Below are 72089 nucleotides of genomic sequence, written 5' to 3'. Positions count from 1 at the left end.
GAAACTTTTGTATTGGACTTCTATTACCATGTAGGTAATACTTTGTCCCAAAAGTTACAGGCTCCTAGAAACAATCCTCTACAACTGATTAACTATTACATAGTTTTAGAAGATACCCAAAATACATTGCTACAAATCTATTGACACTTGTTTGATTTGCTAATATTGAAATGTAAAGCCACATAATTGGGAATGTGCAATGATTTAATAACGTCACTAAAACTAATCTCTGGGCTTGATAAGACTGCCAGTGTTTCGGAAGCAAAAAGCCAAACCTTTGACCACATTGTTTCTCTTGAGAATATTTCATTTCTTTCTTTTCAGATTCCTACAAGACCTTCACTCCTTTATTTGAAGATATCACCATTGACTTGCCTTTAATGTTTGATTTTTAAATATTTCTGTATGTAAATCTCTGTATTGTATAAATAAAAGTGTTTTTAACTTATGCAGGGTTTTTATTTTACATCAAGAACTGCAACTATGTATGGTGTCCATGTACTGCAGTACATAAAACAGATTTATTAATAACAAATATCACATATAACCAATAACATTTAACCTGAATATATATTCAAGCATACACACCCAACAATAGTAAAATAGCTCTTTAAAGGAGCTCCTAGATTATAAACACTAGGATCAAAATATACCATGAGCTGAGAAACAAAGTGAACTATGATTTGGTGTATATATAATCGCCCTCAATGACTGTTTATAGCTCATGCATTGTGGAACAAACATTTCTTGGTGCATCTTGGTTCACATGTGGCCAAACCATGGAATGGGGAAAAAAATGCTAGCAGAAGTTCCAAAAATCACAATTCCCGATGTACATTGTTGATGCATCAACAAACAGCCGCATAGAGGGGCCTATTTATCAAACATTCCCCCGTGTTAAACCCCCAAAAACTGTTTTCAGGGGTTTACCGCAAAATTGCTATGTATTAAGACATCGCAGCAGATATTTCATATCTGCTGCTTTGCATTTCCTATCGTTCTTCTGAGCACTCCCCATATGTCCATGGGAAGTGCTCAGAACCGCTATGTATGAAAGTCTGCTTAGAGAATTTTTTCTCTTTTTCTACATGTTAATGTGTGCCATTTGAAGCTGGCGTGCATTAACATATCTGAAAACTTTCGCGCTGTCCAGCTCTGCTCATGTGTGGAGGGATCATGTGATCCCTCTGTCACTTATTATCGTACAGTTTGCCGTCCAGGATGTTAGTGTGCATGCACCAACTTATCGGTCAGTGCATGCGCACTAACAAAAAAGAAAAAAAAGAGAAGATCACCGCAGCCTTCAAAATTGAGAAAAGACTGTGATGATCAGGGGAGTCACTTCTCAGGGACAGCAGGTTATCGGCACTGCTGTCCCTGAGAAGTTTTTTTAATACATTGCCATTAGTTTTCAATCTTTATCAAGGAGATAAGGACTGAAAAGTATTAAGTGAAAAAAAATGAAGGGTCATAAATAAACCCCAGAGTGACATGTGCAGATAACTCTTACCGGAGATCAGAGCCAACCATAGTCTGCCCCTATCCAGGTAAGAACTTTGGCTAACGTGTCGCATAGCTGAATGTGCACTACGATTGTAGTTTGATATCGTCCCACAATGCTGAAGCTAACTGGCGTTAATTAGGCTCCTTCTCTATGCACAGCAGTTCTATAGACGCTTGTTGAAGCCATTTGTACTTGGTGCTGCATCTAGACTGTAGATTGACATCCAAACTGTAATGTGTCATTGATGCAATAAAACTAGCCACAAACAGCTGCAGTAGTGTTAGAACTCCAACTCCTCAGATCACGATCCAAACGATGTTAGTATAGCGGACGCGTTTCATCGCCTAAGGGGCGATTTTCTTCAGAAATGTTACATCTCCCAAATGCCTGGAATAGATTCTTTCTGGTCTCCTATTTGCATGTTTGAAAGGTGACACCATATCAACATCTAGTTGTCTCAGGGACATCAGCATATACAGATGCTTTGCAGAGAAATAGTCTTAACTAGGATTGTGAAGCACAGGGCTGCCAGCACGCTATGCACTGTCAATTGTACTCCCAGAGCATACCTGTCAACTGTCCCACTTTTGGCAGGAGAGTCTTGAAAGGGATGGAGCTGTCACAAAATGAGCAGTTTTACCCCAAGTGGGCATTCTAGGTGGGGTTTGGCCATATTGGTAACGGCGCATATTGTGTTCTGATTTTTGCATGTCTAAATGTTGGGAGGTATGACAGAAGCATGATTTTGTAAGTGTCTAACATTGGGCTGCTATAATGGGCCAATGAGTGCCTTTGAGTGTGGCACACAATGTAATGAAAATGTGCCATCTTGTGTGCATTGATTATCCTCAAGCATGGTTACCTACACTCCTGGAATGTCTAGGATACCGAAGTTATTTTGAGACCTCTTGGGAGGGCAGGCAGTTCTCCCAGAAGGCTGCTCGCCTGAACAGTTTTGACAGGCGTTGTCAAGCTCTGCACACCTCCCATGAACAATGAGTGGACTGTCAGGTTGATTAAAATAGTGTCATCAGATGCCTTCTGCCTCCTTGATGCAAATGGTGTGAAGCAATACCTGTGTCTTCTAATGCCATTCACAAGTGAGGCTTGAATAATAAATGCTTTGAAGTACACTAAGATTGACAACATGGGTAATGTATGGGTTCACCTATACCACTGACACTTGTCAATTTAATCACAGTATCTGTTGACAACTGTACATTGAATCTGGTCCAGATGCAGACTACCCAAAAAGCATAGAACACTTTCATTTTGCAAAAACTGACTAGATAATGTCATATGTGCATGGCATGATATAGTATATGAAATTAATATAGCTTTGCCTATATCTAATATGATGCAGTGCTCCTATCCATACAAAACTCTATTGGCCTAGCCACAGCCTTTTGTCGGTTTTTTTTTTTGTCAATGCAACTGGAAGCAATCAATACTACAAATGACAGTGTGATTTGCTTAATGAATGTGTCTGGCCAATTGGAAGTGACTGGAATGCATATGAAGAATAGCCAGCACAAATCAATCATATGCTGAGCATATGTCCTCTTTCCTGACGGCAGAGTAGCAAATTCTAAAATTAATATTTCTTGAATGTCTATAAATCAGCTCTATGAATTTTAAAACCTTTCCACTTGATGTGGGATAGTGAAAAAGGAACCTAGATTGTTTTTGTAATAGTATGAGATGCTATATAATGCTTCTTGAATTGTAGCTTAAAAGTCTGTTTTATAGGGTGACATAGCAGACTTGCTAATGTAAGATGATCCTGGGGGGAGATTTGTGGGGGCTGTGGTGATGTGGTTCGCTGCATCTACCTGCTCACTTCACTAGGAAAGTGCCTGCTTTTCTGGGAGGGTGCCTAAAATTGTGGAGTCTCCCAGACACTCTGGGATAGTCGGCCAGTGTACAATATTACCAGGGGCAGATTGGGAATTTAGAATGGCCCTGGAAAAAATTCTTGAAGTGGCCTCATGTGGAAAGGACAAAAGTAACTGGAGGTGGGATCTAGAACTACTGGAATTTTGGTGTAACATTTAGGAAAAACTAGATGTGATTACTTAATACAGAGTGGGTCATCCCTAAAGCAAGGCAGGGAAAAAGCTAACAGTCCTGTGCAATAAAAATACATGAATCATTTTGGCATGATCTGTGACTGATTTATGCCACTATGCTCAAACTTGTTTAGTTACCTACTAACACATGTTTCCAATATTCCCTTTATAGAAACATATCTGACTTTGTTTAATGCGTTTAACTATTACTAAACATGTTGGCACAATTTTATTTGATCAGTCTGCCAGTGCAGCAAATGGGCACCACACACTTACATCTTCCCCTGATGTCATGAGCTGCAAACTACCAGTCCAATCTCTCTAATATAAAAATTTAAAAATAAAAACGTGTTCTGTGTGTTTCAAAAAGTGAATAAAAATTATCCTTATAAGAAATGGCTATCCAGGGTGATCACAAGAGAAATGAAATGCTTCAAGCACCAGCAAGGAAACACTTCTTTTGTAACATTTGTGTACGAGCCCTCAGTGTGCGCAGTGGTTAGTGGCGGTGTGAATTAATGCAGGTTGGTTGGCAGACAATGGCATAAATGAAGGGGAGAGCTATTCCAAGGGTTTGCTGGTGATATACTAAATGCTAACGAGAAATGATTACATTGTCAGTGCAATGGGGGCTGGCAATATGTTCAATATGATCTGAGAATGGGACCAGTGAAAGGTAGAAGGCAGGCAATGGAATCAATGCAAGAACCACTAAAATAGTTGGACTAAGGTTCTAGGGGCCTAGGGCACTTAGGATGGGGGGGGGGGGGAATATCATTTTAGACAAAAGCACAGGCAAAACTGTGTGCACTACTGTTGGGTGCACACAGCTCTGCCTTCATGTGCAGTACAGTGTGAAGAAGGACATACCTCCCAACTGTCCTTTCAGTGTAACCCAATTCTGATTAAACAAGACAGTCGCCCAAATTCAGGACTTCCCTACTAAATTCAGGACAGTTGGCAGACTGTACAGCTCTCTCCTACCTGTTCTTATCACTTTCACCACCAGTGGTTGCTAGTTTCTTTAGATCAGTTGCTGCTTGTTTGGATCCCATAATGTTGGGAGTCCTTTTGGGGGGAAAAGAATGGGTACATGAAACTTGGAAAACTCCAACCATCCCCGGCACCAGATCAATAGCACCCAAATGTAATAATTAGGCCTCCCTCCAGCCCCAACATTAAATTAATAGTACTCACTTTTGATAAATATACCTATTTACCTCCAACCAATCCCAACATTAAAGTAATAATATTCCCTTTTAAAAAAAGAACTTATTCCCTTCCTTCCTCCCTCCCTCCAAATCGCACCAGCAATAGATTAGTAGCATATACATTTGGATTTAATCTAACCATCTTCCACAACCATCCCCGGCAATAATTAATATTCACATTTAATAAATAGCCCTGCTCCCCAAACTCTGCCCCACAATTAATAGCACAAAACAACCCCAGCATTAAATTAAAGGTCATGTCACCCCATCTTCATTTAATAGGCCCAAGTATTGAAATAAATAGCCCCACAAATAAATTAAATTGCACCACCATCACCGCACAAATAGCACCCATTAAATAATTAGCCCCCACCTAAGCTCCAACATGAAAATTAACAGCCTACCTACCCATGTATTATTAAGACAGTCCCTCTTCCATCCCTCATATCACACAATATAATAAGACCCCCTCCAATTACACAGTATAGCAGCATACATCTCTCTTTCCTCACACATTATAGCAGCCCCCATCCTCTCCACACATTTTAGCAGCCCCCCTTCCTTTCTATCCTTCACACTTACCTTGTTACTCCTGCTGCAGACTCCTCTCTCTGCACACATGGGACGGCACCTGTGAAGTGATGCATGCCTCATGAGACCTCTGTACGGAGACTGAAGGCAGTCACTCTGGGGGAAGGAGGGAGGGAGGGACAGTAAATCCTAGGCCACATTGAGGATGGTAGCTGATCCTAGAGGAGGGGACAGCTACTACCACAGTGTCCCATCCCCGGCACCTGGTATGGGGGGTGGGGGCGCACTACACATAAGTATTTTTCTAATTTTTTTTTTTTATTTTTTTTTAAAAAAACCTCAAAAAAAGACATTGGGCTGCCTTCTGAGGCCACTGGCCTCCCGGGAAATGTCCCGGTAGCTTCTGTGGCCAATCCACCACTGATTATAACCAACATAGGCAACTGTGGGTTCCAGAATTCCTCTCCAGACTAGATTCAGTGATTTAAATTTGTGGACAAATTGTTAGTGCCACTTATAGCACTGCATTTGCACTTACTACTTTTTGGATATATTTATAGTCATGGCATGACATCCTGATACAAGAATACTGACGCGTTTCGTCAGTACGGGTCTGACTTTTTCAAAGATAATTGGTAATAGCGAGGATGTTCATTTATAATGGTGTTCCGCCATAATTAGTATAAACACCAGAAGTAATATATTCAATCGATCCCCTAATGGAAATCATTTTGTAGCAGCATATGTTATTCATTCATAATGTCAATCACCTACTACTGTTCCCAAAACATTACTGTTTTTGTTCCTATATTTTTAAAATGAAAGGCTGAAGAGAGAAAACTATTCATCCATAGCAATCACGACAAGCGTGAGGTGCTCTTACAAGCGTAACTATCTATTTTAATTGTCCTGTGTTCCAAAACTACTTCTCTCATCACTACGATCTTGTACATAATATCACTGTATTATCTACATTTTCAAAGAATCTGGTTTCTTAATGAAATCCATCTTTTTACTTTCCCCAAACTATTCTCTTTATCCTAAAGTATTCAATGATCCACAAACATGCGGTTGAAATTATTGTAATTCTTAAAACCCTATGGCAACTGATGAATTAAGCCATACAATATGTATCGAACCCAACAAATAAATAGAATATTAAAACAACCCAGAATCTTTGTTCCCCACTGAGGATGCAAACCTTAGTTGTCTGATTTGGAATTCTTCTTCCCAAACTGCTGAGCAGCAGCTCAGTATATGAATCTTACTGCTGAAGAAGAATAAGAGATAAAACAGATTTCTTATTTTCCATGTTATATATCTCCAAATATACCTAAAAATTGATATATCTAGTTTAAGATACAATAGACTCACTAAAGACAATATTCATTTCACAAGACTCCACTATAGAATGGGGTCTCTTTATATCTAATAATGGTGAGTTTCACCTCATCATTTCAAGCTGAAATTTATAGCATCAAATACAATGAAAAGAAGTAAAATAAATTATTTAACCTTAGCGATAGATTCACTGCATGATTCGTACATTTACATAAAAACATATGAATATATTCTCTGTACAGAATTTTTTTTTTTCGTTTTAACTTCTAATTATCTAAAATTGAATTCAACCCTTCAGGTATTAATGATCGTGTCATGAACATCAAGAACTTGCAGTTATTTAAAAGAGTTAACCCATCACATAATTGTGGGGAATAAGGCCTAAATCATAACTGCAGTGTAAATATGTAATATCAAATGAATCCATTGATAAATCGAGCTACTAAAGTGTAAAATGTGAAGTCAGAAAGTCTGTTGTATGTGTATTCAGTGACTCTGCACATCCCCATGTTAGAAGACAGCAGTGTCACCTGTGGCAGCTTCAAAGAGCCCCTGCTGTGAGCTATATCCTGACACAAGTTAGTTTTTGGAAATCTGAATAGAATTTGTGGGGCCGGTGACAGCTTGACATCCTTGCAGCCAAAGACAGCATTTGAAGGCCTATACAGGTATATAGAAATATGAGCTTCAAAGGAAAATGTCATCATAGTTCATATTTTGGGAAATCTGGGTGGCACTCCATACTGAGGGGCAGATATCACACCAGGATTGTGAATGATAGGTATTGGCGGTATCCAGAAACAGCTATAATCACATATCTATAGAAAAGGTATGTCACATTGTCATAATTTCCTCATGTTTGGTATTTAAATGTGCAGGAGATTGTGACCGGTTTATAGAAGGGCGAGTTATGTCTCTAGGATATATCTGTGAAGAATTACCAAAGGTCAAACTTTTGGAATATTTGTGAGCAAAATATAGTGACACCCAGGGGACATCCTTGCCCTCCTATTAGCCTTTATCACTGCTCCTGTGAAGACCATCCCATTTCATTTTGCTTAAAAAACCTGTTTTGGGAAGGGGTAAATTGTCAGTCTTTTGGGAAAAACAATCCACATTGATAAGCTGTCCATCTTCCTAGCCAATTTCCCATGGCACAGATTATACAACTCATGTAAGTTATACTCTGAATGTAACCCTTTTTATTTTAAACTGTTTTGCTTGTGTATGTTATATGAATTGTTTATTAATTGTTTTTTTTATATGTGAATGCCCTGTACCTTTTGTATATTAAATCTATAAACTTAACAAATCCATTAGCCTGTTAAGAAGAATATAGCTCGACCAAGTTAACCCTTTGAATGCTGGTGTGTGATTTGTTGATACATTAGATTAACAAGCTTAGTGTGTGCTTGCACTTACATTTGTGTAACAGTCTGGAGGTCTGAAGAGTTAACCCTTGGTTTGCTGGTGTGGGCCTTGCTAGCCTGGGGGTAGCTAGAAGCCTTGTGTGCCAGTGTGGGATAAGTATATTGGGGTCCTATTGCCCGTATTCAATAGGTGGTGGCAAAACCTGAAGTGTGTGGGGGTGTGAGCGCTGTTTGTGGGCGATTCAGTAAGTCTATAACCTGTGTGATAGGTAGAGAGAGACTTCGGGCTGGAATAGTGTGCAGCCTCATACAGCAAACACCCAAAGTCATGGCAGCTGTGTTCGTGACAGTACGTAGTTTAAACATTCAGAATATCTCTCTTTCACAAAGAATCCTGAATCTCCCCCTCTTGCTGTGGGGTTGATAGATTACATAATTACCACACTTAGGCCCATCGGGTTTGCTTTCTGTTCTTCTTTAAAGTGTCTGGAAACACTATGGGCTTCAAAGACATTAATAATATTTTGTCTGTGCTCCATAAATCTGGTGCATAGGGATCGAGTTGTCCTCCCCATGTACTGCAGTCCTAAGAAACTTCATGGTTGTGCTTCTTTCTCATTTTCTTTTTTAAGTCTGAAAAGGCTCAGGGCCAACATGTTGTTTAGATTTTTGTTCTTTTTAAATATAATAGTAGGTTGTTAAGGAACGAAAGTTTTTAAAATATGATATTGTTTTAATAAATGATTTGATATTTTTAATCCCCTTTGATTTAACACGAAACAAAATTTAACCATTTGTAAAGTATCAACCTCTATATTTTGTGGTCTTGACATGACTTATTTATATTTATGACTTATTTATAGTCATGTCATGATCTCCTTTTGTGAGATTGTCACTTTTCATCATAAAATATTTATTCCATGAAAGTATTCAACTCTCTGGATACAATGTCCTCGAACACTTGAATTTAAGGAAAAATCATCTTCATCAGTTATTTATATAGCGCCACTAATTCTGCAGCGCTGTACAGAGAACTCATTTACATCAGTCCCTGCCCCATTGGAGCTTACAGTCTAAATTCCCTAACATATACACACACACCAAGACTAAGGTCAATTTTGATAGCAGCCAATTAACCTACTAGTATGTTTTTGGAGTGTGGGAGGAAACCAGAGCACCCTGAGGAAACCCACACGAACACAGGGAGAACATACAAACTCCACACAGATAAGGTGTCACACGCCGGTCCTATAGTCAGGTCCCGGCTCTGTGACGTTCCCTTTAAGGACCATGATTCTGCTTGCTTCTCTTTCAGAGACATTACTTTCACAGGGGCTCCTAGCTACTGTGATCTGGACCACTCCCTAAACCTCATTGGTCCTGGAGCACTATATGAACCTCCCAAGGTTATGGGCTCATTGCCTGATCTTCGTGTTACTCAGTCTACCTTGGTCTAGGTTAAATCTCCTACTGCTGTTACCGGTGTGCTGGACTTCTACATCTACAACCACCATACCTGGTACTTGTAGTTCCACACTGCTTACTGAATCTCCTACTGCTGTTACCTGTGTGCTGGACTTCTACATCTACAAACCACCATACCTGGTACTTGTAGTTCCACACTGCTTACTGAATCTCCTACGGCTGTTACCTGTGTACTGGACTTCTACATCTGCACACTGAACTGGCTCGTGAGTTGCCTATTACATCTGCACTCATATTCATTGGCTCAACTACCTCTCTGCTCGGCTGCCTGTATTCTTTACTGAACTTCAATCAAGTTACCTTGTCATCTGTGGTTCTATGTTTGGCACGGCTATTATTATTACTCTGCTGATTATTAGTTGCTGGCCTGTTATTAAGAATATATTGCCAAGCTAGTAGCCAGTTCAGTTATTCAAGTTGTGTGCGTTCAATCCTTATGCCGTTGTTATTGGTTACCAACTGAACTTCTTTCGTGATTTCATTGTATTTTGTGAACTGCCGTGTACTCAGCTTGCTGAGTTGTAGATATATTATACTGTTGCTGTTATACCATCTATCAATATACTATATTGCAATGCTACTAACATCTTCTGTGTTTTGTTCAACCTCCACCATCCACTGCAATAACATCTAAGTAGTGGCAAAAGGGATCCATAAATACCCATAGCCGTGACAGTAAGATCAGGCCAAAAATGTTTGATCCCCCGGTGGAGCCATCTGCGAGGGATATGCTACAGCATTTAATTCTTCGAGCTGAAAAGCTGGAGGACACACTTGCTCTGGTGCTACGATGTCTTCATGCACTCACTGGTCGTCTGGATGCGTTGCCAACAAATCAACCACAGATGCCAGCCTCTCCTCCTGAGCAAGTTTCGGAACTTCAGGCCTCCCTTGTGACTTCCTCTACGCTCAAGTTACCTACTCCGGCCAAATTTGATGGGAACCCGAAAATGTGTCGTGGTTTTCTCAATCAGTGCTCAATCCAGTTTGAGCTGCAATCACAAAATTTTCCCACTGATAGGTCTAAAGTGGTATATGTGGTTTCTCTACTGAATGGCAAAGCCTTAGCCTGGGCATCCCCACTCTGGGAGAGGAATGATCCACTTCTCTCTGATTATGCATCTTTTCTTTTGATGTTCCGTCGCATCTTCGATGAACCTGGTCGACTCTCCTCTGCCTCCATGGCTATACTCCGTTTGCGACAAGGGAATCTGTCAGTGGCTCAATATGTCATTGAATTCCGCATATTATCCTCTGAATTATCTTGGAACGATGAAGCACTGGTGGCTGCATTTTGGCAGGGGTTATCTGACCGTGTTAAAAACGCTTTAGCCTCTTATGAACTTCCTACGAATTTGGATGCGGTCATCTCATTGTGTAACAAAGTGGGTTTATGTTTCAGAGAGAGAGCTATAGAGGAAGAGATAGCTCGCCGCCAAATCTATAGGCCAGTTCCGCACCCTGTGTCACTTTCTTCAATACCTGATGAGCCTATGCAAATTGGGAGAGCTCGATTGACCCCAGAGGAACGTGACAGAAGACGTCGGGACAAGTTATGCATATATTGTGGTGACTCTGCTCACTTTCTAGATTTCTGTGGTAAAAAAACGGGAAAAGGTCACACCCCGATCTGCTTCGAGAGAGTCAGATTGGAGCCTAGGGAAACCTTTCTCCTGTGGCTTGTAGCCTTTCTGTTTCTTTGATGTACAATTCCAAAAGTCATGCTACTCAAGCTTTGGTGGATTCTGGTGCGGCTGAGAACTTTATTTCACAGACTTTAGTTAATGTATGGTTAATTCCATCTGTTCCTTTGGAGACTCCTGTTGTCATCACAACCATCGATGGATCCCAGCTTTCTCAAGGGGTGGTTCATGCCCGGACCGAGCCTCTTCGTCTTCATGTTGGTGCTTTACATTCTGAAAGTATTTCTTTTCTGATTTTGCCTCGTACTGCTTTTCCAGTTGTCCTGGGCATTTTATGGCTTCAATTACCATACCTGGTACTTGTAGTTCCACACTGCTTACTGAATCTCCTACTGCTGTTACCTGTGTGCTGGACTTCTACATCTACAAACCACCATACCTGATACTTGTAGTTCCACACTGCTTACTGAATCTCCTACTGCTGTTACCTGTGTGCTGGACATGCTACATCTACAAACCACCATACCTGGTACTTGTAGTTCCACACTGCTTACTGAATCTCCTACGGCTGTTACCTGTGTACTGGACTTCTACATCTGCACACTGAACTGGCTCGTGAGTTGCCTATTACATCTGCACTCATATTGATTGGCTCAACTACCTCTCTGCTCGGCTGCCTGTATTCTTTACTGAACTTCAATCAAGTTACCTTGTCATCTGTGGTTCTATGTTTGGCATGGCTGTTATTATTACTCTGCTAAATATTAGTTGCTGGACTGTTATTAAGAATATACTGCCAAGCTAGTAGCCAGTTCAGTTATTCAAGTTGTGTGCGTTCAATCTTCATGCCGTTGTTATTGGTTACCAACTGAACTTCTTTCGTGATTTCATGGTATTTTGTGAACTGCCGTGTACTCAGCTTGCTGAGTTGTACATATCTTATACTGTTGCTGTTATACCATCTATCAATATACTATATTGCAACGCTACTAACATCTTCTGTGTTTTGTTCAACCTCCACCATCCACTGCAATAACATCTAAGTAATGGCAAAAGGGATCCATAAATACCCATAGCCGTGACATAAGGCCATGGTTGGGAATCAAACTCATGACTCCAGTGCTATCTTTTGGAAAAAAACTTGACTTTTTTTCAACATATAGTTCTGGATTCCATGTTTACCTCCCCTCGGAATCTTAATGACATATCATTCTGATCCTCTAAAAGATGTTCAAATGGATCATATGAGTTTTCTCTACGAAGTCCAGAATTATAGTCATCTTTCTTATTACTCTCAAACAGCTTGGCCAGTTTGAGATGTCTAGTAAATAAGTTCAAATCTTTCTCTCATTTGAATCTATCAAATCTCTTCATGGGGGGAAAAAGATAAACTGATATGCTGGTCTGTCAAGGTCTGATCAGACAAATTAATAATCTTTAGAAAGCTATCTGACACTATTTTCTCATGTCCTGCCATCTGCTGTATTGATTGGGGTTCCATCCCTTCAAATTCCTGTCCCTTAGATTTCTTCATTTCCCTCCTGATCGATTTAGTTCAGGACTTCTTTCTCTTTCCTGAGATCCTTGGCCTTCTATTAGAAAATTTGACATTTCCCTATATGTGTAGAACAAGGAATTTAAAATATAAAGTGATATGTTCAATGACTGTCAAGTGTATAATTTTTCCCTGATATTTATAGAGTTTGATATTACACTCGCCCATAATAAAGATTAAGTGGTATGCTATATATTAACATCTGATGGGCTTACCTCCATCATTATTAGATGATTTTTTTTTTGTGGGAGACTCTTATGTATAGACAATTATAACGTATTAAATTGTACAGATTCCTTCACATAATGTCAATCTTTATTCTTTGAGTATTCGCCTATGTTTTACAATATTATACAAGTTAGATTAATCTCAGATAAGGGTTCAATATGTGAGAATTCGTAAATGGGATTTTGTTTATAGACATCAACATTCTTGCTTTTTTTTATAGGTCAAATATAAATATTCCTTTATGACAGGTGATAAGGTTACAAACATAAATATCCTGTTTCCTTGGTACTCAGATGCCCCCAGGTCTTATGCTCAGAGTAGTATGAGTTTATGCTTACACGGTAGCGCACAGGTATAGGAAGTTACACGTAGAGTAGCAACAGGCCAGATGTCAGCGGGCTGGGCAGGGCACCAGAGGGTATGTCAGGTATAGGCAGAAAGGTCAAGGTCACAGGCACAGGTTCAGGATCCAGGGACAGGCGTAAGATCAAGGTCAGTAGCAGAGGTTCAGCATCCGGTTTCAGGCAATAGATCAGGGTCAGAAGCACAGGTTCAGAGTCCAGGAACAGGAAAAGGTCATAAACGGGTAGTCAATCTCAGGTTAAACACCAAACACAGGAACAAATAGCAGGCAGCAGTACTTGAACAGGATGCTATAACCGGCAGTGAGGCTCAGTCCTCGCTGCCTTAAATAGTCCAAGCAACCAATCAGGGAAGAGCCCTCACACGTATTCACAGGAGTAGCCTAATAGATAGTAGTGCTGGTGGCCAATAGTAATGCAGTGTTCAGCTGCATAATAATAAATGACCCACAGAAAACCTGCCTCCTAGACACCTGGATAGCCATGATTGGCTATCACCTAACTAGCCCTGTGCGCGCGCGCCCGTCTATTAACCAGCTGGCCGGGTGCGGCGACAGGGAGCCTGGAGCGTCCCGGTTGTTGCCCAGGCAACCGGGACGCGGAAACCGGAAGTGACGTCCTGGTCGCCATAGCGACGGCCGGGAGGCCAGCAGGGGAGCCCAGAGAGTTGCAGCGGGTGTGGGCACCGCCGCGACTGCTAACAAAAATTACATAATGCTATTTTGTTTTATCTCTGTTTTTTTTTATTATGTCTGTCATAACAATTGTTAGTATGTACATTTGGTTTTGATAATGGACAAATAAGAATTAAGATGTGGATATGTTATGAAACTATATATATATATATATATATATATATATATATATTAGTTAACTTATCAATACATTCTATACTATATGCATTGTTCAATATTTTGTTACATTTAATATGTCATCAAGTATCGTTCCAAATCAAGATACAGTTAGATAAATAAACAAATACGTTTTCACAGCGCTTATTGGTTAAATCTTTTGTCAAAGACAAACTTATATGATTGCTGCTTTGATATGTAAAAGGAAACGGCCGCCAGCGGTTGTGAAGCCGTGACTATCGGCACTGTCTGTTTGAAGCCGAAAATAGCTCTTATTCATCAACAGCATTTATGATAATTTAAGGATGGTGAAACTCCCTCAGTTGAAGCTATATCAGTTTGTAGGCTAATAGAAAGGTCTATGCTAAGAAGATCGGTACAATGCGATATCCTTGGAGACATCTGGCTCTAGTTTAGATAATAGGGAACGCATGTGTGTATGAATGTTACCTAATGGAATGAATGTAATCTCTTGAAGGTAACATACTATCATTCCAAGTGTTTGATAATCCTAGACAATACGTAGAGCACGGATGGGCAATAAATGAGACTATGTGTATAAGCCACAACAAGATGGCATTGTATCTATAGGTTATGACACAATTTCACACATACAAATCCCTGAGATGAATAAAAAATATTTTACAACTATATAATTTCATAATAGCCTTCAATCAATTTTAGTATATTTACGATATGATAATTTATTGAACTCTGACTAAATATGTTGAATAGAGGAGGTTCCAATACACATATGTGATATATGAATACAGGTATCAGATGATTGTTCGATATATATTATGTGGCGATCGCAGGCAGCAACACGGGCAATGAATAATATTCTTTATTAATTATAATTTTATACATCAAGCAGAATAATTACAAATCTGTTCCTGATTTACAAACAGTTAATGTGCCAATAGACAATGATATCCCACAGGAATTGTATAAAACTACAAATTAGATGTAACATTTAGGTCTCTGAGATGTCCTCATTTAGAAGATGGTGGAGACAGATCAGTCCTGATTATATATACATACATATATATAATGATACAATGCAAGGGTTCTTGTCACGGGCACTAGGAGGCTTTACCCAGTATCACCCGCTGATGGTCTTATCAGAGCAGTAGAGTTGGTATATGATACTCTGATGGCAGGGTGATAATGGAACTGGAAACAGCAGATGGTTAGAGAATGCTCAGAAAGTCTATGACTAGCAGCACTGGTAAACAATGGGTAACTGAACACGAGGATCTGGATGGACAAGGACACGTGAGGGTAGTCAGTGGTCTGCACACGGCAAGTTGTACCACTGCTATAGTGAGAAGAATGTCCAGGAGTAGTAAGGAGGTGGAAGTCAGCGGTCTACGTATAGCAAGTTGTACCGCTGTCTGTAGTGAAGGAATGGAATCCAGGTGAAGGTCACGGGGAAGTCAGTGGTCTGCGAGTAGCAAGTTGTACCACTGCTTATGTGAGAGGATATATGCAACTGGTGACACAGGGAAACAGGAATCAGTGGTCTGCCTCTAGCAAGTTGTACCACTGAATATATATGTGAGGAAGGACACGAGGAGATAAATGCTATGCAGAGTCTACACGGGTACACTGAACTTGATCCCACGTTGAACTGCACTGCACAGATAAACAAAGTGACTCAAATAGTCCAGCAAAAGGAAACACAGTCAATAATAGCAATAGTCTCAGAGGATGGAAACTCCGGAGGAGGACAACTCAGTCCAGATGGATATGCAATACACCAGCACAGTCAATGAGAAGTATGCAGGGATACCTGAGCGGCCGGGAACAGACGAGATGCGAAGTCCTTGCAGAATGGAAGCGGCAGGTAGGTGCAGCGCACTGTAGGTAGGCCAGCAAAGATGACAAATACTCAGGAAGCAGTAGTATATTGAATAGAACAGCAGGAGACCACGGGAGAGTTGAAGCGATGTAGCAAAGCTGGAAGCCGAGGAGCGTAGACTCGAAGCAACAGGCGAGTTGACACAAATGGACACACTGTAGCAGCAGTAGGCAGCGGGTCAGCTGACGGCAGGTAGAATGCAGACTGGAGCGCTGAGACGAGCAGACTCTGTAGACACGTGAAGTAGCGAACAGGAATCAGCTGGAACAGTAGCGATGTAACTCAGGAGAGTTTGCAGTAATCTGTAGCTGTAGATACACGGAGGCAGCGGATAGGAATCAGCTGCTGGAGTCACGAAGAAACACAGGAGAGTTTGCAGTAATCTGTAGCTGTAGATACACGGAGGCAGCGGATAGGAATCAGCTGCTGAAGTCACTAGGAAACACAGAAATAGAAGTGGTCTGGAAACCACAAACGGCAAACAGGAATCAGCATTAGCTGAACACACGAGGAGGCACTGGAACACCTTCAGAGACTCATGAGGAATGAGACTCCATGAGACTCCATGAGACTCCAAGATCAGGCAACGTGGTATTGACCACAGGTGCTTAATATAGGGAGTGTTGCCTGATCAGTCAATTAAGTTAAAGGAACAGAACTGAAGGTTAAAAGGGACTGCACATGCGCAGTACCTCATAATAATGGACGGACACGGTTCCTAGCTACTTTAGAAGTAGCACTCACAGTCCGGTGAGTGACAGTTCTGTTTTTATCTCACAATTATTTATTACTATTCTGGTCATATTTCTCTTTATACTCATTTTAATATTTGCCAACATTATTCTCTAAATAAAGGCTTCGGTCAACCAATGAGCAAATAAAAGTTTATTTTAATTGTTTAACTAATAAAAATATACACTACCATGTATTAGTGGACTGGAGTTCCTTTTTATGTTTTAATTGCAAGTCTGGTCTTTTTAAGAGATAAAAGTCATTTATTTGTTGGAAGAGCACCCCCTCATTAATATAATCTAAAATCATGTTTGATTATTATGAATCTTAGGAATGAGGACAGTCCTATTTTTTTGTGCGATTCCAATATCTTCTTTAGGGTATCAACATGCATAATATGACAGAATGGTGAGATTTAGCATCAGAGGGCAAACTTCACTTTTTGATTACAGCGTATAGTAAAATACAAATTAACCCAAAAGTTTAGTAATACATAATGGCAAAATGGGATGTAATTTACTGAACAGCCACACGTCTCTATGTGGCCTGGCACCCCGTTGCCTCTGTTCCAATCTGTGCCATGTCAGATTGCCTTAAAGCAAAGGAGTCATGGGTACCCACCTTTCCCCTCATTTAGCAACCAGGTCACGTATCGGGTGAGATGGGTCACATATAGCCTGGCCATTTACCGGGTGGAAATACTTTCTATTCAAATAAATGTAAGCATTCAGACCCGACGGGACCAGGGCTACACGTGTCCCATCTACTGCCCCTGTGAAGTGCTGAAAGCAGGCTATGGTAGCAAAGTGCCGCTTTATGGGCACAAGGGACTCCTTGAGTGGCAGGACTTGACCGAAGGTGGCCTGGAACATCCCTGCTGCAACTCCTGCTGTCATTGGGAACAATCCAGTGGCGCAAAAGTGCAGTATCGCAAACAGTTTGGTCAATGGCAGCACTGCTGTTGGTATGTTGCGCATTGGCTCTAGGTCAATCTGCAAAGGGAGGAGTGATCTAATAGCAATGGACCACCTCAGCATCTGGCATCCCAAAGAGGCTGATATGTGGCCTGAAGAAACGCTCCTTGGTCCGGCGACATTGGACCAGTTGCTGGTTTTAGGAGGGTGGATGCCTTTCACCCTCCTGTTGAGCAGCCACCTCCCACTGGTACAGGATTTCCTCCACATCGAAGTCTGGCTATATGTGAGAAAGATGGATGAAGGTTGCAAAAATAAAAATAATTACCCCATGCCTTGCAACCTTTGTAGTTGGCATGTACGCTAAAGAATTAAAACACTTACACCAACTTCTGCCATTATGAGGCTCATTAGAGATTTTTGAAAGGGGGGGGGTTAAAAAAAATAGTTTTGTGAAGCTACAACAAACAAGTACACAAGCATCATGCATACAATTGTAAGAAATGAAACTGCTAACAGCCACAAAAGTATGGAGTACAATAAACAGAGCAGACATAGCTGGCGAAATACAAAACAATGGATTGTGGGGGTTAGAAAAACACAAATCTGTCTTATGGACAAAAGGAAACTCAAATAGGCTGATTTGTTTGAAAGGGGAAATAAAAAAAATATAAAATAAAATCTGTTTTTGGGGAGACACATAACAAGCATCTTACAAAAAAAAACCTTTAATAAAAAAAATTGTTTAAAATATAAACAGATAAGAGATACACAGGCAAGCCACAAAAAGACACAACAAAAAAAACAATGCAATGAAGTATGTGAAAAACTGTTCAACAGGCACATAACATTTTAAATTAGAGAAGCATTGCTAAAGTGGCACATAAATTATTCAATACAGTTTAGACAAAAAAATACACTACATAAGACAGAGAAAACATACCTCAAGAGCAAAAAAAAAAAGGTAAATTAATTTAATAAATATAGAAATCGATCTCAACAACCACTTTAAACGCCAAACAATTGTAAATGAGCATCAGTAAGTCTATTATAATGGTTTGTAATGAGAGAAGTGTATACAGGTATATGGTTTGTTGTGGCGTTACATGACGAGAGTGGCAGCAGTGTTCATCCAGCACTGTTAATATTGCCTTGGACTTGGGCTAGGTACACACTGGAGCTTTTTCGTTCATCATGCCAATCAGCCGACATGCGACAGTTGGATGTCGCGCTAGTGTGTAGAATTACCCAATGGTCGAAAGTCATCTCAAAGTGCCGATGGTTGGTCATACCGTTTAATAATCTTGTCCGAATCACCTTTCAATCATGTAGTGTGTATCAGTTCAAGACCGATCCACAACCAATTGCCAATAGTTCCTCAACTGCAACTCCTTCTGGGTTTTATACACCAACTGATCCATGAACACCTAACTGTTTCATTGGTTGGAAGGGGAGGACCAGCCCCACATCTAGCAGCACCCTGTGCGAGAATTTTGGTGTGCCCAAAAAATACACTGGGTACACTGTTTTTAACAGATTATCGGGCCAATCAGACGATAAACTACTGATTGGCCAGATATTGTGTGAGTGTGTATACTTACACAATGATCGAAAGTCGCAGACATAAAACAGAAAAGAAAAATCCACAAGAACCCTTTTACATGCCAATCTCCATTACTTACTCAGTAAACTACTTTCCTTCATCCAATAACCTCAGATAAGGAACTGAACGCTCTTAAGCCTTTTTATGTTTTGCCATTAATTGTCTCATTAATTAGAAATACTTCCACCTGTGCTGCCTTTATCAGGCATCATTACTGAGAACCTGTGACACTTGCAGGATTCGCAGAGACTTAAGCTGGGTACACACTACAGAAATTTCGGCCAACTTTTTATGCCGAGCGATTTTACAAGCGATCGATGGTTTGATCGCTCGGTCCATGGACTGCATACACACTAGCCTTGTTTAGAATGATAAAGGGAAGAGCGGACGTCCCTTTAGCGACTTTTTACAGCTATGTTGTCGTGAGCAATGATTTTAATTTCGTACACACTGCAGCGACATTTGCGGGGAAATGTACAAGATACCGAAGACATTAGCATAAAGGGGCGGACTCTGCACTATTGTTAACTCCCAAAACAGCTTAAAAACAGAAGGCTACACTGTCCCTTCATTCATTCCCATTTGTAAACGTACAATGGCTACAAAACAAGAACAAGCAGCTGCACTTCTCATGCTTACTGTGGCAAGAAGACTGCTGGTACAGAACCGAAGAGAAAGAAGGAGAAAGAACAGATCTTGTTGGAGCAAACAGTGGTTCAATAGGAGAGACACGTTCTGCCATATGCCCCTGCTACAGGAGATACGGGACAACAACCCCGATGATTTCAAGAATTTTCTTCGTATGAATGATTCAACTTTTCAGGAACTGCTCCAACTTGTAACCCCTCTCATCAAGAGGGAGAACACCCATTTAAGGAGACCCATACCGCCAGAGCAAAGACTGGTGGCAACCCTACGTTTTTTGGCAACAGGGAGAACACTGGCAGATCTGAAATACTGCACAGCTATTTCACCTCAAGCTCTTAGCATGATAATACCTGACACCTGTGATGCTCTCATCGAAGTTCTCCGTGACCAGTATATGAAGGTTTGTGAAAAGCAACAGTATTTATTGTAAAAATATCGTTTTACATATTAACATATTTAACGTTGTAAAAATACATTTAACTTGGAATGTGCAAATCATAAATTGTTAGGACCAGCGCAACAGTTTATAAATGTTGGTAGTGCAAAATTTTGCTTGTGTCCATACCAGGTGTGTCCCCAACGTAATGTGGCATCCTTACTGATGGTAATGGCGTGGATGTCATACAAGGTTGAGACATGCCGCTTTGTCCACCCATGGTCTGAAATGTGTATGCTTGTTGGTGTCTATGGTTAGTTGAGGAAAGACATGTGTCCGGCCACAAATCTTCAGTGGAAGCCCTACACATGGTGTCGCACAGCAGCCGCTCCATTTCAGTTTGTATGCGCTTGCTACTACTTCTCATTTTGCTAGCTAATGTTGATGCGAGTAACTCAAATGTGTCCTGTTCCTTTCTTGGTGTTAGCAGACTGTTAGCGCAATCAAGCATCCTTTCTGCTAGTGCATCACTTTCTGCTATTTCATGTATTCTGCGTCTCTTTCGCTTTTGATTTATTTTTGCTGGTGTATCAGCTTGGGTCACATCTTGCCTGTCTGCAGTTAGCTGGCTTTCACGTGGAGTGGGATAAATTGTTGTAGCATCCGGGTCTTCAACTTCCAGCAGGAGCCCATAAGACAGTAGTGCAGGCTGAAAAAGAGCAAACGAATGAGGGGATGCAATTGCATGTATGTTCAAATGTAAACTATGTACACATCTTTATGTTTCAGTTCCCATCGAGTGAACCAGACTGGAAAGTGATAGCGAAAGACTTTGAGAGACTGTGGAATTTCCCAAATTGCGGTGGTGCTATTGATGGCAAACATGTCCAAATCATGCCACCATCAAACAGTGGATCTTTCTACTACAACTACAAAGGGTTTTTCAGCATTATTTTAATGGCCATCGTGGATGCGAACTATGAATTCCTATTTGTGGACATTGGGATAAATGGAAGAGTCTCAGATGGTGGTGCATTGGAGCATACTGCCTTCCATAACAAACTAAAAAACAATGCCCTAAACCTTCCATTGCGGAGTAGCACTAAATATGGATTAAGCTTTGTGTTTGTGGCAGATGACGCCTTTGCGTTGCATTGGGAATATATTAAAACTGTACCCGCAAAGAAATATGACCCATGAAAGGCGTATATTTAATTAAAGACTGTCACGTGCTCGGCGTGTCGTTGAAAATGCCTTTGGGATTCTAAGCAACAGGTTCAGAGCTTTTCAGTCGACAATCAACCTGCGTTTGGACAAAATCGACAAAGTTGTGATGGCTTGTTGTGTTCTGCATAACTTTCTGCGGCGTAAAAGCACTTGTGGCCGTACCACTCAGGTCAATGTGGAAAGTAATGGTGAGGACATGGAGGTAGTGGGCTTAACACCATTAGAGTGTGGGCACTCTAAAAACAGTTGTTCAGTGGCAAAATTAAATCGTGAGGCCTACCTTTCATATTTCAACGGTGATGGTGCCGTGCCATGGAAAAATGATTGTATATGACAATTTATAAACATGTTATGCATTGTTATTGTGTTGTTGATTGTTTGAACATTAATAAATCTGTTACATTACAACATCATAATGTACTGTACTTACTGTGCCGCTTGCAGGTATATCATATGCTTGCTCTACCTCTGGGGATGAACTGCTGTCTGCAGGCATGCTGCTAATGGACGTACGCTGTGTTTCTTGGTCCTTCAAAAAGTGTAACATATCAAAGTACCATAGCTTTGGCACATACACGTCTTCAGCTGCAGCTCCTGATTTTTTGGATGCTTCAACTTTATTCAATTCTTTTTTATACACAGTCCTAAGGTTCTGGATCTTGCTTTTTGCCCATTCAACAGTTGCTCCAGAGTGATATGGCAGACATGCTTTTACAAGCTCTTGCATCGCCATGTTTAGCATCATTCTGTTAGAATACTCTTTGGATTTGGCTTTCCACAAACATGGGTGAGCCCTGTAGGTCTCAATAAAATCCTTCATTAGGTCAGCATTTCTTTCATATGTCATTATGATTATCTGTTTGGGTATAATAAAAAGAAACATAAGTCCCATCCGTGCTGTAAATTTCACCAATGCAAGTACACATGTATGTATCAATCAGAAATAACTTACCGTATATGTGAACGAATGTACAGCTCCGAAGAATCGTAAAATCCCTTTGTATGTAATGGTCATGAACGGGTTACAGTTATAGAAAAAAAACCACTGATACACGAGGTTATTATACACGAATAGTCTTCACCCACAATGCTCCATTCTCTAAACAAACGCCCATGTCAGAGTGTATCAAAATTATAGAGGAGCCTGTCTGGCGCCGAGGAACGTGAGAAGATGGAGAATAAAGAGAAGGTGTTAGTGGGGGTGGAAGCAATGGAGACGGAGACGCAGGCACAAATGGTGCCGGAAGGGCCAACAAATGTAGGAAAAGTTACAGAGGGGGATGGAGATGCTCAAGAAGAATGTACTGCAGGTAAAAGAGCAAAGTCAATGAGCCCTAGAGAGATGGAGATGATGGTAAAAGTACTGGACCAGTACGTCTACGACTGTCAAAAGCGAAAGTACAGAAAAGTGAATAATAGAAAGGAATTGATAATGCAAAAACTACTGTGATTACTGAAGGAAAAACTTGGAAAGAAAAGAAATAAATTCCAAGTCCAGAAGAGGTGGTCGGACCTTAAAAATAAAGAGGCTAGGAGACTGGAGCGAATCCGTAAAAACATTGAAAAAAGTGAGTAGCACGTGTAGTCGTGTTATGTACCTGTTTGAAGGACTTTATGTATTTCATTCTACTGTCACATGAACCAATGCAAACGTATGATTATTGTTTTGTCAGAAGCAAGAATTAACGGTGACAAGGCCACTGTAGATACCACTGATGTAATTACACCTGTTATAAAATGAGAAAAAATAAATGTGCCCGAGGGACCACAACACAAAGTGATCTCGAGCAGTGTGCAAGGTGAGCACATGTCAGGTGTTGGAATAAAACTTGTATTACCTTTAGTACAGAGATAGAAGCGAAATGGTAAAACCTTTGTATTTTCTTGCTTCATAGATACCATCATCATATCAGACGAAAGTTCGGAAGAGGGAAAAAATGTAACCAAGCTCTACGATCATTTGAAAAAAATGAAAGACAATATTGCGAACATTAAGAGAAAAATCAAAATCCTTGATAATACTTTCGATGACATGTATATGCTGTTTGCAACTGTTGTGCCACAAACTAGTTGTAACGGATTTACTGGATTCTCTACTAACCTTGATTAACGCTGGTTTACCTGAGGTGCGGAGTCTAACGATCTCCCCGGTATTCACCAAGAACCGCCGCAAGGCGGGATGGGCTTTGCTGCCAGGAGTCGCAGGTCGCGGTCCTCAGGTTTGCCCCAAGGTGTAGTACAGCGGAGCAGGAGCGAGATGAGAGTAGTCGGACAGGCCGGGTCGGTACACAGGCAGGCAATGTAGACAGAGTCAGGAAGCGGTCTCAGAGTCAATCAAACCGGGTCAGTACACGGGTCACAAGAACAGAAGCGAGGTCAGCTAGCCGGGTCGGTACACAGAGGACAACGGAATCCAGAAGAGTGAACAAGCCAGGTCGGTACACTGGGAGTCAAAGACACGAAGCAGGAACAAGGAAGGACACAGGAATCAGGAGCCAGGAACTGGTAAGTTGCTCTGACACTCTCCAAGTGTCAGAGCTAGGTTTTTATGCAGAGTCCCATTTGAATTCCCCGCCCTGGGTGATCATGTGACCGCTGAACCCGGAAGTGCGGCTTCCGGGTCCAACGGAGCGGCGGGGGAGCGTGGAAAGGTAAGTATCGTAACAGTACCCCCTACCTTAAAGGTGGACTCCGAACACCTATACAGGTTTACAGGGAAATCTTTTATGAAAGAGTTTGAGTAGACGGGGTGCATGAAGGTCGACTGCTCTTACCCAGGAGCGTTCCTCGGGACCGTAACCTTTCCAGTCTACTAGGAATTGTACACCACCTCTGTTTTTACGGGAGTCCAAGATTTGTTTTACTTCATATTCACCCTGATTCTGAATAATAACAGGGGGAGGAGCCCTAGGAGGGGTGGAAAACTTGTTGGTAACCACTGGTTTCAGCAATGATACATGAAAAACATCTGGGATACGTAGAGAACGTGGTAAGCTTAATCTGAACGCTACTGGATTGATGATCTCTGAGATGGAAAATGGACCAATGAACCTGGGAGCAAATTTCTTGCTGGGAACCTTTAACCGAATGTTCTGTGTAGATAGCCAAACTTTATCCCCGATAGAGAAATTAGGGCCGGCTCCTCTCTTTTTATCATAAGACTCCTTCGAACGAGAGATGGCTTTTCTGAGACTTGATTTGGTTTGTTCCCAGATATGTGCGAAGTTACGAAATAATACATCCACTGCTGGGACTTCAGAAGCAGTAATTTGGGAAAAGGTGGGTAATCTAGGATGACAGCCATAAAGAACGAAAAAAGAAGAATTAGAGAGAGCCTCATGGAAATGGTTATTATGGGCAAACTCAGCCCATGGAAGGAGGTCCATCCAGTTGTCTTGATTGGCAGATATGAATATTCTTAAAAATTTCTCCAACTTCTGGTTGGTTCTCTCTGTGAGACCGTTAGACTGGGGGTGATATGCAGAGGAAAAATCAAGCTTGATCCCAGATTTATGACAAAAGGATCTCCAGAATTTGGATATAAACTGAGATCCTCGATCGGAGACAATGTGATGAGGACAACCATGAAGGCGGAATATCTCTTTGATGAAAATATCAGCCAACGAGGAGGAGGATGGAAGACCTTTCAATGGAATGAAGTGAGCAGTTTTCGAAAAGCGGTCTGTGACCACTAGGACCACAGTACAAAACTTGGAGGGAGGTAGGTCAGTGATAAAATCCATGGAGATTTGTGACCATGGGTATTCAGGAACTGGTAATGGAAGTAGATGACCATAAGGCCTCCTCCTGGGGGTTTTGTGTTGGGCACATATGGAACATGAAGACACAAACCTCCTTACATCTTCCCGTATGGAAGGCCACCAGTAATTGCGAGATAACAGGGCCCAAGTCTTGCGGATGCCAGCATGACCCGAGAAGAGGGAACGATGAGCCCATCGTAGAAGTTTGATGCGAAGAGGTGCAGAAATTAAGGTTTTGCCTGGAGGATAGCTTTTCTTGATATGGGTTGCTGCCAATATTCGACTAGGGTCCAGAATAAATTTATTCTCCTCCAAGGGTTACGAGTCAGCAGGATCAAATGAGCGAGATAGAGCATCTGCCTTGATATTTTTAGATCCAGAACGGAAGGAAATGTTGAAGTCAAATCGGGAGAAGAATAAGGACCATCTTGCTTGTCGAGGATTTAGGCAGCGTGCCGTACGTAGATATAGCAAGTTCTTGTGATCAGTGTAGATAGTGATGGGGAACTGGGCTCCTTCTAGAAGATGCCTCCATTCAAAAAGAGCCAATTTGATGGCCAGGAGCTCCTTATCCCCGATACCGTAGTTCTTCTCAGCAGGAAGAAGACGACGGGAAAAGAATCCGCATGGACGGAGTTTACCGGTAGTGTCTCGTTGAGAAAGAACTGCTCCTGTACCTACGGAGGATGCATCCACCTCTAGAATGAAGGGGCGGGAACAGTCAGGTTGCTGGAGGATGGGTGCTGAGGAAAAGAAGGATTTTAAGGTAGCAAAGGCTTGGATGGCCTCTCCAGACCATATTTTGGCATTCGCAGACTTACGGGTTAAGGCAGTGATGGGAGCCACCAAGGTAGAGTATCCTTTAATGAACTGGCGGTAGTAATTGGAGAATCCCAGGAACCGCTGTGTAGCCTTAAGGCCCGAGGGTTGAGGCCAATCCAGTATGGCTTTTAACTTGGTAGGATCCATTTGCAATCCAGTGGCAGAGATGATATAGCCTAAGAAGAGAACTTGCCTTTGTTCAAAGATGCACTTCTCTAATTTACAATATAGATAATTCTTCCTAATGCGGGACAGAACCTCCAAGACATGTTTGCGATGTGATACTAAGTCTTGGGAGAAGATGAGGATATCATCCAAGTAGATGACCACACATTGATATAATAGGTCTTGAAAGAGTTCATTCATGAAGCCTTGAAAAACAGCCGGGGCATTGCATAACCCAAACGGCATGACCAAGTATTCAAAGTGACCGTCCCGGGTGTTGAAGGCTGTCTTCCACTCATCTCCATCCTTAATGCGCACCAGGTTATAGGCCCCTCTGAGGTCCAATTTAGAAAAGATGGTAGCCCCCTTTATCCGATCAAATAATTCTGAGATTAATGGTAAAGGGTACCGATTTTTTACGGTGATGGCATTAAGGCTTCGATAGTCAATACAAGGGCGGAGGCCCCCGTCCTTCTTTTTTACGAAGAAAAAGCCTGCCCCAGCAGGAGAAGAGGATTTTCGGATAAAGCCTTTTCTGAGATTGTCTTGGACATAATCCTCCATGGCCTTAGATTCGGGAACGGAAAGTGGATAAACTCTGCCTCGGGGTACTGGTTTGCCAGGAATAAGATCTATATTACAGTCCCAAATTCTATGTGGAGGGAGTTTCGTGGCCTCTTGTTCACAAAAGACATCGGAAAAGGTTTGGTAGGGTTCAGAAAGCAGTGCCAAGGGTACCCTCCTGTGGCATTTGGGACCCTCCTTGGGAACTACTTTTGATAGACAATGATTAAAGCAATGTTGTCCCCAGAATAAGATATGACCGGACTGCCAATCCACGTTAGGAGAATGGAGATGGAGCCACGGAAGTCCAAGGATAACAGGATTGAGAAAAGGTATGTTGTCCAGACTGTAAAGAAATGGGAATAGTGACACAATCATTATTATAAGGAACTGAGGGAGAAGAAATAAGGAGGCCTAACGACACAGTTCCTGAACACGTTAGGCCCTGTCGTTTCCCGGACGTTTGGGACAAGAGTTCAGAAGATGCCCGCTCTCTCCACAATATAAACATAACTTGTTTCGGAATCTTCTCTCTCTCTCTTCGGCCGATAGGCGGGTCTTTGAAATTGCATCGGTTCCTCGGGTGGAAGAACAGGTGTTTGGAAATTGGGAGCTAGACGGATCATACTGCGTCGGGACTGTTCCTTCTCAGAACTACGCTCCTTGAAACGTAAGTCAATCTTAACGCAGAGGGAGATGAGATCGTCTAAAGATGCAGGGAGTTCCTGAGACACCAGCTCATCTTTAATTCGATCTGAAAGACCCTGCCAGAATGTAGCTACAAGAGCCTCATCGTTCCAGCGGAGTTCCGAGGGCATAGTTCTGAAGTGGACCGCATACTGACCCACAGACTGGTTTCCTTGGCGGAGACGCAATAACCCAGCAGCGGCATTGGAAACCCTTCCGGGCTCATCAAAAATCTTCCTAAAGGTGGACAAAAAGGTGGATAAACTATGCAGGATAGGATCATTCCGCTCCCATAATGGAGATGCCCACGCTAAGGCTTGACCAGAGAGCAGTGATATCACATAGGCCACTTTAGCCTTTTCAGAAGGAAAATTCCCTGGCAACAGTTCAAAGTGGATGGAGCATTGGTTCAGGAATCCTCTGCAAAGTTTAGGGTCTCCATCGAATTTAGGCGGATTAGGCATCCGAATTTGGGAGGAAGAAGCTGCTGCTGCAGGAGGGGGGTCCGGATCCGCACTCACTGGTGCTGGAGGTCCGGTAGCCACTAAGGTGTTCTGAACAACGTCCAGCCGGGTAGATAAGCTCTGAAGGAATTTTAAAAGTTGCTCTTGGTTAGCCTCCTGTTTATCCATTCTACGCACTAAATGCTCCAGTAGATCTTTAACCGCTGGATCCATGGTCAGAGCAAACTGTAACGGATTTACTGGATTCTCTACTAACATTGATTAACGCTGGCTTACCTGAGGTGCGGAGTCTAACTATCTCCCCGGTATTCACCAAGAACCGCCGCAAGGCGGGATGGGCTTTGCTGCCAGGAGTCGCAGGTCGCGGTCCTCAGGTTTTCCCCAAGGTGTAGTACAGCGGAGCAGGAGCGAGATGAGAGTAGTCGGACAGGCCGGGTCGGTACACAAGCAGGCAATGCAGACAGAGTCAGGAAGCGGTCTCGGAGTCAATCAAACCGGGTCGGTACACGGGTCACAAGAACAGAAGCGAGGTCAGCTAGCCGGGTCGGTACACAGAGGACAACGGAATCCAGAAGAGTGAACAAGCCAGGTTGGTACACTGGGTGTCAATACACACGAAGCAGGAACAAGGAAGGACACAGGAATCAGGAGCCAGGAACTGGTAAGTTGCTCTGACACTCTCCAAGTGTCAGAGCTAGGTTTTTATGCAGAGTCCCATTTGAATTCCCCGCCCTGGGTGATCATGTGAACGCCCTAGGTAGCGGTCACGTGATCGCTGAACCCGGAAGTGCGGCTTCCGGGTCCGACGGAGCGGCAGGGGAGCGTGGCAAGGTAAGTATCGTAACACCAGTACCACCATTTCACTATAATACTACTTTTTTTTCACTTTTCATATTGTACTAGAGAAGTTGAACATTGCTATTGTTTTTACCAGCAATAAAAGTTTTGCGTTAACACTGTGTGGTTTATTTAGAGTATTTCAGACATATTGGGGCATATTCATTATGTAATAAAGGTTATTATGGCGTTATAACTTTCATAACTTTCATAGTTTTGAAACTTTATAAAGGTTAAATGAGAAATGATTGCCAACATACATCCAAAGGGTAATAACCCACGTGCTTTCTACACGTGTAACGGTCTACAGCCAGACAGGTGCAATACACATCGATACAAAACACAGTGATGTGCGGATTGCACACCACGTAGGACTGTGATTGACATAAAAATTTACATACACACGCCCCCCAGGTCGAGGAAGTATCGGAGGATTGTCGTGGATCTGTCGGAAGTCTATACACACTACACAGCGGAAACGAGATTGGAACGAAAATATTAAACGGTACGACCAACCAAATGAGGCGACAATCGTCCATTTGGGCAGACTTTCGACCATTGTGTAACTGTACACACTGACCCGACTTTTGAACGAGCGGTCGTATGTCGGCTGTTTCAGCCGATTATTGGACGAAAACAGTGTAGTGTGTACCCAGCTTTAGTAATTAGCATTTATCAAAAAATGTTGCAAGCACAATTTAATGGTGATGAAGGAAATTAAACATTTATTTGTGGCGGAGAATGCATTGACTTAATGAAAACTTCAAAAAACATTTTATAAATCGTATGTACATTAAAACGTGCTTGGAGAATGGTGTTACGCTATGTGCTTTTACTAACTGCATTTCATTACAACTTGCTTATCGGCCTTATGCGCACCTACTTCCTGGCTTGGAGGGTACCTCGCTGTTATTGTGATTTCAGATGGATTTGCTCATGGTGCTAAATGTAAAAATGGCACTTCAATGCCCTATATACTAGCACTTTGAGAACCCTGCTTTATTAATTAATATTATAATATAAGTATTATAGGTACTTGTGTACTTTACGGACTCATTACCTTATTATATAGAACTTTCGGTGAGGTCCGCTGCTACTTCCGATTCTTCGGTTGTTGATTCTAAGGTTGTTTTATTCAGCCAAAAACTGGAAATATCTTCTAAAATCACTTTGCAAGGATCACGGTTATTTTGGCTAGTCCTCCACATAAACTTGACCATGTACGACTCAAGGAAATTCCTGTTCGTCTCTCTTCTTTTTTTGTTTCCCCACTTTGCAGATCCCTACATCCTTTTAAATCTTCTGTGTATTTGCTAGTGTTTCGGGAACCACGAAGTTGAAGGTGTGATTCACACTTAGATGCTGGAAACCACTGCTACCGATATCCGCATACGCTCGCCAACAATCCGATATGATTGTAGTGCCAGGTCTGATCCGTTCTCTAATAATGGGGAGGAGAGTAGATGCCGAATGGTTTGAGATGAGGACAACAAAACATTCATTGGGATCTCTCTGCAATGAGTCCGTAAAGTACACAAGTAACGTATTATAAATACAACTCATTTATATCTTAAATCAAGTCTTTATTTCGTGTGTCAATCATTTACATGTTAATGTGTTTATTACTTTGCTATTTGTGCAATTACAAATGTGTTTTCCACAGAAAGTGTGTGTGGCTGCAGTGTCATTCTTCTCTTCCACCCGCGGTGCTACCGCTGTTTAACCCCTACTCTTGCTTCTTATACTTTATTACCATTATCTACTACAGCCCACTGTTTTCCCAACTTGCTACAACTGCCCCAGTGTGCCAACACAGGTAACCATCTCTAATCCTGCTGCACCACCACTGGTTTACTCCCACAATACAGTCCTTGCACTCTTAGCAAAGACTTGGCTGTAACAGGCATTTACACACGCTCTTCCCATTCTGTGACTGCACATGTCCTACTCCAGTCCTGCATGTCAGTCCCTTTAACTAGTGAAAACTAACAAGATATTATCAATGAGCCCCAAAGACATACCTGTCCACAGCCTTGATTTTTGGTGACAAAAAGGGCATTGTCTACTGGAAAGATAAGATAAACATGACATATTTTGGCTTGATTTGGACAGATTAGTAAGTGGTATGGATGGATCAAAGACATGACCTCATTTGTCCTGATTTTCCAATGTGGAATGTTCCAACGGTGATGGTGTATATGTTAATTACACCTACCTCTATAACACTCTTTGATCAGCCATCAGCTCTAGCTTAGTCGCTCCCACAACTGGCCTCGCTGAGTGTACTGCAAAAAGGTGTCCCAGCACATGCAAATTTAATAACAGCAAACTACATGCAATGCAGATACAGCAGGTATATCTATGTACAGTTATTAGTGCTGAAATGAATAGGCCCCAGAGTATTCCTCTTGATGAAAAGAAATGAGCTAGACTTTATTTACATCTTCCGACACTCCAGCACAGTTCACTAATTATTTTAGGCAGTACAGTTACTTGACGCAAGAGCTGACTCTAATGCTCACTTGTCTGCCAATGCACAGTTGTGGCCATACCAGAGCAGGGCCGCCATCAGAAATCGTGGGGCCCAGTACAATGAAGCAGACAGGGCCCCCCCCGATGAACCAGGGCCGTCTTTCCGACTGGGCACGATGGGCAGGTGCCTGGGGGCCCAGGGGGTCCAAAACAATGAAAAAAAAATCCTGTAGAAAAAAAAACGAAGAAAAAAAAACAGTGGTCACGATCCGGCTCCCTCCCTGGTCCCCTCTTCCGTGAAGAGGGTCGGACATAGGCAATTGAAAGGTAAATTAAGGGGGCCCCTAATATATATATATATATATATATATATATATATATATATATATATAAAATATTTATATATATATATATATATATATATATAGTTCTCAAATTTAAACAATTTTGGATAAAAGTGGTAGCAAAATGAGCCCCCTCTCTAAGGTTACAAAGGGGGGGAGGGGTGGTCAGGGTTAGGCACAGGCTCACTTTCACCTGTTGTTGCGCCAGCTTTGACCTTTCCAAATGCAACACAGTAGGAACGGGGTTAAATAGATAATTTGGGTTTCGTGCTGATGCGCCTTCCGTTTAGTGAGTCACTAAGTAAGATACAAGGTAGACAAAGTATTATACAGGATGGGCGTTATATAAATGCAATACTGTATATTGACAATAAATTATCCATTAAACTGACAGTACAAGGAATATTTGGTTACTTGTACCTCCTAAAATTATTTTATTACACATCTATGTGGCCCTTTCGCTTTAAGATCTACTACCAAAGAGGGAGAGAGAAAGAGGCAGAGAGAGAGGGAGAGTGAGAGGGAGAAAGGGAGGGAGAGAAAAGGAAATTAAGGCTTGAAGGTACAGAGTTACGGCTTTGCCCGCTGTCCTCCAGTCCCGGCGTTTCCGCTGCTGTCTTCAGCCTGGCTGTCACAGTTACAGCCAGACTGAAGACAGCAGCTGAGACGCCGGGACTGGAGGACAGCGGGCCCCCTGGTATGTGTAGGGCCGCCATCGAGAGGGTACAGGGGGGTACCCATGTACCGGGCCTGGGCTCACCAGGGGGCCCGGCGGCACACACACATATCATACCATTTATGTCTTGTTCTGTCTCCCCATTTAAAACAATAAACCTTCTAATTCAAATAAGGCCCCTCCCAATAAACCCCATATAAAATAAAGTGCTCTAAAGAAATCAATAATTGTCTGCAACCTGGAAATGCTGTCACCCCCATAATCCTGCATGGCTTCCTACTGTTGTATTAGACACGCCGGCTCCTGCACATCATTCTTATTGAATATGCTGGTTAGTTTACCTATCCAAGCCCCAGTTTCTCTATAAGCTACAAACTTCTTAGTAGTATTTGGACAAGTAGACAGTAGGCCAGGCAGGATCTTACGCACAGTTTTCTGGGACTTCAAATATTTTGTGCTGTTGGTGGTCAAATAGCAGGAAGACCAGTGATGGATCCAGAAGGCTAGCAGAAGGCTGCAAGCAGCCCACCCTTGCGGCCAAGAGTCATGTAGAGAATCCTGCCCTGTCTCTCCGGTTGTGAGAATTTGAGAATCCTGCCTCTTGTCTGCAAATCACATGTACATAGTGTACACAGTATGTGGCTGAGAGGCTGCCAGCCCCTGTTAGCAGTGAAGGAGCGGGCACAGGGCCGTCTCTTTCAATGGGCACAATGGGCAGGTGCCCGGGGGCCCTGCGGGCTAGGGGACCCGTCAGAGGCGGCGCTAAAAAAAATCCTGGAAAAAAAAAAGAAGAAAATACTTACTTTGCAGTCAGCTGGCGATCCGGCTCCCTCAATGGTCTCCTCCTCCGTGCGGCGCTCGCAGTGCATGTCGGGCGTGACGTCATCACGCCCGCCCGACATCCATTGCGGAGCGCAGCACGGAGGAGTCCCCTGCTGCCTGCTGATTTTCGCGCTGCAGTGATTCGTATGCAGAGTGAAGAGGATCGCATCGGAGAATAAGGTAAGTTAAGGGTTTTTTTTTTTAAAATTATTTCAAGGGCTGACCAGTAAGTGAGATTATATATATATATATATATATCTTTTTTTTTACGTGCATATATATAGGGGTCCCGATGCACTGCTTTGCCCGGGGGCCCATAATGTTGTTAAGAGTGGCCCTGAGCGGGCAGGGTCCAACTATCACAATGATGGTGCATCCCCAAAGGATTAATCTAGACCCGGCCCTGAAGAAGACTACACTGCTCTGAGTTTAGTGCTCAGAGAAGATGGCAGAGGGAAACAGAGCCTGGAGTAGGGAGCTTAATGGGCATGGCAGAGAGAGAGGAACAGGGCCCGGAGCACAAGTAGCAGTTGCTACCCCAACTACCCCTGTAATTGTGCTCCTGAGCTCTGCATTGTATAGTGGTCACCAATAGGCTCTGTGTCATTTAGTGGTAGAGAATGGGATCTGTACTGCAAAAGGACCTCTACATGATATAGTGGTCACTAATGCTCTCTGTATTGCGTAACCAGCATTATCATGATTATCAACATTTATTTGTAAGGCGCCACAGATTCCACAGTGCTATACAGCAAGGGTACATAAATACAAAACAAATACATGCAGTAGCAATATGTTAATACAATATTATTAGCATACAGCAATACACATAACTAACATAGTAAATAGCCCAATACAGCATACCATATATAGCATACTATGTAAACAGGGGCATTCAGACAAGACGTACTGACAGTAGACAAAGGTAGAGAGGACTGTGAAAGCTTTCATTTCTAGAGGGAGGTTGGGAGACAGAAGGAGTAGACAGGACAGAGGAGAGAGCAATCAACAGTATCAAAGAGCAATTTTTCAGGAGTTTTCACTGGCTGTGTAAAGCCACAAACACATGGGGTAAATGTTGCCCATCGCATATTGGCCATGGCCCATTTGGTTTTAAGTCTCCCAGGTTGTTCTCTGCACTTTGAAGCTATAGAGGTGTATCTGAACATGTATGGTACTGCATTGATCTTCCTTAGGGTTTCCAGCAGTGCAAAAGGACAACCTTCTATTTTTTCAAAGGTATATGCAAATCGCTGCTTTGATGTGTGTTTCACCCGGCAACCTACTACCTGACCGCAGCCACTGGTCACAGTAGGAGAAGCAGTGCACTTGCAGTGCTGTAGTATCCCAGCTACTCATCCAAATGCAGATTGGGAACTTGAAGTGGCCCTGGAAAAAATTTGTAAAGTTGCCTCATTTAAGCGTGAACAAACCTATAGGTGGGGACAACACAAACAAGGGGCCGTTATCAGACTGTTAGCTCTAGGCACAATGGTGGTAAGCGAAGCTAATGCCTGAGATGGTGATAACAGCACAAGTATTGCGGTGGTACAAGTAATTACGTAATACTTGTTAAACAGGCTTCCAATGCAAAAGCAATATTTGCACCAGAGTTGGTAAATGGCCGCATGCTGCCTCTCTAAAGCAACAGGCAGCACAGAGAGGATTATCCAAAAGTCATCACCTCTTTAATATACATGTTATGTGGGAGCCAATAAACTCACATGTAAACTCAGTAAACTCACATGAAATCTCACCTATGGTTTGCCATAAAGCATGTCGAAGATATGCATGCCAAGTGGAAGAAGAATCTCTGGTCTGAAGAGACCAAGAGTGAACTTTCTGCTGTGTTGGACACAAGCCGCACATCATCCTAAGAGCACTTTACCTACTGTGAAGCATGATGGTGGGAGCTACTATTGGGATGCTTTTCTGTTTCCGGGACAGGAAAACATGTCAAGAGCAAAATAGAAGGCATACGATCATGAGACTTATATTGCAGCAGGACAGTGACATAAAGCAGAAGCCACAATAGCGTGGCTTAAAAACAACAAATTAAAGTCCTGGAGTGGGCCAGTCAAATCTCAGTTCTCCATCACACCAACAATCTATAGAATTATTTGAATATTTCTGCTCATAAACAGTTGTCATCCAAACTGATTTCTAGCAATATTGCAAAGAAAAATGGAAAAAAAACGGCACTGCCGAAATACAGAAGCCTGATAGACTCACAGCTCTCAATGCAGGTCAGGTCTAACAGGAATTTGTTATGGCTAACGATTACTATCATGAGCTTGTAGAACAGGATGTAGAGGTCTTCACCTATTGCAGACGCCTTTCCCATAGATCTTGTTGCGTTCACAGGTTCTTCGGATGCCCCCAAGACTTACACTCAGCATAGTACAAGCTTTATGAATGTAGCACAGCGCGGAATAGCGGCTGATGACAAGCGAAGCGAGGTCAGGAACAGGCCATGCTCTAGGGTCTGAAGCAGGTAACATGATGAGGTACAGGCAAAAGGTCAGGGCTGGCAGCAATCAAAGGGAGTCCAGATAACTAAACAGAGGTCAGGGCAATAAGCAAACAATCCAAGATCCAGAAGAACAAGCAGAGGGTCATACATGGAGAATCAAAACAGACAGGAGCAGGCAAGCTAACAGAAAACTGGACGCTATAACCGGCATGGGAGGCTAAGCCTTCACTGACTAATAAAGATAAGAGGACCAATAAGGAGGGGGGTCCACAGGGGTGGAAAACAGGATCAGATGATGATTACTTAATTAATTACAGTGCACACGCGCGCCCAGCTGTCAAAATAGCGTCCTGGCTGTTGCCTTGATGACAGACAGGGCGCATGGGCGGTAGTTACATCCTGGTTGTCATGACGACAGCTGGTATATAAGATGCGGGCAGAGAGCAAGCCGCGATGGCTGCTGGGGAAGCCGCGGCTCGTGACAAAATTAAAACAAAGGGAGTCTATTTTGTGTTCATCGGTGGTAAAAATTTCTGAATTAATCCATTTTTATTCCATGATGTAAAAGAATAATTTATGAAAATGTGAATACAACATTTGGGTAGGCAGCATCAGAACAGGGGGCGTGGCCATGTCATGATGGGAGCGTGGCCACACCTAGGCAGCATGTCCCGTTCTCTCCTCCCCTCCAAAACACCTTTATTGCCATTCCCACCATGTACTCCGCTGCTCTGCCAAGCATTGAGCAAAGAATACTTTTAAACTTTTCCACCTGCGGGACAAAGCTGTTTGTATATGGAGAGCGCTACACTCTGTTCCGTCTCCATGGTAACCGCTGTAATCCTAGGTCTAGAAGGAATGGAAGTAGGGCAGGACGTCTGTGTCCTGATTGCGCTACTGCACATTTGCGAGCCCTGCAGAAACCAGAAGTTCGGCTTCGCGCCAACACTTCCATCAAAGCCTGATCCTGAACGGAGCTTGTATAGCTGCGCTCCGTGTACATATAAAAGTCCCACAAAACTCTTTAGTTAAGTAAACGGAGGCTCCCTATGTAGAATAGGAGCCTATGCTGACTACAATAAGTGACTGCATGTGTAGTGTACCACCATATACATATATATGTGTGTGTACTGCATAATACCATATTTGCCTACTCTCCTGGAATTCCCGGGAGTCCCCTGAATTTTAGGGAGTCCCCCTGGACTCCCGGAAGAGTAGGCAAACCTCCCGGAATCGCCGAAATGCACGGCATTGAATGGCAGGGGCGGTACTTAATTGTGTCATTAGGCCCCGCCCGTGCTCTATTCAAAGCAAAGAATTTCGGCATTTTATAGTGGGGACGGGGCTATGGTGACGCAACGACATTGCCACGCCCTCTCCTACCCCCCTGTCACATGACTTTTCCATGTATGCATAATACTGATACTGCCTGATTGCCTGCTGTACTACAAGTTACAAAGTTACAAACCAACTGTGAGTACCTGCATATATCTACTGTTGTTCAACGTTTAATAAACAGCATCCTGTTTAAGTTTAAACGCGTTGTTGCTTCACATCCACATTAACACCGGACACATTTAATAACATCCAAAGATCAGTGGCGCACGCAGGGGGGGTTTCTGAGTCACTAGAACCCCCCCTGCGCTAACTAAGTTGCCACTGTCCTATACAGCAGCCGCGGCGCTGTCAAAGAAATCCGCGGCGGTGCTGTATTGTATACAGCACCGCCACAGACGCTTCTTAGACAGCGCTGTGGCTGCTGTATAGGACAGCGCTGGCTAAACGGAGCGCAGCGCAGCAGCTCTCTCTCGTGTTTGTTTGTTTTTTTTTTTCGGGCGGGGAGAAACCCCCCCGACAATCCTTCGTGCGCCCCTGAAGATATAACCAACAAAAGCTGTTAAATCGGGATGGTGGAACACAGCCCTGAATTTGGGACTATCCTGCCTAAATTAGTCTGTTGGGAGGTATGTAAATTTATGTAAATTGATTGAAAATGTATCAAATGTTGACATTGATTGAAAAAAGTCCTATAAGTGCATAAAAGCAAACGTGCAATCTGTGCATTGCACTCAGCCCGGTGTCACTATAAAGACCTATGATGTCACCGTTATCATTATAACGCTTGTAAATATTATCACCCGTCAAACGTCAGCCTGGAACGCCGTTAATACGGTTTGACGTTATCCAATAGGAACGAACCACTGCTGAGAGTCCTGACCTATCAGAGTATAGAAACAATGATCAGCAACCAATGAGGGCGCATGTTTACATTTAAAGGGGGTGTTGCGACGTAGTGGAAGTATCTGGAGTTGCAAAACGTGTGCGGTGAGTGCGGGCAACGCTGCGGGTTCTCGGTGTGGTGAGAAACGGGGGGCTGTGATTATCTGCTGTACTGCGTAATAACGATTAGTACATGGCGTCTGATTCGTTTTACTTTCGTATTATTGTCTGATAGTAAGACAACGTGTTACTGGGCATGTATAGTGGGGCTCCCAGCTTGTCTCGTCATATTCGGTTGTTCAGTGATTGTGTGGAGATGTAAGCAGGAGATGTGACTTGTTACTATCACACCAGCTACAGGCAGTGTATGTGTTACCCCCCAGCTATGGAGCTACAGATCCCTGCGTTGTGTGGCTGTGCTTGGACTTTTAGTCCTAGATCCACAAGAACCTGGTAACTGCAGGTTTAAGTCTGCTCTGATCCCCATATGTCTACTCACATTACCTGTTACTGAATTGTAAGAAGGTATAACTGCTCTGCAAGTAGTGCATGATGTGTTTGTTTTGTGTTCCTTCACTCCCCTATGGGATTCCTCTGGTGCTTATCCAATTAACTGGGATGGGGCTGTATTTGTTTAACGGGGTTTACACTTTGTTATTAAATTTAACTAGCCCCCTTAGCTAAAAGGATGGGGGTATTCTCTATTTGCAGAATTCCAACACTGTCTATAGCTAGGACATCCTTTAAACATGTCTGCAGGCACATGGAGGTGTGCAATGAGGATGAATTTGTTGGGTCTTTAGTGTCAGATATGTTCCATAATAAAACTGGGCTGCTACAAAGGAGTACCTGAGTGTGGCTTGCATTTTAATGTTATGTTTCCTCTTCACTGGTGACTACCTTTATCTTGTCAGCTGGTAACTGTTGAGACAAACTGAAGTCACTGCTGGATTGAAGCAGTGCGCACTAGTCCAGTCCCAATTGTGCAAGGAAGCTTTTTGTTTTCGTGTGTGTGCGCTCAATGCACACATGGCAAATGTCCATTATGACTAGTCTGACTACAAAGTACTAGCTGTTACATGCTGCTTATTCACAAAATATATTTTGCTGCAGATGGTGGGAAGATGTCTGGTAGCTGTATAGTCCATTGAAGCCATGAGTCTGTACAGGAAGGGTGTGGGATTTGGGCATGTTCTCAACTGCACTCCTGGGATCTCCATATGAGCTTTTTCTAATTTATTGCTGTTTTTATGTAAGTGTTTGTGAACTAGGCACATAAAAATAGATTATTTTCTTTCAGGCTTGATTAAAACGAAAGAAATGGCAACCATAATCTTTGACCAAGAGAACAATGATGTTGCTCCTACTCTGTTGTCCAAAGACCGTTTAAAACTGTCTCACACCAGTAAGTAGGTTACCATGCATTTAATCTGACACTTTAATCTATATGCTTTCTGTTTGTAAGGTGGAGTATTGACTAGCTTAAACTACAGGTTCCTTTAGTAATGAAGATCAGTAAAAACAGGGTGCATTTCTTTTAAATTAAATGTGTATAAGTGAAGTCATTTCAGAAAGTGCTGCAGGTCAATTAAGACCACTCTGTATATGAAACCCAAATCTACTTATACACTCTAAAACAATATATAATTCACTGTCGTATACACAAATGTAGATTTTGTGCAAAGTATAGCTGTACTGGGTAAGCTCAGCTGTTAATGTAAAGGTATTGCCTGTAGGTGAGATCCTAGCCTCTAACAAGTGTTCTTAAGATGGCAGTTAAAATCTTGAGTTTTCACTCTTTGAAGTATGCAGCACCTAATGAAGGGAGGTATCTGACTTCCAAAACAAATTGGAAATCCTTAACCTTTCTATGATGGCTTTTGATTTTAAATTTATTTGATTTTAAAGTCCTCCCATATCTTTTCAGTATTAATGAACTGTCAATTGACTTTCATCGTAAAGATATGCGCATAACCTGCAAATAGCTGTGTAATGGCAATGTGTATCTTAAAAGGGGGAGAAGGGGGGATGTTTACGGTAAAATAAGGTAAAGAACTCTTTGCAGAACACATGCAAGTTACAGAATTTCTCCCCTTGCTTCATATCAATGATTTGTGGGTTTAAGCATTAGTACAATGTTACACATAATTGAAACTTTTACAACACTGTGTAAACTGACACCTTATTGCTGTCATATTGCAAAGAGGATTACATTGTGTGTTTTTGGCAACACCTTCTCATCCTCCATTGGTCTATTTATAGCTAAGCCCATTCACAGGGGCCAACAAGTCAAAGTGTTTGGATCTGTGCAAAATACTTCAAGGAAAGTTCTGGGAAATATCAACAAGCAGGCGATAAACCAGAAATCTGTTCTATCCCAGAAAGCTGAATTTAAAGCGAAGAAACCTGTGCCAGTTGCTAAGAAGGTAAGCTATATGTTTAACTGTCTAATGTCTGGTGAAGAATGTGTAGTGCTAAACTTAATATTGTATTTAAAGTTGGCTTGGCACTTATTTCTAAGATGAGAAACACCCACAATCTCCTTTAAATCTATTCTTCAATTACATCATGTCACTTGCTGTACCTGCTGTTCTTCTCAGAAATTAACCCTGTGTATAATGTAGAAAAAAAAAATATATATATATATATTTTTTTTTTTTTGCTTAGGTTCCTGAAGCATGTCTCAAACAGAGCTACCCTGAAATTGACAAGTTTGTTCCCTACAATCCCAAAGGCAAGTGGGGTTTTATCTTGCATTGGGGGTTTGGTTATGTCTCTGGTAAGGTATTGCTTAACTGCAATGAGTGCTTTAACTGCAGGCACTGACACATGCCTCAGTTACCCATATGCCAGTGTTTTCTTTACACCCTAAAGAACACTGCATCTACTCTTGCTAGAGTGGACTCTAGTACATGCTTCAATGTGAATGAGGGACAGGGCTCAGTGATGGTGATGAATGTGTAATACACAAATGTATTGTGAACAAGCCCTGAAGCCTTTAGGTAACTGCTACAGTCTAAAGAAATCTGTTTAACTGACCCCAGTGAAACGTCTGTTTATATCATATCCGTGACTTATTGAGAGCATATCGGACTACTAGCAATAAAAACAAATGACAAATATGTGATCAATATTGTTACACTTGGCTTTGGTAGTACAGTGGGCACAGTCCAGGGAGCCTTGTTTGACACCTGTAGTTTTTAGGGAAGTTCTCTGGTCCCAGAGAGGCTAGTCTATATAAGAATGTTGCTAACAAGTATAGAAGTTGTCTGGTCCATGGCTCTCTGGACTCATGACCATATAAGGTAGTAAAATAAATACACATGTAGGGGCGTATTCAATTGGCAGAAACGCCAAAAATCCCGTGGTCCAAGCACTATTACTGTTATTACGGTAATTTTTTTTTTTGCTGGATTTCAGCTCGCAGTTCCCTGAGCCGCAAGCTGAAATCCAGCTAACTACTACCATAATAACGGTAGTAGTTTTTACACGGCAGGATTTCCAGAGAATTGAATACGCCCCGTAAAAGTCATTCATCACAGCATACAAGTTCATGGTTAAATCATCCATGTGGAAACAATAGCTTATGGTATACATGGCATTAAAGGTAAATGATCACATGAAAAGCACTCTTAATCATCCTTAGACAGCCCAGATGGGCCCATCCAACTTCACTGTCCTATCTTCACTTTGCCCATACCCATGTCTAGGTTTTCATAAAGGGATAAAACATTAAGCTTTATATCTGTTCTGATGGAGGTGGAGCGCTACTATAGCCTTATTGGCATCACACTATGATCAGGGTACATGTCTATCAAAGGTGGCACCAGAGGACTGGATTAATGCCCATTTGCCAATACAGACTCATGGAGAACTGTAGCGCTTTCAGCTACTTGGGCTAAGCAATCAGATCCCTTCTGGTGTCTGATTGGAAGATGACTGCAGGCATGGGCTGTCTGCAAACATCTTATAACCCCTTCTCTTCTATAAAAATGCTTTATAATGATCCAATAGATCTAGCTAGTCTTTCTGCTATTAACTGGTATCCACATTAATCTCCTTGTTGGGCAACTCCCTAAACAGACATAAACAGCACATCTTGGAATATATTGGGTGGTTTAGAGAACTGTGGGAGATGTAGTCTGTCTTCCCACAGCAGGCAGCTGTGACTGGTACTTTCATCCATCTCTATGTTCAAAGTCTAGTTCTACATCTAGTATGGGGGTGGGGGGGCGCAGGCTGAGGGAGCACACGTGAAGGTGTTAAGTGCTTTAAATGGTCTGTCTTGTTCAAATGCAATTGCAAAAAATCTTTCTGGGAAACACTTGGGGGGCCTATTTATGTAGCACTGCATTTTATGAAAGATTACTAGATACTAGTCATGTATATACACTTTAATCTCAGGAAGAACTGACCATATTTTGTTTAAAGTGCATGGTGACATGGGGTTCTTGGATTACTATGGTCACTTTGCCTCTGGTGTGCACTAAAATGAACAGCAACAAACTTTTGAAGTGTTCCTGACACTGTAGTTTTTAGGAAGTAGAATAGTTTAGGAAGTAGAATAGTTTGTGTAAAGTGCATTGGCCCAGGTATCTAGGTCACAATACACTTTACAAGATGCAAATGCTGTGAACCACTATTGCCTTCACCGTGGAGAGCTAATCAGTAGTATAGCAATTACCCAATTGAATGGAAAATCTTGCTTTAAAACTCAACCTTCAGAAGTGCTCTCACAACCCAGCTGGGTATGCCAATCTTATGGTTGTATTTTACCTCTTGCAGACTTTGAAAGCTTTGAAGTCCCAGAAGAACATAAGCTGAGCCACATCTGCCTAGCTGGTGTTCCCCTGATGGTGAATGAGAATGACACTACAAGACTTGATGCACTGTTGAATCAGGAACTTGCTCCAATGGAAATACCATCCTTTAGCTGGAATTTGGGTTAGTTCCTATAGTTCTTACTCTAATTTTAAATGTTGAGACAGCAGAAAAGGCAACTGTTTTTCTGGAACACTGGACAGCACCATTCTAGACCAGAGGTATCCATGTTTGGTCCTCAAGGGCTACCAACAGTTCAAGGCTTCAGGATTTCTGTCTAGAAACAGGTGGGATAATTACTGACCCAGACAAATGGATTAACTCACCTGTGCATTACAGAAATTCTGAAACATGAACTGTTGGTGGTCCTTGAGAACTGAACTTGGGACACCTCTGTTTGGCCAATCGTTTCCATGAAGGGGGTCACCTTCCTATTTAGTATGTGACCTGTGACCACAGTTCTACTTAAATCAAGAAGATGCTATTGAACTGGGGGCAATATATAGCACCACTGCCCTCATGACATGTCTGAATGTGCACAATGTCCACCTCTTAGATTGTACACTCCTTTGAGCAGGGTCATCTTTCCCCCTGTCTTCACCGCTTTTAACTCTGCTCTCCAGCTACCTAGCCCTCCTCCTCGAGGACCCTCATCCCCTCTCGCTCCTTCCTCTCCCCTCTGGGGGGTTCCCAGTCATCTGTGCCCTCCCTCTTGGGCTCCGCCATATGCAGGACCTTCCCCTCTCCCCTCCCCCACCCCTCCAGCTGTGCTTTGAGCTCACTGAGTTACTGTGCTTATTGTTTACTGTGCTGTCTCACCTCGTATTGTAATTTTGTTTGTCCTTGTACGGTGCTACGGACACCTAGTGGCACACTATAAATAAAAATAATTGCTGCTTTCAATAACTCCAAAGTGCCATGTAAGGTATGATTTTATTTATCTTGCCTGGAACCCTCACTCCATTGCATTAACCTATTTCTACTACTCCATCTTTTCAGATACTGCTGATGATCTGCAGTCTTTTGTTGCCATTCTTGATGACATCACCTTGGATATGCCCCCAATGCTGTTCTGTTGATAGTAATGTCTTTTTTTATTTATATTTTATAGCTTTGTTCTCATTGTTTTTTAAACTCTGTAAATCTCTTAATAAATGTGTTTTTTATAATATGCTCTCTGCTGCTTCAGTGACTTCAGAAGGTTGATTTAAAATGGAGATTTTAATTTCATTACTTCACTTGGTTACAGACAAATAGTTCTTACATGTTGAAGATGCCATAAACTTTCTAGGTGTAGTCCCTTCCAGGGGACCATAATGTAGTACTTGCCACACAGGACAACAATCTGGACCACCACATTGTGATGTACAAAACTTATCACACTGGCATATAGGTTGTGGGTGTTTTGGTTTTTTTTCTTTTCTTATGGCCATGGCACTACAAGCAGCAAAGCTTCGAGTCTGATGGCATAGACTTGCGGCATGTTTTGGTTGCTTGCCCATGACTATGCCATTCAACAAAACTAACAATTGAATGTACAATCATACAGAACACATGCTTTCTTTTAAAGCACTTAACACTTTGCTTTCTGGTGTCACTTCAATATTGAAAGAATATTACTGACAGTGATTGAAATGATCACTGAGGAACCTGATTTAATTAGGACATGTTTAGTCTTATGGAGGGCTTAAATTAATTACAAAACTGAGGACATTGGTACTGTCTTCACTAAAAGCATGTGAGTCCTCCCTATTTCTTGCAGAAGTGCACATTGCATTCTATTGAAACTATAGAAACCTGATTGCCAGAACTTCAGGTGGCAGAAAATGTAAATGTCTTGAGAAGGCTGTGTAACCTCCTGCAAAGCAGGAACAGTCTCTGTAAATGGGCCCTATCCACCCCTTGTCTAGTCAAATTTATGAAGACTCAAGTGGAAAAATGGGCGTGTAAGTGCACCTATACTATACTTGGCACAGATTGACCCTGATCACCTTGCAAATTTCTTGAAATCCAGACACTCATCTGGGCCTGAAGATGTTTTATGGTGGTTAGCACTTCTGTTTCACGGCACTGGGCTCATTGGTTCAACTCCAGACCATGGTCTTATCTATGTTGAGTTTGTATGTTCTTCCTATGTATGCATGGGTTTCCTCTGGGTGCTCTAGTTTCCTTCCACAATCCAGAAACCTACTAAGTTAATTGGCTGCTATCAAATTGACCCTGGTTTGTATGCGTAAGGGAATTTAAACTATAAGCTCTACTGGGGCAGAAACTGATGTGAGTTCACTGTACAGCACTGTGGAATTGGTGGTGCTATATAAATGATGGTGTATCTATTTTAGCCTTGGCTTATTAAATAAAAAAACAAACTGCCTAACATCATACAAATTGGGAATTATTCCTGTAATGGGTGTGTAGAGCTTAGGACTGTATTCTCTATTGCCGATATCCATGACTTGAGCCATGGGAAAAGTGTTGCATTTGCCATGTCATACTGGCCACTAGTAATGGGCGGTAAACTCCAGTGATGTTGTTGCAGGGGTTTTCTGCATGGGGAAGTGTTTCTGGTTAAATGCCTCCCACAGTGCCCCAATCTAGGTGTAAGTGTTAAGTTTGGATGTTTATCAATAAAAGTAAAGAAGAAAGAGTTTTGGAGGATTCTTCAACAGTGGTCACCTCTAATATACATGTGTGCGAGCCAATATACTTTGCATCATGAGCCCCAGAATATGCAGTACATGTAAAATATCAGTGCTTTGTGTATGAAAATCATTGGTTTATTTGTCTATCTTATTATGCATTTGGACACTCCTGCACTGACTGGGATGAAACCAATGCAAGGTGGTCCCAGTCAGACCTTCCACTGGTATACACTGGGCAGAACTCTGACCCGAGGAGCCTGTTCTGGGCATTCCACTACATGACATTTAATATAAAACCAAACACTGGCATTCCATTGTCACACTTGCACTGACTTTCTCATCAAAAGTCCTGTCTATTAGAAGTATCTTACATTATGGTAGCTTGCATACAGTGTGCATGGTATTAGATGTATATGCTAACTTTATTTGCCCCATTGGTTATGGCATTATTGATTTTCAAACATGTATCATGGGTGGGACAGAGTAGATGTACCTTCTCATATAGCGAGCAATCTTATACAATCTCTGTATGTACAGGTGGGATAAAACTCACAATTTACCCATTGTGAAGTAAAAACATATGTAGAATGTTACAAAAAAGTGTAAATTTTATGCAATATCTTTTATTTTAACATGTTAATCTTAACACAATATTTGTAATGAGTATAATTCCTCCCCCCTGCCACTTAGTCGTCTTTTTTTTAAGAACAGATCAAAGTAACAATTTTCTTTGTTTTGAACAGTCTTCCATTTTCCCCAACAACCTTCAAAAACATATTTTCACAGGAGCTGTGCAATGCCACCATATTTGTAGTGAGCAGTCTTTCTGGAATGTCATGAACAGTACTAGCAAAGAATGGCTTACACCAACTTCAGGTGGCTATATTTGAATAACTTCCAGTAGGCAGATACAATCTTCAGGACTGTCGGGTTCAGAATTGGACTACACTTGGAAGATTCAGTTTAAAAACTTTGAACTTTTTTTTTTTTTTTTTTTTTTTGTTGCTCAGACTGAAGTGTGCCCAACAATCAAAGTCAGTCTCTCATGGCCCTGCAGATAGTATAGTGACTGTAGCCCATCAATATCAATTAGAGCTTTCTATCTTTGATCTAGCATTTCTTTGTTTTTCCTCAAATTTTTTTCAGAAGTGATAGATTTCAGGTTGAGTTTATATGTATTACTACAACTATCCCATCAACTATCCCCTTGCCATGGGATGTGGCATAGTACAATTTTTCCTCCACACAAGTCGTTTTTGTTTTTTTTTTCTCCATAAAACGGTTGATATTATAAATCTTGAATTGGGCTGCTGCCCCATTGGAAAATATCTTGATGTTTAGTAAATTGAACCAATTTTTTTTTAATGAAATTATGATTATTTTCAGGTAGCAAAATACAGCATACTTGTCACGACGATTGCTGACCATTGCAAAGAAACATTTTTCTCCCATCAAAAGCCATGCACAAGCTGTAAATAGTCACCTGATTGTGTTCCAATGCACTGACAGTTTTTCATTTTTGGTCACTACAGAGAAACTTTCTGTAAAATCAATTTGGAGTACAGCCTCTCCTTCCTTTAGATTTTCAATCATGTCAGTGATTGTTTGAGACTGAATTCTTTTAAAATAAACATGATATTTCAATCAATGTAACTGAATTTAATTCGGCAATACTATATTCAAGTGAGCTTTCAGTCTCAACTAGTTTTGGGGCTGCACTTTCTTTACCTTGCTTTCAGCTAATGTTGCTATAAGTATCTATCTATGTAATCCAAAATTAACATTCTGAGATCTGTAGTGCAGTCTTTATATTTACCTGTCATGCATATTTCATATTTGCTGTAATATAATAAGTTAAAATACAGATAACTATATTGAGATAAGAAATAGCAAAGTGTGACTTTTTTTATTTTTAGGGAAAAGGTATAACAGACCTGACATGGGCCCCCCAGCAGCCGACGGACACCCATAGGGAATCAGAATTTGACATTATACAACAATTTAACCAATTAACTGGCTATATTTACAAGAGGGCCAAGACCATTTGGGTATGAAAGAATTGGAAACAAAGGAGGTATTAGAAATAAATCAGTTGCACCAAGTTTAGGAAATTTTGTGGAACTTGTTATTTAAGCACACAGATATTTTTCATGGACCCCAGATGGCAAATTTTATTTAGGAGTTATTGTTTAGAGGGGGATCTGGGTTTTAACAGTGCTTTGCAACAAAGCATCTGGCCACATTGAGGATCTGTACGGATAGTTTTTCAGAGTGCTTGTCAAGAACATCTAACGTGGAACCCAGGAGGAAAGGGCATATAGTATTTGGAACTGAGTGATATCACTGATAAGAGTAGCAACATCATCCCAAAATAGCAATTGTTGATCAGAACCACCAAATATGGAGGAAGGACCCCCGCACCCAACAACCCCTCCAAAATATATACCATATATCCTTTTCAGCATGTAGGAACCAGATATCACTGAAACTATATTTTATAGATATTTTCTTTAACTCTTTTTTTAACAAGGGATGAAATAGAGGTTTTGGTGACCCTTTCTCTTAATTGTTGTCCAAGTGTCTTCTAGTGGCCTGCCCAAATCAGACTCCCATTTAAGTTCATGTACAGGAGTAGTGGCCTCTTTAGAGGTGGTGAGGAGATTATATCGAAGGGAAATACGACCCTTTTGAAGGGGATTATGAACACATAGAGACTCCAGTGTAGTTAGAGATGTCAAATCAGGCTTAGAAAAACATAATGTCTCTCCTGCAGATATGCAAACGGACTGACGATGTAGAGTCGTCAGTAGGATGCACTGACTAGAAGCAAGAACATCTCTAACCATAATGACTTCTCTCACCTGCCCAGATTGAATAGATCAATTTTAATTCCATGATGTAAGAAAATATGTGAAAAACTGTCAAAGGGTGAATACTTTTTTTTAGAGCCATTGTTTTTCAATGTTTACTGTCTGCTGGAGAAGTATGAACATATGGCATACATCCCAACTGTCCTGATTTCAGAAGGACAGTCCCTCTTTGATGGAACTGTTTTGGCATCTGGGGAGTAAGTAACTTTGTCCTGATCACCATGGTGTCCAGGCTGTTTTTTTAGGGGATAAAAGGGATTTTGGGGTGGCCTAGCTCTCAGAAGATAGTTGTGTGTGGTCCCGCCTATTATGTGGACATCCACCCGTGACCAGGGCTGCCAAGAGGAATTCAGGGCCCCGGTACAACTACTTCATGGGTCCCCCCTTATAGTTGAGCATGTAAAAAAAAATGTATGTGGCTATGCATCATTTGGGCGTAGCTAGCAGGTGAAAAGTGCTAGGCCACTCTCCTACACAGAAAAAAAGGCACCAATAGTGCTGTATCAGTAACAATCACGATAATAGCCACATACGGATCTTATAAATTTAAGTGACGCTCATAAGGAGTTACACTCCGCACTGGCCAGGAAGGTTTCTTTTTACTATTTAGAGCTGGATATGTTTATTAATCTATTCTGAATCACGCCTAAAAGGGGCCACTCATTAATGACCAGCAGTTATCTTCGATATCTTGAGCTAAATACACTTCCAATTTCGATATATAGGAGGGGATAAGAGAGGTATATTGCGCTGCCTGAGGGGAACAGCAGACCCAGTCAGCACGGTTTATTTATGTGTAGTATGATAATGAAGCCCACTCATTCCATCCAGAGAAATACAATGCCTAGCGAATGATAGGAGGTATAGTCCCTCCAGGAGCTGAATTATTTGGTTCACACATTCTTTAGGGTCAGTCCCTTTTATAAACTATAGGGCTCTCTTATATCCATAGTAATACTTAGGCTCCAAGCTATATATATATATATATATATATATATATATATATATATATATATATATATATGGGCTAATCAATTATGATATCAATTCTCTCTTGATATCTATAAAATATAATGGCACTGTCACCTTAATAAGCAAGGAGAGTAGTTCTGTTGTACTATCCAATGAATAGAAGTGGTTGATTGGAGGCCAATATTACAAACCAGAGAATAAGGCAATTGAATTAACTACTGTAATCAATCCTATGAAATGTGTTCATGATAACAAGAATATGTTCAGTAGTTAATTGGAGCAGTATCGCGGTTAGACAATTAACATTGTCTATTTTATCAGTTATATCTCTATTCATGTTTGATTCACTATTCGCTTTTTATATTTCACTACTAGAATGTTTTAATAAATGAAATAATAAAGATATATTTAACAGAATTTGATTACTAAAAATACCGATATCCTGTCCATTGGAGTGCCCCACAAGATCATTTATTTTTCTCTCTTCTACTGTGTTCTACAGCAATTCAATGATCGAGTGCACCTGTCCTCGAGGTGTATATTTAATGCTATTAAAGTTAGATTGCTACGCACATCTGTGAGGAAGTGTATGGATTACCTGGTGTGGTCTTTTCCCTCCTCTTTGTAAAAATAGTATTATATTTGATTAAATATACAGTATATATATATTTTATGTATATACAGTATATATATATATATATAATATTAAGGGTGTGCACCAGCCACTTTTGGTGTTTTGGGTTCTGATTAGCTTGAGGTTTTGGGTTCTGATTTGTTTTGCCAAAACACCCCACGAAAGATTTTGGTTCTGATTTCGGGTTCTGATTTTTTTTTTTTAAAAAGCATAAAAAGTGCTAAAATCAAATTTTTTATTTTTTTTTCACTCCTACACTATTATTAACCTCAATAACATTCATTTCCACTAATTTCCAGTCTATTCTGAACACCTCACAATATTGTTTTTAGTCCAAAAGGTTGCACCGAGGTAGCTGGATGTCTAAGCTAAGCGACACAAGTGGGCGGCACAAACACGTGGCCTATCTAGGAGTGGATGGCAGTTTGAAAAACTAGGCCCCAAAGAGCATATAATGGCCAAAAAACAGGTGCAAGCTGGAATTGTCCACCCACCCTGATGTTGTTGAAATAGGACATGCGCACTTTAACAAACCAATCATTTCAGCGACAGGGCCTACAAAACTGTGGCTGAAATGATTGGTTTGTTTGGACCCCCACAAAACGAGCTGGCAAAGAAAAAAAAGAGGTGCAAGATGGAATTGTCCTTGGGCCCTCCCACCCACCCTTATGTTGTTGAAATAGGACATGCACACTTTAACAAACCAATCATTTCAGCGACAGGGCCTACCAAACAACCAAAAAGGCTGTTAATCTCTCCTTGTAAACTAAACTGGCTCTACTGAGGCAAGATGTCGTCCTCATCCTCATATTCCTCGCCCCCTTCAGTGTGTACTTCCTCATCCTCACACATTATCAATTCGTCCCCGCTGGACTCCACAACCACAGGTCCCTCTGTAGTCTCTGGAGGGCAGTGCTGTTCTTGATTGAGGAATTGATAATTTATTTTTATGAACATCATTTTTTCAACGTTTTGCGGAAGCAACCTCCTTCGCCGCTCACTGACCAGGTTCCCCGCTGCACTAAAAACTCTTTCGGAGTACACACTGGAGGGGGGACAACTCAGGTAAAATAGAGCCAGTTTGTACAGGGGCTTCCAAACTGCCTTTTTTTCCTGCCAGTAAGAATATGGACTGTCTGACATGTCTACTTGGATGGTGTCAGCAAAGTAATCCTCCACCATTTTTTCAATTGTGACAGCATCCAATGCAGCGACAGTAGACATGTCTGCAATGGTTGGCAGGTCCTTCAGTCCGGACCAGATGTTCTCAGCATCCCCGCCAGCGGTTCTTTTAGGAAAACTGAGCTTTTTCCTCGCAGCCACAGGTGTTGAAGTAAATGGAGGAGCTGTTGGCATGTCACAGTCCTCTTCAGAGGACAATCTCCTGACCAGCAGGTCTTTGCACCTCTGTAGACTTGTGTCCGCCGGAAACAGAGACACAACATACGCTTTAAACTGAGAATCCAGCACGGTGGCCAGAATGTATTCCTCTGACTTTAAAAGAGTGACCACCCTCGGATCCTGGCAAAGCGTACGAAGGGCTTCATCCATAAGAGCTACATGCTTGGTGGAATCACAATGCTTTAACAGCTCCTCCCTCACTTTCTCCAGCTGCTTCTGCAACAGCCTGATCAGGGGAATGACCTGACTCAAGCTGGCAGTGTTGGAACGGACTTCTCGTGTGGCAAGTTCAAACGGCTGGAGAACCTTGCACAACACGGAAATCAGTCTCAAATGCGCTTGACTAAGGCGCATCCCCACTCCTTTTCCTATGTCGTAGGTGGCTGTGTAGGCTTGAATGGCCTTTTGCTGCTCCTCCATCCTCTGCAGCATATAGAGGGTGGAGTTCCAGCGCGTCACAACCTCTTGTTTGAGGTGATGGCAGGGCAGGTTCAGCCTTTTTTGATGTTGCTCGAGTCTGCGGTAGGCACTGGCAGAATGCCGAAAGTGTCCAGCAATTTTGCGGGCCACCGCAAGCATCTCCTGCACACCCGTCACTCTTCAGGTAATGCTGCACCACCAAATTAACGGTGTGGGCAAAACATGGGACGTGCTGGAAATTGCCCATATGTAATGCCCGCACAATGTTACTGGCGTTGTCTGACAACACAAATCCCCAGGAGAGTCTAAGTGGGGTAAGCCACTGTGAGATTATTTCCCTCAGTTTCTCTAAGAGGTTGTCAGCGTTGTGCCTCTTATTAAAACCTGTGATACACAATGTTGCCTGCCTTGGCACGAGCAGCCGTTGTGGAGATGCTGCTACTGATGCAGCTGCTGCTGCGAAAGGCAATGCATCTACCCAGTGGGCTGTCACAGTCATATAGTCCTTTGTTTGCCCAGAACCACTTGTCCACATGTCCGTGGTTAAGTGGACAGTGGGTACAACCGCATTTTTCAGAGCACTGAGGACACTTGTTCGTACTTCTCTGTACATCTTTGGTATCACCTGCCTAGTTGAAGTGGAATCTCGACGGGATTTGGTACCGGGGACACAATACCTCCATCAACCGTCTAAATCCCACTCCACTGATGGCGGACGCACGTCTAACACCAACATAGCTGTTACAGCCGCAGTTATCTGCTTTGCAATAGGATGACTACTGTCGTACTTTGTGGTCATGGCAAACGACTGTTGGACGGTCAACTGTTTGGTGAAAGACGTAGTGTTCTTGCGACTTCCCCTCTGGGAAGATGACCGACTACCAGCAGCAACAGCAGCAGCGGCAGTAGTAGGCGTACCACTGCAGGATTCCTCAGATGAATCCCGTATTGAAGAGGACTCAGTCTGGCTGGTGACATGGCCTGCAGGACTAAATCTGATGGAGATCGTGGAGGAAGTTGACGAGGAGGGTGTTGGTGGTATATATCTGCTGATGGTCCTAGCCACGGGTCCTGAACTAAACACTGAATTATGAAGGTTCTTCAGGTGACGTATAAGGGAGGATGTCCCTAGGTGGCCAAGATCCTTACCCCTGCTTATTTGAGCTTTACATAAGCTACATATGGCCATACATTTGTTGTCCGGATTGGGATAAAAATAACTCCAGACAGAAAAGGGTGGATTTTTTGGTCTTCTGACCAGGCATGACGATGGGCTTTTTCATCCCATGGACAACAACTGTTTCCCCCCCTGGTGGCTCATTTATGATAACCACATCAGCATCCTCCTCGTCAAGTTCTTCCTCAGCACCAGCTACATCAATATCCTCCTCCCAGTGTACAACATTCACACCTTCATTAGCCAAATCTGTAACTGGACTGTGGGTGATCCTTCCAGCATATGCAGAGGGCATGCTGCAAATGGTGGAAGGAGCCATCTCTTCTTGTACTGTGATGGGAAGGTCAGGGTTCGCAGCCACCAGCACCCTTTGTCTCGCCTTGGGGATTTGTGATGCCATCTCTTTAGAAGGCAGAGTTGTTTGCTGTGTTGTTGCTGACAGCATAACTCTTTTAAATTTTTTTGAGGGGGGGGGAGGAGGAAGGCTTAGATCCTTGGGTGAAGCTGAACCACTAGTCCTGAACACGGGCCAGGGCCTAAGCCGTTCCTTGCCACTTCGTGTCGTAAATGGCATATTGGCAAGTTTACGTTTCTCCTCAGATGTTTTCAATTTTCTTTTTTTGCTAATTTTAGTGAACTTTGGGTTTTTGGATTTTTCATGCCCTCTACTAGGAGATTGGGCATCGCCCTTGCCAGACGACGTTGATGGCATTTCATCGTCTATGTCATGAATAGTGGCAGCAGCTTCAGCATTAGGAGGAAGTGGGTCTTGATCTTTCCCTACTTTATCCTCCAAATTTTTGTACTCCATTATATGCAGCACAAGAGAGCGTACCCCTAAACCACACACACTCAGCAAAGCCTTTACAAATTATCTGCGGCAAAGGAGCGTATCACTGGACTGGAGTTATACAGCAGTACCTACTATTTTTTGGCACAGCAGCAACAGTGAACGTAGTTTGACTTTTAAATAGCAGTACCTAGTATTTTTTGGCACAGCAGCAACAGTGAACGTAGTTTGACTTTTAAATAGCAGTACCTAGTATTTTTTGGCACAGCAGCAACAGTGAACGTTTTTTTGGTACAGCAGCAACAGTGAACGTAGTTTGACTCTTAAATAGCAGTACCTAGTATTTTTGGGTACAGCAGCAACAGTGAACGTAGTTTGACTCTTAAATAGCAGTACCTAGTATTTTTGGGTACAGCAGCAACAGTGAACGTAGTTTGACTTTTAAATAGCAGTACCTAGTATTTTTGGGTACAGCAGCAACAGTGAACGTAGTTTGACTTTTAAATAGCAGTACCTAGTATTTTTGGGTACAGCAGCAACAGTGAACGTAGTTTGACTTTTAAATAGCAGTACCTAGTATTTTTGGTTACAGCAGCAACAGTGAACGTAGTTTGACTTTTAAATAGCAGTACCTAGTATTTTTTGGTACAGCAGCAACAGTGAACGTAGTTTGACTTTTAAATAGCAGTACCTAGTATTTTTGGGTACAGCAGCAACAGTGAACGTAGTTTGACTTTTAAATAGCAGTACCTAGTATTTTTGGGTACAGCAGCAACAGTGAACGTAGTTTGACTTTTAAATAGCAGTACCTAGTATTTTTTAACTAATTTTTTATATTTTGTTTCAATTATTTTTGGATAATTTTTTTATATTTTTTTTAGAACTTTTGGATAATTTGGAAATAACAATGCCCTTAGCAGAACAGAGCACAGGACACAGACAGCACCACTGGACTCAGCAGGACAGAGCACTGGACAAAGCACCACTGGACTCAGCAGAACAGAGCACTGGACAAAGCACAAAGCAACACTAAACTGAAAAGCAGGACAGGAGCTCCCTAACTACAACCTCCCTCACGAGTGATCGCAGCCAGAATGAAGATGGCGGCCACGAGCGGTGAATTTATGACATCCGAGTCTCGCGAGATCCGACACGAGACTTGGATGTCATAGACTCGGTTTGGCTTCATTTGCCGCCCGGAAGTTCCCGAACAGTGCTTGGATCCCGTCGGATCCGCACTGTTCGGGTGGGCCCACTCATCTCTAATATATATATATATATATATATATATATATATATATATATATATATATATCCCATTATAATCAGTTAGATATGTAAAGAAAAGGTGCTGTATGGGGAGATTATAATAATGCAATATAAAATGAGGTTTCTTTTTTGTTGTATTAATTTTTATTATTTAAGGTTTATCATTTATAATAATAAAGTATCACTGGGTAAAGCAACACTAAAATGGGTGGGGTACCTTATTCCGACTAGTCTATTAGCGACACCAAGTGTACAGACAAAAGAATTCCAATGACTATAACAGCAACATGAATTAAATGTAGACTTACATTAAAATAGATAGGGGACATTTCCGATGACAGACATCTAGCGTGGCAGAAACTGAGAGTAAATGCCGGCACTTCACTTTCTCGCTACATAATAGTGCACCATTGAAAATCCTGTATTTAAAGCGGCAATGGCAGGAGCCGACACCTAACCATAATCCTAACCCTAACCGTAATCCTACCCCTTAGATTAAATTGTTCAGTTGCCAGGTCCTGCCATTGCCGCTTTAAATTCAGAAATCTCAATGTCGCTCTGCTTTGTGACGTAAAAGTGAAGTGCTGGCATTATGTTCACAATCAGAATAAGAGTACTACCACTCTAAAATAGCCTCTTTCTTATATTGATAAATATATATATTGTATCGAAAACCACCCTTTAAGGATGGTCCGCTACTCTAAAAGTGGTACCACCACTCTAAAATAGCCTCTTTCTTATATTGATAAATATATATTGTATTGAAAACCACCCTTTAAGGATGGTCCGCTACTTATCATCATCACCATTTATTTATATAGCGCCACTGATTCCGCAGCGCTGTACAGAGAACTCATTCACATCAGTCCCTGCCCCATTGGGGCTTACAGGCTAAATTCCCTAACATACACACACAGACAGACTAGGGTCAATTTTGATAGCAGCCAATTAACCTACTAGTATGTTTTTGGAGTGTGGGAGGAAACCCACGCAAACACGGGGAGAACATACAAACCATACTTGCCAACATTTTTTTTTTTTTTTCCGGGAGATGCCGGCTGGGACGTGGGCGTGTAGGGGGCGGGGCTGCGAAATCGCGTCATTTTGGCCCCGCCCCCGTGACGGAATGACGCAAATCGCGTCATTTTACAGTGGGGGCGGGGCTAAACGCGCGGCGTTTAAACTAAATTTTTCTCCCTTCCTATCAGGGAGATTGCCACACTCGTCCGGGAGACTCTCGCAAAATGCGGGAGTCTCCCGGACAATGCGGGAGAGTTGGCAAGTATGATACAAACTCCTCACAGACAATGCCATGGTCGGGAATTGAACTCATTACCCCAGCGCTGTGAGGCAGCACTTAGCCACCGTGCTGCCCATGGGTCAGTATGCTTTGTGCTTTTCCCCAAGTAAAGTCTGCCAGCCAGGCCCTGGAACAACTTTCCCACCTGCGTGACTGAGCCCTGAAATTGGGACTGTCTTACCTAAGTTGTGACGATTGAGGTATGCAAAATGCTTGAAAATGTATCAAATATGGACATTGAAAAAAATCATATACTTGCAGAAAAACAAACGTCCTAGATGTGCCTTGCACACAGCCCCGTAATGTCACCATGCAGACCTGTGATGTCACCGTTATCATTATCTCATACAGAAACCGCTGCACGTCTAATGCACCGTTGTAAATATTATTATCAAACGTCAGCCCGGAACGCCGTTAAAGCGGTTTGTCTGTACCCAATAGGAACGACCCGCCGCTGAATGAATTAACCAATCAGAGTATAGATACAATTATCGGCAACCAATGAGGGCGTATGTTTTGATATAAGGGCGGGTGTTGTGAGTCAGTGGAAGTATCTGGAGTTGCTGGTGGAAAACGTGTACTCGGTGCGGGTGTTCGGTAGGTTGGGAAACTCCTAGCTCGGATCCTCTGCTGTAATGTCTATTAGTACATGGCGTTACCTCGTTCTCCTTTCTTATTTAATATATATGTATAGTGGGGGCGGGGCTCCCGGCTTGTCTCGTCATTGAGGTGTTTGGTTGTGGAGATGTAAGGAGGGAGTCTGACTTACTATCACCCCAGTGGCAGGCAGTGTATATGACTTTCCAGCTGTGGATCTACAGGTCTCCGCCTGCGTTGTGTGGCTGTGCTAGGACTGCTAGATCCACAACAAAAACTTAAAACTGCAGGTTTCTTAAGTCAACTCTGAGCTCCATATGGTTCACCTGTCCCCTGCCTTACTGGAGGCGGTCTCACATTTGTTATTACAACAGTTCTGCAAGTAGTGCATGGTGGTCCTATGTGGGTTCTTCCCACTCCACTGTGGGATTCCTCAGGTGTTTATCCAAGTAACTGGGATGGGGCTGTATTTCCTCTTTCATATAAAACTTACCCCCCCCCCCCCCCCCATCTAGAAGGTTTGAGATAGATGCTAAGACCTGCCAGTGGACTTTTTGTTTTAGTCTTGGCTAGTGCTTGTTGTGTAAACACATGGCAATTTCTTTACGATTAGCCAGTCTATACTAGCTGTGTTACAAGCCAATTATTCATAAGATATATCTTGCTGCAGAGTTATTGGAGATGGTGGCCTGGTAGCTATGAGGTCCCATGATGCCATGAGTCTGTACAGGAAGGGCATGGGGTTTAGGCATGTTCTCAACTGGTCTTCTGGGATCTACATAGGAGTTTCCTAATTTATTGCCACTCTTATGCTAATAGCTGTGAACTGGGCTTATAATATTCATTTTCTTTCAGGTGTTTTTTAAAACAAAAGAAATGGCAACCATAATCTTTGTTGACCAAGAAAACAATGATGTTGCTCCTACTCTGTTGTCCAGAGACCTTTTAAAATTGTCTCGCACCAGTAAGTATTTACCATGCAGATGATCTGGCACTTTAATCTATATGCTTTCTGTTTGTAAGGTGATGTGTATTGACTAGCTTAAACTACATGTTCCTTTGGTAATAAAGATCAGCAAGGTGTGCTCCTTTAATTGGAATGTGTACAAGTGAAAAGTCATTTGAGAAAGTGCTGCCATATCAATTAAGGCCGCTCTGTATGTAAAACCAAAACCTAGTTCTGTGCTTTAAAATATATAAATGAGTCATTGTGTAGGCAAGTAGACTTTGTACAGTAGCTGTATTTGGTTAAACTCTTAAGATATCTCATGTAGGGGTGAGATCCTAGCATTAGCAACAAGTGTACTGATGTCTGTTAAAACACACCATGATTCTCAAATTTTAACATATACAGCACCTAATGAATGGCGGTATCTGACACCCAGAACAAATTAGAAATCTGAAACGTTTGTATGATATCTCTTGATTTAAAATGGCTGATATTAAAGTGCTCAAAAAAAGATTCTTTCAGTATGGATCAACTGTAAATTGGCTTATCGTAGTTAAGTATTTATCGGGCTATGTACATACACTATGGACAAAAGAATGCAGAGGCTTGACCATTACACCAACAGGGACTATAACGTCATTGTATTCAAATACATATACTTTAATATTGAGTTGATCTCTCTTTTTGCAGAGATAACAGCTTAAATTCTTTTTGGTATTTCTGTTGGAATTTGTGACCATTCATTCTGTAGAGCATTTATGAGGTCAGGCATTGAAGAGTCTGGCTTGGAATCTCTGTTCCAGTTCATCCCGAAGGTGTTTGATGGGGTTGAGGTCAGGGCTCTGTGAGCTAGTCAAGTTCTTCCACACAACTCTTCGAACCATGTCTTTGTAGTCCTTGCTTTGTGCACTGGGACACCATCATGTTGAAATAGAAAAGGGCCTTCCCCAACTGTTTCCACAAAGTTGGAAGCATAGCATTGTCCAAAATGATTTGTTATGCTGAAGAATTAGGATTACCCTTCACTGGAGATAAGGGCCTAGCCCAAACCCTGATAAACCGCTCCATGCTATTATTCTTCCGACATCAAACTTCACAGCTGACATAATAGTCAGGCAGGTAACGTTCTCCCAGCATCCACCAAACCCAGGCTCACCCATCTGACTGCCAAACAGAAGCGTGATCCGTTACTCCACGGAACACCTTTCCGTTACTCCACAATCCAGTGTTGGTGTGCGTTACACTGCTCCATACCATGCCTTGATGATGTGAGGCTTGTATGCAAATTCATTCCATTAAGCTTCTGCACCATAGTATTTTGGTATTTTTGCTTACATTAATGCCAGTAAGTTTCGAACTCTTCCGCTCTAGAATTGGCAGAGTGTTGGCAACGTTTACGCACCATCAACATGAACTTTAGCAGCCAGTGACCCTGCTCTGACTTTCCGTGGTTTTCCGCTTCATGGCTGAGTTGCTGTTCCTAAAAGCTGCTGCTTTCTAATATCACTTACAGTTGGCCATGGAATATCCAGCAGGGATAAAATTTCATGAGCTTATCATTGCAAAGGTGGCATCTTATCACAGCACCACACTTTAAGTCACTGAGCTCTTCCAACCCATCTTGTATCACAAGTCTGTAAATGAAGACCGCATGGCTAGGTGCTTGCTTTTATAGACCTCAGGTAATGGGTCTGATTGAAATGCTTCAATTCAATAATTAACAGGTGTAGCCAAATACACTATATGGACAAAAGTATGTAATTGCAATGAGTATCTTATTTAAAAGGGAAGTGGGGGGGGGGGGCGGTCAGATCTTCACTGTAAAATAAGCTAATGTAGCTGTCTAACACAAATTCTGACGATAACTCTTCACAGAACATATGGAGCAAGAAAAGATATAATGTAACTCGCATACCAATCATCTGGGGGTTTAAGTAGTACATGAAGGGTTACACAAAATTTAAACTGCAACAATTGCTGAGTAACAGTCTTCTGCTGTCCTGTTGCAAACATACTTGCACTAAGTTTGTTCTGGATAACATGTTCTTATCCTCTATTGGACTTTTTTTTTTTTTTTCAAAGCTAAGCCCAATCACAGGGCCCAGCAAGGCAAGTTATTTGGATCTGTGCAAAATACTTCAAGGAAAGCTCTGGGAAATATCAACAAGCAGGTGATAAACCAGAAAGCTGTTCCATCCCAGAAAGGTGACTTTAAAGTGAAGAAACCTGTGGCAGTTGCTAAAAAGGTAAGCTATATGTTTAACTGTCTAAATACAATATTAAGCTTTGCATCAGAAAACCTTCACTGTCTAATGTTAAAGTGGGCTTGGCCCTTAAGTTTCCCAGATGAGTAACATCCACCATCTACTTTGAATTTGTTCCCCCGCTCACAGCTTCTCCCTTGCTGCACCAGCTGTTCTTCCCTGGAAATGAAACCTGTGTGTAATATGTAGAATTTTTTTCAGGTTTCTGAAGCCTGTATCAAGCAGAACTACCCTGAAATTGACAAGTTTGTTCCCTACAATCCCAAAGGCAAGTGGGGTTTTATCTTGCATTGGGGGTTTGGTTATGTTTCTGGTACGTATTTGCCTAACTGCACTGAGTGCTTTAACTGCAGGCACTGAAACATGCCTCAACTACCCATATGCCAGTGTTTTATTTACACACTAAAGAACACTGCATCTAGTCTCACTACAGTAGACTCTAGTACATGTGAATGAGAGTTTACTGGCTCGTGGGTCAGTGATGATGACTGTGCGGTACACAAACATTGATGTGAACAAGACCTGAAGCTTTTAGGTACCTGCTATGATCTAAGACAAGCTGTTTACCTGACACGCCAGATGGGGCCCTCCAACAGCACTCTCCTATCTTATTGACCATTTAACCCTCTTTATGAAAACCTAGACAGTGTTATAAAGCTTTATCTGTTCTGATAGAGGTAAAACACTAATATACCCTTATTGACATCAAACTATGATCAGGGCACAAGTCTATCAAAGACGGCACCAGAGGACTGGATTAATTCCTGAGTTTGCCAATGGGCAATTGTAGGACTTTCAGGTATTCAGGCTGAGCAACCAAATTGCTTCTGGTGTCTTTGATTGGAAGATGAACTGCAGGCATGGGTGTTCTGTAATCCTGTTACAACCCCCTTTTTATAATCTGATCTAGGTTGTTGGTTTTTTTTTTTTGTTTTTTTGCTATTGTCATCCTCTGCATTAATCTCAATGTTTAACATCTCCCCAAACGGACACAAAAAAATAAATATTTCCTCTTGTGTGGTAAAACATTACCCAGATATATGAAATATATTGTGGGGTTAAGACAACTGTGGGAGATGTAGTTTGTTTTCACACAGTAGGCAGCCATGGCTGGTACTTTGTCCCCTTCATTTCTGTGTTCAAAGTGTAAGTCTACATCTAGTATGGGAGGGGTGCAGGTTGAGGGAGCATACATGACCGTGTTTGGGCTTTTTGTTGCAGGAGCCATTGCCAAAAATCTTTCTGGGAAAACTTGTTAAGAATATTTAATGCCACTGGTTAAAGCTTGTGAAAAACATGCTTATGCCTTGTAAAATCTTGAGGTTAAAACTATTTATGATGTCTTGTGTAAATAAGACCCTATGTACATAGGGGAAATGTGTTATACTGTTTCAGTAATAAGTAGATCCAAAAGAAACCATACATGATGGATAGATGTCTAGATATATCTTGGTCTAAAGCATCCACTTTAAGGAAGTACTGACCATATTTTGTTTAAAGTGCATGGTGATGTAGGGTTTTGATTACTATGGTCACTTTGGTGCTGTTGACCAGGGAGGCAAACATCTAAAGTGTTACTGATGCAGTTGTTTTTAGCAATTGTAATAGTGTGACTGACTGAAGAGCATCTAGCCAGGTATTAATGATCTCTAGGTCAAAATACTCTTTGCAAGAGTCAAATGCAGTGGATCACTATTGCCTTCATTGTGGAGAGCTAAAATTTGGTAGTATATAAAGCTGTTTTTCAATCAAATTGAAAAGCTTGCTTTAAGACTGTTTACTCTTTTGTAGTGTTCTCACAACCTAGCTGGTTTTACCTATCTTATTTCGTTTGTTTTTACCTCTTGTAGACTTTGAAACCTTTGACATCCCAGAAGAACATAAGTTGAGTCACATCTGCCTAGCTGGTGTTCCCCTCATGGTGGATGAAAGCAGAGCTGCAAGATTTGATGCACTGTTGAATCAGGACCTTGCTCCAATGGAAATGCCATCCTTCAGCTGGGAATTGGGTTAGTTTCTATAGTTCTTACACTTACCTCTTCTGCTTCCTAAGCACTTAAAAGCAGATGGCTTTTCTGGAACATTGAACAGACTGTCTAGAACAGTGCTGTCCAAGCTCTTAAATGAAGAGAGCCACACTGTTTAGAACTGTTCACAGGCCACATAACATATAAATAAATTAAAAATCTTTACTTTCAAGAGATGCTCTGAAGGTGAGGGCCACCTACAGTACCACTGGACAGCTTTGGTCTAGACCAGGCTTGGCTAACCTGTGGCACTCCAGGTGTTAAACTACAAGCATACCCTTCCAGCAATAAACTGCTATATATTGGCAAAGCATGCTGGGGCTTGTAGTTTCACAACACCTGGAGTTCCACAGGGTAGCCAAGCCTGGTCTAGACTAAGCCCTCATGTCAGTCAGGAAGACTGTTTTCAAAGTACCATGTAAAGCGCACTTTTTTTTTTATTTTTTTTTATCTGGAAATCCTCACTAATCTTTATTACGGTTCATCTTTTCAGATACTGCTGATGGTCTGCCATCTTTTGTTGCCACTCTTGATGAAATCACCCTGGATATGCCACAAATGCTGTTCTACTGATAGTAATGTTTTTATCTTTTTATATAACCTTTTGTTATCTTGCTTTTAGAACTCTGTATATGTTTTAATAAATGTATTTTATTATAATATGCACTTTCCTGCTTCAGTGGCTTGAGAAATTGTATTCAGAATGGATGCTTTACTTTTCATTACTTCACTTGGTTACAGGCAAATGGCATTTTAAGTACTGTTAAACTTTCTTGGTGTAGTCCCTTCCAGGGGACCATGATAAAGTGTGTAGAGCTTTCCACACAGGGCAAATATCGGACACACCACATTGAAATATCCAAACACTAACATGGGTGTACAAGAACATGGCTACAAATACCTTGCATATAACTAAACCACACCCTTTCACATAGGTTGTCATCTTGTGTTAAGGCCATGGTACTACTAGTTTGTTCCACTGGACTTGAAGCTCTGCACTTATTGCAGGCTTGCAACACTTTCTTGGTTACTTGCCCATGACTTTGCCATTCAACAAACTAATAATTGAATGCGTTCAGACAAAAGGTATCTTGCACATGATTTAAAAGCGTTTAACATTTTCTCAAAGTGTAAAATGCTGATAATACACATGGACCCCTGTTCATACTGCTCATCGTAGATTTGTAAGGCGCCACAGTGTTCTCCAGCACCATATCATAGGGAAAACAGGACATGCATAAAACAAGGAAGACAAAATAAATGCAGACTTGAAAGCAGTATGGAGGACCCTGCTCATTAGAGCTTACATTCTAAGTGTGTGGGCACAGCTGAGACAAGAGGAGCAAGTGTGGCTTAGAGTGGAGACTGGGACAGCTGTGAGGGTTCATTAGTGAGAATTGTATTAGGCATAAGGTAGGCTTTAAAAAAAAAAAGCTTTTGAAGGCTCTGTGAAACCCTGATTGGGTGTGGTAGGGAATTCTTGAAGGCAGATGTGAGGTGATTACCAGAGATGAGACAAGGTGCAGGTGGAAGGTAGATCTAAGAGGGTAGGAGAGCAAGTATTGAGATTTGAAATGTGTGAAGGGGTGTTGAGACCTTTTGTAGGTAAGGGTGATCTTTCAAAAATGTCAGTAATGAATACACCTGTGCTCCAGCAAAGGGATATGGAAAACATGCACTGTTAAGGGTCCCTGAGGACTGGGGTTGGGAAACACTGGCCTAATGGATGGAGCCAGCCCTCACACTCCATCCACAACCCCAGGAGCCCTTTAACAGTTTTTGCCAAAGCTCTTAGCAAGCAGTTTAACTACAGACAAAACTTTTCCTGTGGTTTTAAAACACGTAGGTCAGAAACCTAGGATGACAAACTTTCCTGCCCAAAAGCACTACAATATTTGATGCACATCTCCCTACCCTCGTCTTATGTGGCGGAATACTTGTATCTTCCGTCGAGGGGCTACAAGACAACGCATCTGCGTTGGATAGTTATGTTCAACTGTAAACTTAAGATTTTGCAATGCTAAAAACCATCTTGTAACCTGGGCTTTCTGGCTCTTATTTGCACACATCCATTTAAACAGGTGATCTCTCACCAGTTTAAGATATTACCTCTTGGACAGATAGTTTAGAGTGTCTAATGGCAAACACTTCCTCTTCATAAGGGTGTACATCTTTTCATGTTCATTGTGGCTTCTACTCATTATAGGGTTCATCTTCCTATCTGTTTTGGGACAATACAGCACCTACCCCTTACATCTGAGGCATCTCTGTAGACAAGTTATTATGAAAAATCTGGCGTTAACAACACAGGCTGCGTACATAGCATTTAATGCCAGAAAAGCTTTCTCTGCTTCAGGGGTTCCACTTCCATTATCAGACCTTACCAAAGGAAGGCAGTTTGATATGGTGAACTGCTTTGATGGTGATATCAGATCTGAATCTCTTGTACTACCCTGTGATGCCCAAAAAGACTCGCCTGTTTCTCTGGCACACTGCTCACCTTGGACACAGGGCACTGTGGTCCTAAATAGACTGCTCCCCTCCCCTCTATGCCCCCTCTGGCCTTAAATATCAGGTTTTTTGGGTTTGTTTGCTTCTTGGTTTTTTTTTGGGTGGTGCCTACTGAATAGGCTTTATTTACTTTTTCATTTAAACTTAGCATAGTGTTGTTACAGGGCAGTGTTCACAATGAACATGGCTTGCCTCAGGGAGAGCGCTTATGGTACTTTAGCACAGCCAGCCCTGATTATTTTTGGGCTCCCAGAAAAAGGGGCATCTGGCACTATGAAAGTGTCCAGGGACAGGGACCCAGCCACTGCCAGGGAAGTGGTGCGGACTGGTCATGGAGCTGTGGCAGCAGGCTTCGGTCTCCCTTGGCTACAGTGGAGGCAGAGCTGCTGGTGGTCCTTGCCTGCTCTGGTGACAGGACAATTGCTGATGGTGGCTGTTGCTGGAGCACAGGTCCTACCAGTATATACTGTGTATAAGGCACCATGTTACAGGTAAGCCATATTGGAGGAGGGACATCAGGGGTTAAGTCACTCCCTCTGTATTTATCAGGCTTTTAGTCAGCAGACAACATTTCCTCCTAGGCTGTAGTGCACACAGGATTCCCTGGGGAGAGAACCTACAGATATATGTAGTTTATTTACACATATCTAGCAGTGTGATTGAGTTGCCTCTCACTTTCTGTACTCTACTCCTGTCATATAAGCAGATACATATTATTTAGGCTGATACATATTATTTAGGCTGATATATATATATATATGTGTGAATACTACCTTCACCCACTTACATATGTGTGTATACTGTCAGACCATTCTTGTTAGAGAGAGTTCTACAGTGTCTCTGATTTTCCTGTGTCTTGCATTATATGAGAGAGGGACCAGTTCCAAGGCTGTCACTGATGTATTTCACCCACTTCAAGTGCCAATCCAAATTGCCTGGTGGACGGTCGGATCCAGAGGGCTTGTATACTGCCTGAGTCTGAGGACCTGAATTGGCGTTTGTCTGGCGGCGCAGCTGACATGTTCAAACTCTTAACTTCATTGGTGTACAAAAACATGGCTACAATTACATTGCATGTAACTAAACCACATCATTTCATATAGGTTGTCGTTTTTTTTTTTTGCGTTATGGCCATGGCGAGTCTGAGGACCTGAGTTGGTGCTCGTCTTATTTGACATGGTAGAACAGGCCTGGGCCAAGGAACTAGAATGGCTTATTGCAAAATTTTAAAAGGTTGGTCTAGGATTTGACAAAGGTGTCTTCTTCCCTTGAAAAGATGCTACAGTGTGCTTCTGAAAGCCCATTGTGGCTGGATCACTTATAAATAAATTATGGTATAAATTTATTTAAAGGAAATAGTGCTTATTTATATCATTGCAATGTACTGATTTTACTATATCGTGCGGCACTTTGTATAGGAGATGCATTCATTTCTGAGATTTATTTCTGATGCAATAAGCATTTGTTGAGGAAGTCCTCATTGAGGCTAATTAAGTCTATTCATGTGAATAACCAACATGCCCTTTTTTTTTTTTTTTTAAGTCTAAATGCACCACAAGAGGTCATTAGTGTTGTTACTGATTGGCCTTTTGTCCAGTATGTTAGAACCTGTCTGAACATTGTAAACAACACGTGATGTAGGCTATCACAGATAAGTGTATACATTGCATTTAAATTCTAAGTTTAAAGAATATCTCACATCCTGATGTTAATTTCTGAATGAAATATTTCAGACTCCTTGGAACCATCTAAGATCAGGGGGCAGTGTTATTCCCTGCTGATGTGTGTCAAACTGTATAAAAAGATTTTGTGCACTGAAATGTATCATTCCATCTGTACCTTTCTGGCTCATACATTCCAGCTGTACCTTCAACTAGTGACTGTAACTGTCCTTATTAGGACACGAGCTAATAAAACATCATTTTGCTGCAAGAACCTGCTTTGATGACTACTTACCCTGCTGTAAATTCCTGTGACCTACAGATTGGACCCAAATCTAATCCGTTCTCTGGTTGTTCTGAGGTGGACCCAGCATTCTAGTACCAACGTTTTGCCTGCTACCTGCAGCTCTAGTTAGTGTGATAGGCCAGGTATACAAGCCCAGCTGTACCAGCAATGGGGTATCCTAGCAGCGAGAGTTACCCAGAAGGAAGTGGTTCTAGGTGCTGGTGTAGGAGCCTAGTGATGGCAGCAGGCTCCTCCTATTGCGACAGGAGGGGCAGATTTGGTATAAAGAAAGAAAACGGTGGCAAAGTAAGCCCAGCCAGTTCTCAGCACAACAGATGGTGCATAGGCAGTCCATCCGGTCACCCTCTTCCCCAGAATTTGGGGAATTCTGATAGGGACCCCTTCATACAGTAGGATGGAGAAGTTCAGGACGAGTCAGATTATGATGATCTGTTGATTTGGGAGGAGGAATCTTTCGGTAGACAGGTGATAGAAGACCTGATATTGGCTTCTAAATAGATCCAAAGTTGAGCAATTCACCTATTTTTAAGTAGATCCACATTACCTCATTAGTATCTGTCTGTATAAATCAACAAAGGTGAGTAGTGTACAGACTCTTCATCAGCTATTTATATATTGCCACTAATTCTGCTGTACAGAGAACTCACTCATATCAGTCCCTGCCCCATTGGAGTTTACAGTCTAAATTCCGTAACATACACACACAGACCGAAAGAGACTAAGGTCAATTTGGTTTTGGAGTGTGGGAGGGAACTGGAGCACCCGGATAAAACCCACACATACACGGGGAGAACATACAAACTCCACACAGTTAAGGCCATGGTCGGGAATTGAACTCATGATCCCAGCACTGTGAGGCAGAAGTGCTAAACACTAAGCCACTGTGCTGCCCCATTCTTCAGAAAAATAATATTTATGTACATATTAAGCAGTCCAACAGAATATCCAATATTCATACTGCAGTTGTAATCCAAATGGTAATCAATAGGAAACTTATGGATGCAATCTTATATGTTAAAAATCCTCGCCCTCATCCCTTATGTTCTGTAGATATTGTAGTGGTATTATTCAGCCAGTCCAGACCAAGAACAGTGGTTTAAATGAAAGTAGCTTTTGGTAGTGTTCCCCGGAGGTCTGGTCCTATTTGTGGTACTGTACATACGCTAGATACTCCAACTGCTTCCTCACTGTCCTGGATAATTGGTAGCCAAGCTGTGGCAACTCACAACTGAAGACACTTCCAGGTGTAGCTGCGCCTGCACAGGGTTTTGTGAATGGAATTGCTGAAACAACAGTTACCTCATGCATTAGTGTGTTTCTAGTGAAAAGTCACAGACAGATACTGAGAATTAGGTGGGCCAATGCGTTTTGTCTGTGCTAGCAACAGGCATCTTCAGGGATACATCATGGTCTATAAATGTCCTAAGAGTCCTAATAAGTCCATGTCCTGCAGTAAAAGGCCAATAACTGAATGAGGAATAAGGGACTGGCAAGCACCCATCTTGGGCATAGAGATTCAGATGGCGATCCTTATTGGTTCCTTGTAGTGACAGCCCAAACAATAAAGGGCTATAGAAAATGTCCTTGCTTAATTTCAGATCAGTGTATGTTGAGATAACAATTCTTTATTTGTCTCCAGACACACTCTGATCACCAAATTGGTACACCAGTGAAAATAAAGTATATTCATATATGATGTTTCTTTCTTCTTTTTTTCTCTTAGAGCAATATATACTGTATAGTCTTGTATCCAAGACTTTGCCCGCACTGCCCCCATCCACTGGAACAAGCTCCCTCCCTCCTTAGAACTTCCCCTAATCTGTCCAGTTTCAAACGGGTCCTAAAATCCCACCTTTTTCTTAAAGCCTTTCTGTCTCCCACTTAACTTACTACCTTATCTTCTGCCTCTGTCCCCCTACTCTCCCTCTGTCCCCTGCGTCTCTCTGTCTGTCCACCCCTCCCCTTAGATTGTACGCTCCTCTGAGCAGGGCCATCTCTCCTCCTGTTTCCACCACTTCTAACTCTGCTCTCCAGCTACTTAGCCCTCCTCCTCGAGGGTCCTCCACCCCACGTCCACTCTCGCTCCCTCCTCCCCCCTGGGGGTCTCTCTGTCTTCCGCGCCCTCCTTCTTGGGCCCCGTCGTTTGCGGATCCTCCCTCCCCCTTCCCCGCCCTCTCTAGCTGTGCATTGAGCTTACTGAGTTGCTGTGTTTACTGTACTGTGCTGTCTCCCATTGTATTGTAATTTTGTTTGTCTCTGTACGGCGGTGCGGACGCCTTGTTGCGCCTTATAAATAAATATTAATAATAATATAGATATATGTACATTTGTTACAGCAATGGGAGTTTATATCAACCATATTTGGTGCAGTTTATAACAATGGCAAGTATTTGCATCCAATCATGGTAAGAATCACCAAAAAGGTACAGATGGACACTGCAGTTTAATTGTTGTCTTAATTATAATTAATGGGCCCAATGGTAGTTATAATTCTTTACTAGATATTCCATATATATATATATATATATATATATATATATATATATAGAGATAGATAGATAGAGCTGCACCTCACCGATACGGGCGATCAGTAAGCTTCTTGTAGAATGTAATTTACACATGTTACTATCATGTAAACGGCTTATACCAGACATTGACCATCAAGTCATTGTAAATGTATATCACACATAGCTGGTCTTTTGCTGAAGACAATATAAGACGTCCATAAATAATCATATCCACTTGTATTTAAATCCACAAAGAGTAGCCCACAAAGGAATATTAAGGCTCAACAATTGTCCTAGTTAGGACTCATAGGTCCAAATGTATGCCTATTTCTTGTAGTATCCAATGTCAGTAAAGTGTTCCATATATATATATATATATATATATATATATATATATATATATATATATGAAAAATGAACCCCATCTGAGGGAAGTACAGTATGATTTTCACTGGTGTCACTTAAATATAGGATGTCACTGAAGTATAATACTGTCATACTGGCTGCCTATACAGACCACTACCCACCATCATACTGTAAATAAGGACATATTGATGCTGGTAAGTTCATATTGGTATTGGCATTTCACAGCCCTCAAAGCTTTCATTCCTCTAATACAGGTTGTTCAATCTTTATCTAGAAATGTGCCTAAGTCACAATCAAGATTTAGGCCTCGAGGGGAGAGGGTATGTAGTTCATATATCCATTTGATTTCTTCTCTAGATATCGCTCTCGGTCCCCTCCTCTCGAATGTTTAGTCACCTTCTTGATGCCCATGAATCTTAAAGTAGTGGTTGAGAGACTCTCTGGTAGTCCCTGTTAATCGAATGGTATGATCTAGAGATATTTCACTACAATCCCACTGAGTAAAGCTGGGTACACACTACAGAATTTTCCACCACCTTTTTATGCCGATCGATTTTACATCTGACCGATGGTCTGATCGCTCGGTCCATGGACTGCATACACACTAGCCTTGTTTTAGACGATAAAGGGAAGAGCGGCCGTCCCGTTAGCGACTTTTTATAGCCATGTTGTTGTGAACAATGATTTTAATTTCGTACACACTGAAGCAACATTTGTGGGGCATGTAATGATATATACCAAAGACATTAGCATAAAGGGGCAGAGCTTTCAATATAGTTAACACCCAAAGCCGCATAAAAAGAGAAGGCAACACTGTCTCCTCATTCTTTCCTAAATAATAGAAGTTTATTACCATACATAAAATTTAGAAAAATCATTTAACTTGTAAAGTGCAATGCAATAATTATTCCCTAATAATAAAATCCCTTTGAATGTAATGGAATGCTCCATACTCTGCGGGCATCATCGCTGATTGGTCCACAGCAGAAATGAACACCCATGTCTGAGTGTATAAAATGACAGGAGCATGTCTGGCGCCGAGGAGCGTGAGAAGATGTCAGTGGGGGTTGCAGCTATGGAGACGGAGACTAAGCCAGAGATGGTGCTGGAAGGGCCAAAAAATGTTGAAAAAGTTAAGGTGGGGGATGGAGATGCTCAAGAAGAGCAAAGAGCAAAGCCAATGAGCCCAAGAGAGGTGGAGATGATGGTCAAAGTACTGGACCAGTACGACTACAACATTAAAAAAGGTGAGTAGCATGTGTAGTGTACCTGTTTGAAGGACTTTATTTCATTCTAGTTTCACACGAAGCAATGCAAACGCTTGTAGCATAGATTTTTTTTTTTGTCAGAACGAAGAATTAGCGGTGAGAAGGCCAGTTTAGATACCACTGATACCACTAATGTAACACATGTTATCAAACAAGAAAAAAATTGATGTTGAATCCAAGATATCAAAGAAGTTATACACGAAGATATTTCAGTGAACATGTATAGACAACTAAAAGCTTTGGGCACATACCTGTACCGTTATAATTAACCAAAATGGCGCCTGTTTTCCAGAATATATGGATGTTAAGCCCACTATTATTGCGACAACATAAACTGATCTCGAGCAGTGTGCAAGGCGAAGAAATGAGAGGATTTCTGGTATTGGATATAAATTACAGATATAGAAGTTTAATGGTAAACAATTTTTATTTCCTTGTTTCGTAGGTAAAGAAATCAAAGGGCATAGAAACTAGAGATGGGTGGGTCCGGTTCCCCGAGAACCGAACCCACCCAAACTTTGGGTATTTGAGTACCGAGCTGAGTAGCTCGGTACTCTCCAGCCCGCTCCGAAGCCAAATTGAGGCCGAACGTCATTGTGACGTCGTCGGATCTCGTGGCTCGGTTCTCGCGATACTTCAAGATTATAAATACACGCCTCCACAGCAATCCATCGCCATTTGACAGAGGGAGAGAGCAGGGTCTAGTCACAGGCTGATTAGAGCAGGGACAGAGAATACAATATTCTTATTCCAATTGCTATAACAAAAATCGCTAGAGAAGAGAGGAGGATAGAGGGTTTTTTTTTAATATTTGGCACTCCCCAGTGCTTTTGGGGTGTCCCCCATAATTGTGCATAAATATTTCTGGCTGTCAAAAGTCATATTTGTCAGCAGTATCATACCAAATAATTTTTACCACTACAAGTGCTTTGCGCTCAGAATGGATTCAAAGCAGTCCACATATGATCAGAATCAGCAACCAGGTTCTGTCACCAGTCCTGATGTTAGTGTTCCCAGTACGTCATCTGGGCAAGGAGATGTCAAACTACACAGTGTTTCTAAATCAGTCCAAAAAACAAAAACCCCCAAAAAATTTACTGTGTTGAAGCGAAAAAGAAGTGATACTGAGCAAAAGTTAAGTGCCGATAAAAAAAAATTGCCAACATGCCATTCTACACACGCAGTGGCAAAGAGTGAATGAGGCCTTCACCTTTGCCTATTAGTGGCAGATCCCAAAAAGTTACCGAGCCTACAATTGGTGCACAACTACTGTTACGCATCAAAGCCGAGCTGCAAGATAACAGTAAGGCATTAAAGGATAATGTTTGCTCTGATTCACAAATGACACCAATCCCTGTGGCGAGTCCATCCAACAGTGGGATGTCTAATCGTGAGCATTCTGCTGATGTGTGCCTTAATAGCCCGAGTGTAGCCGGTGATACCCAAATTGAGGATGCCACTTTGGAATTAGAAGAGGATAGCCTGGCCTGAGGCTTAAAACAGCATGGGAAAAACTCG

General features: G+C 41.9%; 3 protein-coding genes and 1 long non-coding RNA gene across 4 annotated transcripts in view; all 4 read left to right on the top strand.

Moving 5' to 3' along the window:
• Positions 1 to 448, top strand: part of LOC142150164 (securin-like) — a 4384-nt gene extending 3936 nt beyond the window's left edge. Inside the window, exon 5 of the mRNA XM_075205373.1 lies at positions 325 to 448. Coding sequence (XP_075061474.1) covers positions 325 to 395 — 71 coding nt within the window. The 3' untranslated portion in view covers positions 396 to 448. The remainder of the gene's footprint in view (positions 1 to 324) is intronic.
• A 37484-nt stretch (positions 449 to 37932) lies between these two features.
• LOC142152857 (securin-like) lies at positions 37933 to 43803 on the top strand. Its single transcript, XM_075209891.1, has 6 exons — positions 37933 to 37957; positions 39119 to 39223; positions 40081 to 40244; positions 40486 to 40552; positions 42604 to 42762; positions 43639 to 43803. The coding sequence occupies exons 2-6, from the start codon at positions 39139 to 39141 to the stop codon at positions 43716 to 43718; spliced, it is 555 nt and encodes a 184-aa protein (XP_075065992.1). The 5' UTR covers positions 37933 to 37957; positions 39119 to 39138; the 3' UTR covers positions 43719 to 43803.
• Positions 40567 to 42216, top strand: LOC142152858 (uncharacterized). Its single transcript, XR_012691404.1, has 2 exons — positions 40567 to 40872; positions 41273 to 42216. It is a non-coding gene; the product is annotated as an uncharacterized LOC142152858 (long non-coding RNA).
• A 13763-nt stretch (positions 43804 to 57566) lies between the features above and the next one.
• On the top strand, positions 57567 to 62611 carry LOC142152856 (securin-like). The gene is made up of 5 exons (XM_075209890.1): positions 57567 to 57675; positions 59743 to 59906; positions 60126 to 60192; positions 61775 to 61933; positions 62445 to 62611. The coding sequence occupies exons 1-5, from the start codon at positions 57588 to 57590 to the stop codon at positions 62522 to 62524; spliced, it is 558 nt and encodes a 185-aa protein (XP_075065991.1). The 5' UTR covers positions 57567 to 57587; the 3' UTR covers positions 62525 to 62611.
• Positions 62612 to 72089: the final 9478 nt, after the last annotated feature.

Source organism: Mixophyes fleayi, chromosome 4 (genome assembly GCF_038048845.1).
Source record: "Mixophyes fleayi isolate aMixFle1 chromosome 4, aMixFle1.hap1, whole genome shotgun sequence".
Lineage (NCBI taxonomy): Eukaryota > Metazoa > Chordata > Amphibia > Anura > Limnodynastidae > Mixophyes > Mixophyes fleayi.
This window is presented reverse-complemented; position numbering and strand designations above follow the sequence as displayed.

Bases quoted from the DNA above. Each gene is read 5' to 3' on its own strand.
- LOC142152857 (XM_075209891.1), top strand. From the start codon at position 39,139: ATGGCAACCATAATCTTTGACCAAGAGAACAATGATGTTGCTCCTACT. The intron at 40,245-40,485 runs GTAAGCTATATG...TTTTTTGCTTAG, and splicing joins CTGTGCCAGTTGCTAAGAAG to GTTCCTGAAGCATGTCTCAA. The intron at 42,763-43,638 runs GTTAGTTCCTAT...CCATCTTTTCAG, and splicing joins ATCCTTTAGCTGGAATTTGG to ATACTGCTGATGATCTGCAG.
- LOC142152856 (XM_075209890.1), top strand. From the start codon at position 57,588: ATGGCAACCATAATCTTTGTTGACCAAGAAAACAATGATGTTGCTCCT. The intron at 59,907-60,125 runs GTAAGCTATATG...AATTTTTTTCAG, and splicing joins CTGTGGCAGTTGCTAAAAAG to GTTTCTGAAGCCTGTATCAA. The intron at 60,193-61,774 runs GCAAGTGGGGTT...TACCTCTTGTAG, and splicing joins TGTTCCCTACAATCCCAAAG to ACTTTGAAACCTTTGACATC.